Source organism: Amblyomma maculatum, chromosome 11 (genome assembly GCF_055883805.1).
Source record: "Amblyomma maculatum isolate TAMU_Amacu chromosome 11, ASM5588380v1, whole genome shotgun sequence".
Lineage (NCBI taxonomy): Eukaryota > Metazoa > Arthropoda > Arachnida > Ixodida > Ixodidae > Amblyomma > Amblyomma maculatum.
In genome coordinates, this window is record NC_139354.1 from 21500928 (window position 1) to 21555600 (window position 54673).

The window sequence follows — 54673 nt, forward strand, 5'->3', positions numbered from 1 at the left end:
TGGGCCGAGGATTTTCTCCTCTGTGAAATGACGTCTGTCAAGATGGTCCAGAGCCGAACGCAGCGCATATCTTTCGCTTGAAAAAGCAGGGCACTCGCAAAGGAGATGCTGTGTGGTCTCTTCGCAGCCGCATCTTTCACAGTTAGGGCTACCCGCCATTCTCATCACATAAGCGTATTTTTTGTTGAATGCAACACCGAGCCACACACGGCACATCAGTGTTGCTTCGCGCCGCCCTTTTTTAGGGGAAACACGAAGGCGCAGCCCGGGGTCTAGTTCCCTGAGGCGTCGATTGGAAAATTCTCCTTTGTTCCAGGCTGAAAGCGTTAGCTTGTCGACTTCGTTCCTTAGCGACAGACAGAATAATTTTATTTGAACATTACGACAATGAAATTCATGATATGCTAGAGGGCGCTGCCGTAAGCGCTCGAGGTGTGAGGCCATTCGAGGACTATTAAACTTATCTTGCGATGAACACTCGCTACTTCACCCATGCTACAAGTTTTAACGTCTGGACGCTGCAATAGCAAAGCAACGACCTGTCTTGTATATGCTCTAGTAACAGTCGACATCTGCTTTCTGAGGCATGGGAAGAGTAGATAATACACGCATTTCGACTACCGTTCGGTTCATATTTTGCATCCCTATTATGTGCTGCTTGCTAAAATTGCATTTATTAAAGCATCTGTAGCGAATATACAAAATTTATGTATCGGGTATTACGAAATAGAGGTAAATGCCTCGTTACGATGAAAATTCGGTGTTGTCGGCGTTTTGAGCGAGGCATACTATGCATGGTTCTGGCATATGGTAGTTGGTATAAGTGACATGGCTGAACGTTGATTTGTCACTGGGTTATGGGGCGTACGTATCGAGACTACAAAAATCACAAATTCGTGGGCAGCTGTCAACTCGGGTTGCTCATATGAGGTGGGAGGGTGCGATAAGAGCGAATCACCGGAAGCACTCAGCTGCCGAGTAAGGTCCGAGCAAGCTCGTTTATAAGGCTTGGTTGAAGGGAGGGTTCATAACCATGCCGAGTTATCGTTTGCAACTAAAAGCACGTCAATGTTGTAGCACAGGTTCACACGCTAATAAGGATGTGTGAGATATTAGAAGCAAAAAAATTGGCAGTGGCTTAGCTTGGTTAAGCCTGGTAATTGCGAAAGTAATAGCTATTGCTACGCCTAGGTTCAGCTAGTGGTGTAGCTGGTTGTGGTGCTTGTGGTTATGCTTATGGTTATGCAGTGATTCACTCTGGCCACGGCATATGGTGCAACAATTGTTTATTGTGGAGTACTACCTGGTTATTCTATGTATAACTAGTAGCGAGGCAAGGAGTGCCGTGGCTGCAACGATATACTTGGTTGTGGGTGAGGTTAAGGCAGAATGAACAACTGCCGTTCCGGCACCAGCTCCAACGGCATTCTTTACGCCAGCAGAAATGAAAGCATCCCTGGAGACTGCGTTGGTTCCACCTGCCGCTAGGCCACCTCCTATAGTATCGAACGTTGCACCCCCGGCGGTAGCTGTGGTAGGAGCGGGAGTTAGGCCGTGGTTGGTAGCTACCGCCTCGCGAGTTGACGGCGCGAGTTAGGGGCCCTCTTTTTGCGGCAGATGGGATGACATCACTCCGGCTGTAGCGCTCCCTCACGGAGGGAGCGGGAGTTAGGCTGCGGTTGGTAGCTACCGCCTCGCAAGTTGACGGCGCGAGTTGGGGCCCCCGTTTTTGCGGCAGATGGGATGACGTCACTCCGGCTGTAGCGCTCCCTCACGGAGGGAGCGGGAGTTAGGCCGCGTGGCGTTTGGTAGCTACCGCCTCGCAAGTTGACGGCGCGAGTTGGGGCCCCCGTTTTTGCGGCAGATGGGATGACGTCACTCCGGCTGTAGCGCTCCCTCACGGAGGGAGCGGGAGTTAGGCCGCGTTTGGTAGCTACCGCCTCGCGAGTGGACGACGCGAGTTGAGGCCCCTGTTTTTGCGCAGCTGTGCTTGGCGGCGTGCCAAAGGTCACGCTAAAGGTCCATGGCAGCTTCCGCCTGGTTACGCGAAGGGCTGAAAAGTGAAAGTAGTATTGCTTTCGCAATAAAATTCAGGAATCGGGCAGGTGGCGGACCAGGTGGGCCGCATGATTTTTATTGCGAAAGCAATACTACTCTAGGTTTCGAGCCTTCAGCATAGCGCGGCGGTAGCCACGTCTTAACCACGTGACGCTGTGACATCGCACCCCCACGTGACACTAGGGCGAGACCTGAGCTACAACTCAAGCGGTCGGCGTAGCGCGGCGGTAGCCACGTCTTAACCACGTGACGCTGTGACGTCACACCCCAAGTGACACACGGGCTGACAGGTGCTGCCAACTTGGGTCTCTCGATTCACATGGGACGGTTATGTTAGAACCAGCCTGCTAGGACCCTGGCATTCACATTACTCCTACAGGCCACTAAGGCACGTTCATACGGCTTGGTTAAAGCGGGGCTTTATATGTGATCCGCAGCTAATGCTTTGGCTCAATATTTGGTTCAACAGCGTTGAAGCCTTGTAATTTTTATTGTACTTTGCGGTCTTTACAGAGCATGCGTAAATAAAAACCAACATTTCTTTCGCATCGCGAGTCGCATGCTTCCAGCCTTAGTCGCTAGATGGCGCTACAGTGTTTTAATTTAAGATTTCTTTGATAACTCAAGAGGCAGTGCCCTACTTTTTGAAGCTAGATCAGGGTGCCTTAGAACACGCAGCTACAAAAAGAAGTTTAACAATGGAGATGAAGCATGTGCTGTATGTGGAAACTCCAGTGAAACAATTGACCATATTATACTCGAATGCAATGGTATCCATCCGGAAGTTGATGCAGGCGCAATCACTGTTCCTGAAGCTCTGGGGTTTAGAGATAACAGTGGCCGGGTGAATAAACCGGCGGTGGAAACTAGCAAAAAACGGCTGGAAGATTGGTGGCTTAAAAGCAGAGAAGTGACATAATGTTAGTAATGTAGGAGCAAAATTTAATAAATAGAATGATGGTTTAGTTGACAGTTCGAAATCAATAATTAAGATATATGGAGAAAAATGAGCATGATAGCTACTGCTACCAGCCCGTTTCAAAGGGGACGCTCCTATATTCCATCCATCCATCCATTCGAGGATGCGGTGATAGCGTGCACTGAAACTTTCGTCGACAATGCGTGCCCGTAACAGCCTTGAACGTGGAAAATGAAAAGGATGCTACTCTACGCTAAAAATATCTAACTGCTGTCTGGTGAGTGAAATTTATATTTATTATCGGTAGTCTTTTTTGTCGACCACCAACCGCTTCGCGGTCGCTGCTCATGGTTGCCAGCATCGAGCTACATTAAAACGAGCCATGCTCTGATCGAAAAATTCTTGGTAATATTTTTTCAAAATAGCGTTTCTACCAAAACCGAGTCGAAAACTTTAGACAGCAAACTCGCTATTGCGCCGAGAAAAATTCGATGTGAAATTTCAGTGTTCTGTTCGTTTAAAGTAAATACCCGAAGGATATGAAGATTTTTATGGCAGCTTTTCAGCCGCCTTCTTGCGACAGCACCAAAATGAAGGCGATGCTGACTCTAGCATAGAATCGCCATAACGTTGCCGACCACATGCAACCTTTGCTTGCAGGACAGAAGAAAGGAATGAGAGAGTTGCTGACATCAGTAGGAAAGCTACATGTATCTATTTGTACGTCGATTTCCTGCATAATATGGCGTAGGCATATTCGACTAAGTTAATGAGAAGAATAATAGTTGCTGTATTTCGTTTTGTACTTCGCGACCACAAGAGAACAGGGGAAAACGAAATCGACATCGCTTGGACTGGAACGTGCTGTTATACAGCAGCTTCCAGTGGGCATTTCTCCGGGGCGAACATGCCGGTGTCCGTCGGGCAGTCGAATGCCTTGGCAAATCGGTCAGAGTTCCTGGCCACGGCATTGACCAGGGCGGCACCCCCGTTTTCGCCACAATGTCCCAGCGCCCAGAGGACAAAGAAGAGTTGCCCATTAGAGTAGCCGGGGTGCAGTAGCGTACCACTCCCCTCTGTGTCAGCAAGTCGTTTCCTGAAAACGAATATATCAAACGTTATTCTTTTGTACTACTGTAGGAACCCAGGAACTGAAGCAAAAAAACCTAATTGCTAACATGCTACTTCATTTTTGTATCAATGTGCAGTGACTCCGATAATGGCTAATGAAGCAGCCGGTGGGAGAACACAACAAAATATTTCTCGAGGTTGGTTTGAGGCGTGTCACTGCCATTACAGGTCTATTGGCACTGCAATAGGTCTAACCTGTGCCGCAGCCCTTACACAGTACAGATTCATTGCGAAACTACGCAATTTTTTCAAATAGAATCGACAGCGATACATTTCGCGAAAACTGTAGAAACCTCCTTGTGCTTGGTCATTTGTTGGCTAACTGCTCATCACTAGCCAAGCATAAACATGTGGTGAGTTAGTGACACAAAACTGCGTCAGATATGGTTTTCTAATAGATCATGACGTGGTTTCAAAAACTTACTTTGAGGCCAGTAGCAAGCACTGGTAGAAGGTAGAAAAAAATATAAAAAGAAATAATTGGTTGCATACTGCGATAGGATTTTTCATTGTGGCATATCCGGTTATGCTTATTTTGCGGCTGTGTATTCTGAACGTGGAAGCAGGGCAAGAAGTAGCGGAAGTGAATGGCAAGAAGGTCTCTTCTAGTATGCAAATGAATGGAAGAAATCGGCAAACGTGTTGTTGAATACCCGCCGCCTCTTCTAAAAAACTTTGGTAGAACATCAGAATATATCAATGCTCATACCACAGCTAACGTTCTCCGGTTACCTGGATTTTTATGGTATTCACTACACTGGACTGCATTTTTTATACTGAAAGCCTATATGTATTCATAGCATTTTCACGAAGTGCGTTTGTACTTTTCATTTCTCACTGAACAGCGGGCCCCTATGTTTCCTGCAGAAGTGATTCGCTGACCAGCAAGGGTATAGACGAATTCGTGTGCCTTCCTAGCATGTCTAATGCTATGTCCAATGACACTTTAAAGGGGCGAAAACCACAGGATGATCAGTCTGGCTGCCAACCTAGCCACCACCTCTCCCGTGTGACTACTACAAAATGCCTGAGTGAGAGCCAATGTGCAATCACCTTTCCTGCCTAGCGTAAATTGTGCTTTTTTCAAGAAGCACAACTTTTCTTCAAAAGGATTGACATTCACGGCGCTAACTGAGACTTGTCCATCAAAGTTTAAACTGAACTACCCGATCTGCATTTTAACAGAGTATACTGCGGGGATAGTTCATCCGACAGTATTAGTTCAACGAAAAACGTAGCGTTAAGAGAGTGTAGCGTTAGAGCTCTGTCATGTCCTCGTCTCCCTAGTCCTGTATTAATGCTATGTTTTTCGTTGAACTAAAAGGTGATCGATTCCTAGAATTCGCTTGTTCACTGCCACAAAAAAGTATCGCGAGCATGTTACTGAAGGTTTTGAAGGACAGGTCAGAGTGCAGTCCAGCAGCAGACGGCTACAACAATTTTCATGCAGTTAATCCCTTTTTATCTAGGGATGTGCGCGTCTAATGAATTACCGCTTGTTTTATTGATCCATTCTATATCCCTTTAGGATAACGTAAATATTGTTTCGTTCTGTCCAAACGTAAAACCAAAACATGCCGGCTACTTCTACCTCTAGGCGAAGCAAATATCTCTTTTAGCACTCTGTTAAAATGTGGTGGTTGTGGCTACCGCTTAAAGATGGCGCCATTCTACCAGGCATACGTTCCTTTATGACAAGCGATGTACTCCTAATGCTCACTCATTTGGCAAAACTAATGACCCATTAGTAATGCTTGTCCAATTCCGCGGTTGTTTATTTAAGAGAGCACCGGAAGCGTCTTTGGCGAAATGGATGACCTGTTATGAGCACGTGGTATTGGCGAACACCAAGACTAGCGACAGCAATGAAGACTTTATCTAACTTGCCTGCTCTTGATAGCACCATACTCAATTGCTTATCAGTGCACACACTCTTGGAGTTTCTGTGAAGCTTAAGCTCAGGCATTGTGTCCAGTTGCCCTCTTAAACTGCTAAACGATGAGCGGCAGCTTTGTTCTCGTGTCAACCGCAAGATGCCAGAGGCTCACCGGTTAGGCAGCTTTGTGTGGGGCCTCCAAGCAGTGAAGATGGTGCAAGTAGGGTTCTAAAACCGAAATACCAACACCGAAGTTCCGTGGGTGTTTGAACAAACTGAGCCAGGCCGCGCTGGTGGCTCTTACAGCTCAGGCGTTACCCACCAAAACGAGTAGTTAGTTACCTGATGGCAGGAAACTATGCTTGAATTTCTACCACTTGCAGAAGAACCCTGTTACTTCGGCAATGCCAGCGACTAGACAGCGTTGTTCGCTGCCACCCTGATCGGCACCAGTTCATAATCAGGAAAAAAAAAAGCTCGCAGGTAATTAGAAATTTACAGGCACCTCATTTGCTCAGTTTATGTCAGTACTCTTAAATTCGATTGAGAGAGAAGCATTTCAACAGTGCATGATCTGGCCCAAGTGAATGCCGAGTGCGAGGATAGGCACCCGCGCTGCAATCAATGTAACAAAAATGACCACACATTGAACAAGTCACGAGTGATTTAAAGTTGATGACTGTGACACGCGTGTGAGTAACTTCTCAAGACTGGAAAGTTGGAACAGAAGTGGCCGGGTGTAAAAGAGGCCGGCAAGGCTAACAGGTGTGCATGCTGGACGAAAACAATCTCATTAGAGTTCCCGTGTAATTAAGTTCGAAAATTATTAAGGCACGCAGAAACAATTGGCAAGCGCCTTTCAAAGAGCGAAATTGCGTGATGCTGGAAGAGAGGAGTACGTTCTTACGTAATGCGCATGCGTAGAGAGTGGTAATGAGGGACTTCTTCAGAAGATTGAAGCTCGAAAAAATTTCACCAAGGTTGTCGCAAGTCACGGTGGTAGTCTGCGTGTGGAGATTTTCATTGAGCAGCCGCCTATTTCGACTGTAGTGCTCCAACAGCGCAAGATGGGTCATCAAAACACTGCTGATACTGGAACTGGCAACACGCCTAGTTCGGATGGACTTATTGAAAGGAAAAGGCAGAGAGGTTGGCCCGAATAATTCAAATCTGGCCTGCTACTCTGCACTGGGGAAGGGGAAGGAGAGAAGAAAGAAGGTCATGATGGGTGATGATATGTGGGAGAAGGCATATGAAATATATATACAGACACAGCAGCTTGCTTTACAAGCTGCGAATCAGGTCCGCTGGCGCTCAAATAACGGCAAAGAGCACGCACTGCCTGGACGCCCTTCCCCTTGTCCTGCCAAGCGCCCAGCAGCAGTTCCTCCGACAGAGGCATCTTGTCTAAACGCTCCAAAGAAGCAGCTAGCATATTTCCTTTCGTTCGCATACTCTGGGCACACCAATAATACATGGTCCACAGTCTCTGGGATGCCACAAGTTGAACATTCCGGTGAGTCCATCTGTCCAATTAAATGTAAGTACTTGCGCGTGAAAGCCACGTTTAAACGAAGTCTATGTATCAAGCATGCCTGATGACACGGAATATCACGCGGAACATTAAATTTATATGTTCGATCGAGCCTTCTTAGACGGATGTGTCGGGTGTCTGGTTGAGCCCAGTAAGCTGCTGTAGCAATTTTCATACAACTCTTTAGAAGACACGTCGTATCCGCTCTTGAAAAAGGCACAGCTGTTTGGAAGCCATTGATGAGTGCGCTTTTCGCTTCAACATCGGCCTGCTCATTCCCATGGAGGCCGCAGTGGGCAGGGATCCATTGAAACATTATCATGTGGCCTTGCAGCTGGGCAGATGTGATGAGCTCCATAATGTTTAGTGCCAGGGACTGATAGGCAGTGTGGCGTAAGAAGTTTTCCAAAATATGTAATGCAGTCTTCGAGTCCGTGAATATACACCATTTTTGAGGTGGTTCCCCACATATATAGCGAATAGATTCCCGAATGACTACAAGTTCGGCAGCGGTTGATGTAGAGGTATGTCCCAAAAGGAAATGCAGAGTCGTTTCCTGAGCTGGTATGACTACAGCTGCAGCGGATGCCTGTGCTGACACAGATCCATCGGTATATACGTGAATATAATTGCGATATTCTGACCAGATGTGTGCTAGAGTAAGTTGTTTGAGTCCACTAATTGGTACCATTGATTTCTCTAGTATTCCGGGAACACGAAGGTTTATCCATCGTCCATGGTGGCTGGGTGGGACGATATGAAAGGGCATATCCTGTCGGTACTTGCGACTGATGGCAGTGGAGTGCACTTGTTCAGAAACCGCGTAGCGCCCTATGCGGCCGCGCAGGCACCTCCGGCAAAAATGGAAATGGCATACACTTTAGTACGAGACCAGCAATTCGGTAGGTCAAAACCTAAGAAAATCGCTTCTGCTGTTGCTTTTATTTGCTAAGCTATTTCGGCATGTGTCAACCACGTGTCCTCGCGCAGTCCATTCAAACCAGCGGCTCCAGTGCATGATTCTCACCTACGGCCGGACTATAAAGTTCACAGCCAACAGAAAATGTGATGGAGCTTATGACTGCCCAATGACTGACCACGACTTTTTGTAGTACTTTCACACTAAAATTCTTAACGATTAAGCTATACTTGAATAAAGTTTCATTAGTGCAAGGCATCAGCCGCAGCTGCAGTCGCTGCAGCTGCCGCTGCGATCTTGGCTCGCTTCCGCGCTTTGTAGGCTTCTTAGCAAATGGGCTATTCTGGATTGTAATTGTTCGATAGCCTCGACAGCCTGTCTGGCATGGCTTCGGTTTATCTTTGTGGAGAGAGGCTTTCTCTACGCCGCATCGCCTCTTTCTCTTTGTCTTGCAGCCTAGTGGATTCGTCCCACACTGGTTGGGAGACCTCGCCTGCACTCTCCGAGATGGTCTTTGTGTATGGGGTATTCACTTCGGTTGAGTGAAGGAGTGGCACAAGTGAAGCTTCATGAAGAGGACAATGTTGCTTAACCAACGGGAGTAGAACTTGATGAAGACGGCAATGTTCGCTGCATAGTGCGAGAGTATGTTAAAGTTACGCGAGACGTGATAGACTCCGGCGATAGCGTAGTGCTCTCGCACCTGGGATGACGATGAAGGCAACGATGTTCAAGGTCAAAAGTTCACAGGCAGATGACCTTGAGGGTTGGCATGGAAACAGTAGAGCTTACGGTCCTTAAATCTTCGCAGCCTATTCGAACCGGTCGGGTTCGAAACTGTCTACTAGGGTTAAGTAGCCGACCACTGAACCACTGCGCCGGGTAATTTCACCCGTTATAATAAAGCTGAAGTAGGATTAAACCGCCGCCGTTTGATCCGGTAGCTCCCACATGACACCACAAAGTACGTTAGGACCGTGGCCTCCGCAATTAAGCGCGCCGTTCCAGCGGAGCTGACCCCGAATACCACGGTGAAACCTTCACCATTTGGTGCAGAAATTTCCAGGCAGCTCCACATGTGCAGCTGAAACACTGGGAACTTGGCAGCTGAAACTTTGCTCAACCCTGGTTTCACATAGTATTAGAATTCTGGTGGAAATTCTTTGCATTTATTCCTGCCATGCGAGATTGCTGCGATAAGTGAATATAATTCTTCCACAATACTTGTGTTTAGTCACATGGACGTAGGTCGACATGCCCCGATGCTTGCGAGCTGTGATTTCTGTACCTGTTTTAAAACCAAGCTGCTTTATCACTTTGGACAGCCGCGCTTTGAGGGCTCATATTAAAATTCACGAAGATTTCGAAAGTTCTCAGGGACGGATTGGTGGATATTGAAGAAGTCGGAGTATGACAACCATTTTCTTCGTACTAGTGACCTCTGCATATATGCGCCTCAAGTATAACCTCATACTTTGCTGTTCCACAGGTATTTCTTGGGACCAAGATACTTTGTTGGATGAGTTGGTACACATTCATTATTAATTTAAACAGCGCGAAAAAGAAGACAAAGGACAAGATAAAAGAAAGCTAGAGTACAAGCGCTGACTCACAACTATGCCTAAGCCTTTACTCCAAGGCCCAGATAAAAACTAATATGACGAAAATGAATCAATCACGTGAAACGACCCCTGGGTTCAGCTGCTGCACAAAAAGTCGCTTAAAAAAGACATCTCTTTGCTTGGAAGAGCAAGAGAAGTCTTGCTGACACACTTATTGTCCGTTGAAATAAAATATGATTCAACTATCTCTCTCGTCACCTTTGTCAAACAATAAAGGAGACGAAAAAGTGTACTCCTAGGTTTGACCAGGTTAGGATTTTGTATCGCCACAAAGAAAAGATGGCGAGAGAGATAGTTGGATTATATTTTATTTCAACGGACAATGAGTGTGTCAGCAAGACTTCTTTTGCTCTTTCAAGCAAAGAGATGTCTTTTTTTGAGTGAATTTTTGTGCAGTAGGTGAACCCAGGGGTCGTTTCCCGTGATTGATTCGTTTTCGTCGTATTTGTTTTTGTCTGGGCCTTGGAGTAAAGGCTTAAGCATAGTTGTGAGTCAGCGCTTGTACTGTGGCTTCCTTTTATCTTGTCCTTTGTCTTCTTGTTCGCGCTGTTTAAATTATAGTGAGTATTTCTTGAGAATAATGTAAATATTGTTTTGTGCCATCCCAAAAAAATAAATGGAATAAACTAAAACGACGCAGCAACAATGGCTGGTCTTCGACCAGGCGGAGGTATAGACTCCTAAGCACACTTCCTTATACTGCCGTTAAATAGGTTGTTCTCAGGAGTTGCAAATTACTCATATATATATATATATATGTATATATATATATATATATATATATATATATATATATATATATATATATATATATATATATATATATATATATATATATATATATATATATATATATATATATATATATATATATATATATAAGATTACCAGGCAAGTATGAGTATTCGAATGTTTGAACAAAAATGGCGGATAAAATTGTTTTATTGTTGCGGCCTTCTTGTGAGCTGCACAATATTGAACGACCTGTAAGCTGCTGCCCTAAATGTTGACTACTGCTGGCCAGTAAATTTTTAACTTGCTGCCTGCGATGTTCCACTTTTTTCTCTATAATTATTAGCTATTAGCTTAACTTTCTAAGCGTGCCTAATTCGTTGTGTGCAGAGTGCTCCAAATGCATTATGTCAACGAACCATAGCGCAACTAGCTCAGACTCCCATTCTAAGATTCAAATATAGGCTCTCGCAGCCAAACATTGCACACAGATGAAATGTCAAATATTTCAAAGCATTTATCTGGCAGCAAAAATGTACTGCGCTTAGCATTTTAGGATGCAATCAAGGTTTCAGAGATAGAGCAGAGCCATTTAAAAACACGATATGTTAAATAGCATGTCTGGACCTGGACTTCTGACACGTGCTTGTGCGGCAATGAGGAAAATCTCGGCAAAGTCATTTTTGGGACATGCTACAAAGAACCTGCTAATAGGCGCAACGATGAACATCCCCTGGATTACACGGCATAGTATTATGATAAGGCAATTTAAGGTGCAATCATGTGGTCTTGAATCATTGCCAAACACCTCTAAAGTTTCTTGAGATACCTGCACTGCAAGACATAAACGTCTTTATACTATCTGAAAAACATATTACCCAAAACTGTGAAGCTCCAACATCCCTTTCAAAAGTAAATAATTGCGACATTTTACTAAATTGTGACTAAAAGTTCTTTCTGTCGCTTTGAAATTTCACCTATATATTCATATTTTCTGCCGTTCTTAAATAGTGAGAAAATATGTGTCCTGGTTCTAATTGAAACTTGCTACACAAGCCAATGAGTTGCGCTCTTAAACGGATGGCTAAGATGGGTGGAGTATTCTCATTCTTACCTGTAAAGCTTATCGGATTATAAATATTGGGTATCCGCTTATATATGAGTAAGGACAATGCATATCCGACTGTAGTAAGTTACAATTGTTTCGCCATGAACAAAATATACCACAGTTATTTAAACTACAATCCCTTATGCAAAAGTTTACATTATTCCCGTAATCTCTGTTCTTGTTGCGCATGGATTTTCATTTTCAAAGCTACTGACATTCATATCCTCTTATGCATCCCTAAAATATCATATACATCACACAGAAAAACCCCATACCTGTAGAGCTGCAGTAATGGCTCCAGAACAACGGATTCGACAGCCGTTGCTCTGCTCATGGCCTCGCTCATGTTGACACGAGTTGCGAGACATTGCGCCACACTGCTCACGAGTCTATCAGGGGCCATTGACTGCGCCTCCTCGAGCCAACGGTCATCGAGCATAGCTCGTAGAACGGGCGCGGTCGCGGTGGGCACCAGCACTGGTCCGATACTAGACGACACGTTCAACAGCAGCCCAAGGAGGCCTGGTGCCACTAGCAGTCGACGCTGCTGTCCCTTGTATGATATGCGAGCCTGCACGACATTAAGGAGTAAACGTACAATCCAGGATCTTTGGACATGTTGAAATTTGGAACGTATGACAGCTGGTCATGCGTAATGAGTAATGCGGTACAGCTTTAAGTATTAAATGTTTCTTTGACACATTACAGCTGGGAGGCTACAACAACGTCATTAATTGTATTTTGTGGAAAAAGAAAGCAACCATGTTTGCGGTTAAGTATGCAATCATCATGACCACGTTAATCAGTCTGTACACAGCACACTGCAGGACAAAATGCCTATCCCATATTTCTTTGTTGCTCCATCTTGTGTACGCTGTTGGTACCCTATCTCCACGTTTAAACACGAAGCTTAAGTGACCGCATTGCAACGAGAAAACAAACTTTTACTGTGAAAAAGAAACAGCCCTCCGCCCCTTCATTTTGCTGTTACTGCAGTACGCCTAGGCGTTGTACTGACCTGTGAAGAGAAGAGCGTGAAGTTGACAGCTGCAATGTCGTTGGGGTCAAGCAGCGTCGTGATGACGTCGCCATTCTCCCCTGGCAAGACGTCACGAGGAAATGCGAGGTACTCAGAGTCCGCAGCGGCTTGAGCCGTTGTGAAACGAAAAAAATTCCGCACCACCTACAATGAGCATCGAGAAAATGGCGACATGTTATAAAATTCTCAGTTCGAAATTAACAAAGAAACAAGAATTAAGGGGGAGAAGAGAACGTTTACACAGGTCCCCCTTTGGAAAAGAAGAAAACTATCACGCACCCGTCGTGTGTCTTTTCCGAGCTCCGACAGAAAGTTTTCTAAATCGTCGACAGCTCCGGCCAGCACCTGCTTAGTAGCGGCGAGCGTCTCTTCTTCGAAAGCATCCGCCATGATGCTCATGCATGCCTGCAGGCGAGCATCAGGAGAGCTTCGGTAGACAAGTTGGAGAAGTGGCTCCCCCTGCAAGTATGCTCGTATGACTTCTCGTGCCACAGCATAATTACTGAGCAGGTTCTGGAACTCGGGAACAGTCCTGGTCTTTCAAAATCCCTCTTGTCAGAGAATGAAAAGAGAAGTTTAGTAGGAAATGTTATTTTTATTGTTTTTGCATGCGAGAACGACTCGTGAGAGCTCGTTCCCATATGCCGTATTCTGCGGTGTATAAAAACAGGAAGTCGTCTATAATAACATCTCTACCAACCATTTCACCGGAGGGTTTAATTTTCGTTGAGTTACAAAATCACACTCCCATTAGGCTACCAGGTTTTCACAAAGCGACTTGGGGATATTTACGAGCATAGTATCTGCTAAGGCTGGGGGACAACCATAATCCGCCTTTTTCACAAGGCCGATCTGCGCATGCGCGCCTCTCCTCTGGTTGAAAACAAACCACCAGCCCCAGCTGCACATGCGCAGTTCCTGGCCTCGCGATCGGCGCAACCGTAACTGATCTCGGAGGCCATGTGTAGTTAATATTCGTGACAAGTGTATGCGACAGATGGCGGTAGCTGTCCAGAACACACACCGTCATTTCGCTGGCGCCAAGGGTGTTTTCAACCAGTAGCAGACGAATTTTCAACCACTCCCAGAGGGCGCCACATTTTGTAAAAAAGGCGGATTGGAATGCGTTTACAGCGAATATATCATCAAATTATACTACGAACATAAACGCAAGGACGTGAAGGTACACACAACAAGTGAAAATTCGCGATTGTGTGTACCTTCACGTCCTTGTTTATGTGCGCAGTATATTTTCAAGATATGTCTGAAGTTTCTAGCTGTAGCGTGTTGTTGCTGAAAATGGCTTTCGAGAGTTTCGGAACAGTTCTTTGCGTTTAGAGCCGAAGCATTAGGTCAAAGTAGAAAACTTCCAGAAATTTTGCACCTGCGCGTAACTGCCATGAGTGCAGTTGGCTCACTTAGGAGAATAAACAACGAGTGCTCTTTCTTTGCTCTTCAGTCAGGTAATGTTTGTAGCCTAGAGCTACTTGACTAACGCTTCTGGGAAAGGCCAGATGTGCAATTAGCCAGAAGCAAACCAAGACATGAAGGTGCAAAAGGCAGAGAAACATTTTACGAGTGGCGTACGTGTGGGTAACAAGCCAGTAAGTGGACATCTTCGCATTTCCTTTGAAACAGAACAGCATTATTCGAAATATAGCTCGAGCCACAGATACAGTTGAAGTGACTATCTAAAAAGAGGGAAAGACGCACTATCTGCTTAGCGTTAATATTTTAGACACACACGTTGCGCAGAAGGATGCCTTTCGAACCTATTCTTGCGTGGGCACGGTACCCCAATTTTTTTATTATTGCGCAGCCGGCCTGTTGACAGATTAGCGTTAACTTAATCTCGGACAGGTGAAAAACATATATATCCTCCTTTTATCGAGATACCTTTGTCCGATTGACACTGCTAGTAAAGATGAATGAACACTGGCGTATTTAGAATTTGGAAAAGGGCAGAGAAAATTAAAGCCGTAAAATAAATGACCTCATATGCCAACGGAGAACTGAAGTTTCATTCGTTATGCAACCCACTAACTACATAAAATAAGTCTATCACTCTCGTAATTGACGTTGATAGACCTGATGCTCCTGAAAGGGGCATTCTAGAACACACTTGGATTCCAAGAGAGAGGTCTAAGTATATGTAGCCATCAGAAAACTACAATATAAAACTGCAAGAAAAACTCACTAGAATTTGCGTTTCTTAAGTTCGACAAGACCACTCCCATAATACTCAGGACCAGGCAATAGCAATGTGTGTAACTGCATAGAACGCGTTTAAGGCAAGATGGGATCGGCGAATTTTCGCGTTTTATGATATGATATTGAAATCCGAAACTACATACGAGTAAATACTCGCCGTTTTGTAGGCGTGCTTGGTAATTTTCGAATGTGCAAAACAGAAACGAGGTCAGGGAGACAAGAAAAAATATGCCTGTTCATGTCAAGATTGCAAGACAAAAAACGGCAGAGGGACAATAATTAATAAAAAGAAAGTTCGAAGGGTTAGTTGGCAGTATGCTTATACTGCCTAGCTACTCAACAATGAGAGACTTGTAATTGTCTCTTTATGGGTGGAGGGGCTTTGTTCTGTAAGCAATGAGGGGGAGTTGTCGTGGAAGCGCGAAACGTTTAATTACTGAAAAACGAAAAGTTCTACGGGGCAATAACCTCACATAATCTCATCAAATTACATAGACTCTCATACGGTGCATATCAGTATCATAAAATATACTCCATAATTTATGTTAATGTACAAGAAACTATGAGATCTTACGCAATTATATGCGACTTGTATGCGATTTCTTACGTGAATTGAGTGAGACTGTGTGAGAAAATGTGAGGTTATTGCCTCATACAATTTTTTCAGTTGGTGCATTATATAACTAAGTGCGACAATTTCATCACACTAATACTGCCTTCAGATCCAGCTCTGGGAGTCTGGATACTCAGCCTCAGAGCAGTACTGCAGAATGACTGTGGTGGCTCTTACAAGGTAATGTCTGCGTGTTTAGGGATATTTGCTTTAAGGATGAGGGAAGCAAGCAAATTAGAGATCCACTCGGTAAGCCGGAAAGCTCTCAATATTATGCTCAGAACAGAACAGATTAAGATCACATGGAAACGGACAAATGAAAAGAAAGAGGAAAGCAGAGCAGACAAAGCAATAAGTGCTTGAATGAAATAGAAAAACAAAACACATAATCTCTAAACGTATAAATTCCGTAGTAAAACTCATTGCTTAGAATGATACAGTGAAAAGCGAAAAATGGCTTAAATATGAAGTACATGATAATGCATGACCGAAGCACTTGGAGATTATTTGAACATTGCCTGTTTTTCAGTAGGCGAAAGCACCTTGACGAAAATGATAGCAATGATAAGATGCGCCGCTGGTTGGAGCAACTCATTGCATATCATCCCAATCTTATAGGCCTTCATAAATAAACATGAAGATAAACAGATGGCCATTAATAAAGCACTGGGTAATGTCTCACTAAGTTACAGGGAACACCATTTTCACTTCGAATAATTCGAGCTCGGTGGTGAACTAAGATCACGGGAATATATAGCTCTGCCATTGTCGCCGGGTTGCATGCCGCCATGAGATCAAGTGGAATGGCAGGATCCGCCAAGTTGGACTTCTTCTCTTGAGATGGGAGAGTAAGATTGGAATGCAACCAATCGCGATCCTCATATCCTGAATTCGACACGCCCACTTCTTCACCACGCAGGCACGTTCGGCTTGGCTAAAGTGAGGCCTTATATATCTGCTGGGTGGTTTTGCACATAGTGCAGTAGCTTAGGGTTCTATGCAAATGAGTACGTGTCAGGTAACAGAAGAACCCGTAAGGTATCAACGCGAAGACCCACATGAAGAGCTGCAAACCGGTAGCCATCAACGCTATCTTGTTATACAACTAAAGCAGGATAATTTTCACCCTTATATTTCTTTGATTTTACTAAACGGTAACAAATCTCTGTTTTATTCCCTATAACCTTATTCCTTGTTTTTACGCGGAAGTGACTTTACCTGTCGGCCCATGAAGGGCGCAAAGTAGATAGTCTTCCAGAGACGTTGGTACGTTAAGAGTTTTTGCACGTTGCGTTCCGCAGTGCGCGGCAGGTGGCAGCGGGAGGCTAGTGACACCCATTGGCAGGCCCATCGAGCCCATCTTTGAGGAAACGGGGAGGGACTTGAGCCGGAACCTGTATGGGCGGTGTCATCATCCACGCTGTTTTTGCCATTCCTGAGCGTCCATTGGTCGATCTCTCTGCGAAATGAAAGAGAGCCAGGAAGGGCGTAGTTGCAAGGCCCCCTACACTGAAAAATGGCACGGATAAATGTGGCTTCCACTTTGTAGATTAAAACGCAGGGATCTTGAATAACCGAAATGATTATAGTCAGATAGATAGGAATAGACGAGTGCAGTTACGGAACAGCGGGTATTAAATTTTTCTTTGAAAGCCGAAATGCGGCAGATGCCTAGATAAGATAGTCGTTTATTACGGAGGACAGATAAGCTTCCACAACCGAGTAAACGGTAGAAGAGGGTGAGATGCAGTTAAATGTGCAGAGACACTTCAAAGGTGGAACAGACATCCCACTGCAGATGTTAGTAGAAATAAATAGAAGCTTTATTTGCGGTGCAGAGGGCACTACCAGTGAAGGAATAACGGCAATGATAGGAATAAATGGCGCTGGAACGCTAGCGATGATCACAGACAAGCTTAAGTGGTGTTTTACTGCCTACGGCCGGGTAAAGCAGGAGTCGAGACCTTTCTCCTTTCATTCGCTCAATGGTCATCAGGCATGCACGGCGAAGTCTCAATATTTCGATCGTGTGGTATATATTACGGAGTTGAAGGTTTTGTCTTGTCATCGTCAAGTGCGATAAAACCGCAGCCCTTAATCCAGTACACTTTGTAATCTAACATATTTCTGGTTGTTTGAGTTCGAAGTGGCATTTGACTGTATGTGTCTCGTCAGAACTAAAATAACGCTACCATTGAAGGGGGCAGTATGCTTGCGGGTCCTTTTCCTTTCTTGCACTGCTGTCTCTGTTCATGCTTGTCGAGCTGCATAATCGTGCGCAGTATACAATTTCGTTCAGAGAGCATTGACATCTTGTTCACAGAACGTGCTATATCTGGCCCCGATTTTCTTGTTTCAGGAGAATTTAGCAGATTTCCTGACAACTTGCGAACACTGTAAATATATTTCTATAAGGAATGAGTTTCATAGGGGAGGGGGGGGGGGGGGGATTCCAAAACTATTGTGATGCAGCTCCTCGAACGAAATTGAAAACGGTATTTGAAGAGGGCCATTGAGCCAATGACGTTGTAAGTAATCCCACAAGTCCTCCATTAATGCTCGTGCACTTGATAGCCTGTAAAATATTCAAGCTAGACGGTGAAAGAATATTACACATAACATCATGACATTCGGGTGACGCCAAAGGCTGGACAGCCTCCTTGGCAAGGAATTTATTGCTTCCTCGGTAGCTTATACCCGGCTGTTATTTAAACGGTATCACGTTTTCACAATTCCTAGTAGCATATGCACCTGCGAAGTTGGTGGTATATACATCTTCAAAATTTAAGACGATCGAACAAGGTCACGAGTGTTCGTTTTCAAATCAAAACCTAGGAGCCATTCGATTTCAAAAGTTTTTAACACTTAGTACGAAATGTCGTGATGTGTGTTAAATAGACCCAGAGTTACTACATAGACAGAATACGTTTTACCAATTAGGCAAACGGAGCCCATAAACGCAGACTGCTAAGTTCACCATTTTCTTTAGAATCACGATTCTGTCTTTTACGAAAGCATTCAACAAGGGATTGCTCGGTGTATCGATCGCTCTGGGACTCACTCACAAGCTGTCGCATAGTATAGGCTTTCTTTTATTCTGACCTAAACATTAATGCCGAGAGAGGCAACTCGAGGCTAAGAAGAAAAAGCAGACTCTCAGGTATACCTCACTGCTATCGTTTTTGCTTCCGCACATCCAAACACCACCTAAAGACGCACCTCGCGTTCATAATCCTAAGGGACACTCGTGGGAGCTGGGGCATTTGAGGAGCAGTTGTCTCGTACAGTTAAATGTTTTCGTGCCATATTTTCAAGGGTATTAGCGAGCCATAAAATCCTCCAGAAAATTGTTTAAAGTGCGCATTTTAGAAACTTCCGCAAATGCTTGCTTGAGGCGGACACGCTACTATAACGTTGGATTCTAAATATACTTTTCTGCAAGGTCACCATCTAGTACAATTGAAATATATATGCCAGCTATTAAAGGGTGTCGACTGTACATATGAATTGGGAAACTAGCCGATTTCCGCAAACTTTGTTTAAATGCATTCATAAGGGCTCCGATATGAGCCAGTACACCACACGCACACAGAATCGCCACCGCCTAAACCTACGTCAGCAATAAGGGACTTGACTTTATGGTGAGGGCCTTCACAGAAGCCACTGCAGTGTGGTCGAGGATAAACCGGATATCGTCCCTCAGCGCGACAAAAAACCAGCCAACTGCGTAGCACGGTCTATCAGTTCCCCCACAGACGCCATCCTTGTTTATGTCGTTGTTGTCAAGCATAGGCTGCCATATTTCAGTGTTGTGACGTATTTAAAATTAAGCCATTCATGTTGTAAAGTTCTTTCTAATTTTCCGCAGAAGCACCTCGCATTAGAAAATAATTATTTTCGTTGTGTAGTTAAGGCAGTCCATTGGTATGCCAGGCGGCAATAGCACTAGCGTTGCGCTGGAGGTGAAATGCAAGGCTTTTGTGTATTGTGTGATGTCAGTGGAAATGAGAAAGTTTGAAATGGCAGAAATGATCCGGAGCATACCCCTACGATGTTGCTCACATTCGGAGCCTCATGGGAGGTTAATCACTGTAAGCCAAACTAATAATTTTGAGATAGATCTATTCTCGTCATGGTTACAAACCGGAAAGCTTGTTTTGAGTTAATGATCCGCGGCCCTTGAAGGGCAAGAATATGTCAATTGCTAGTTCATCAACTATGTCTTCGGTGATTAAACAGACACTTCCTGTGCCCGGTAAGTAATATAGTAAAAAAACAACAACAGGAAAGTAAAATTATGTCATGAAAGCGCTGTCGTCGGACTATCCGCTTAGTTCTCGATCTTTCACAAATTCGTCAGAAATTCTCAAAAACAAGAATATCGACTACTTAAGCTTGTGAGCGGTGCTATCTTTACATTCCGCATAAGTGAAATAAATCGAATAAGTAGACCAATAGCCATACATCTGTCCCGATACTATGATGCCATCACTCATGGTGCACATAAAGTGAGTGTCACCTCAAATAGCCAGCGACCTAAAGCAAGCAAACGAAAACAACAAGATACGAAATACAGCCCCACATTTCTTTCAGACGTCCGACTAGCCGAAAAAAAATGATAGAATCGTTTTATATTAAATTAGTACTTCCAGCTCATGCATCGGAAGTCCAACCTTTTTATGAACGCCGCGAAGTCGTCCAACGTAGCATTAGGATTAGCTCCAAAGAAGTCGTTTGCTGCCCTCCTAGGCGCCTCAGGCACCTTTGACGGGCAGTCTTGCGGCTGGGGCTTCTCGCAACCGCTGTAGGTGAGAAAAAAAAAAAACCATCCAGACACAAAACATTATTTTAGAGCATCACGCGCTAGGTAAATTTCTCGCATCGTACATACTCCTACTGCGCACTAATCTTATCACCCAGAAATGTGTGGTGGTTGTTTGCTAGTGTGTGACTATGTGGTGGACTTTGTGACTGGATGATGCTTGGATGACGGTTGTGTTACACTGGGACGATTGTGGTATTAGCTGCTGGGCAAAAGAGGTGTGTGGAGATGTACTTGAGTGTAGAATTGGTGACTGTCATGCTTGGACGATGTTTATGTTCTGCGGAAGAAAGTGCTACTATCTCCTTGGCAAATAAGAGGATGATGAGAAGATGTACTTGGTGTAGAAGAGGAGGAGTGGTGAAGAGAAAGTGTGTGTTCAGATCCATATTACAGTTGGTAATGTGCGCCTGTGTTGTGTTTCTTCTATGTGATTGTGTTTGTTGCGCCACATTTCTGGGTACTATGCAGCACCAACTTGCCCTTCAAGCTGTTATTTTAAGAATCCTATCATTCGCCCGACATCTTTTCATTGCTTGCTTTTGAAGCTGCGAAAGAAAACATTTAGCTTTGGGTGCCGTTTCGCTTAACCTTACGTTTTGATGCTGATTCTGATGGTTAACCCATGCATTGCTATGAGTTATTTTGCAAAGGTACTTCGACACCAGCCACATTACTGCGAGGATGACAGAGAGTGAAAAGTCCTAGTGCACCGGCGATTACATTTTTTGGCATTATCAGAGCACATCGAGGCACAATTAACATCGCAGAGCAGCGGCTCAGGCAGACTGAGTCGGGGCTGTGTATCCTTAGAGGTTAGGCTTAGGTATAAGGGCGAGGACCCTTCTAGACAGGTGACCTTGTCGGTAGAGATCCGTGAACGCATTCGGGTCGAACCACTCCCCAAGAACATGCAAACGGATCGCCACGAACGTCGGATAAGGGTCAGGGCGAAGATGTTAGGCAAAAAGTATCAAGGGGATGATAGTGCCGTGTATGTTGATACGGCAAAATACAACATTACAGGAAAGGAGGCTTTCGCTGTGAGTGCGGTGAGCATTTTCCGCAGGGTAGCAGCTACGGTGGTCACGGGCCGAGTAGAAGAGGCAGAAGAGGCCGCAATAACCTTAGGAATTGTCCAAAACGGAACCAGCACCATTCTCAGTGATTCCAAAACGGCTCTTCGCAACTTCGCCAGGGGTCGTATCTCCGCCACTGCATTCAAAATTCTTAGCGCGTTGCCAAAAGATAGGAACGTAGTGGATCTCGTATGGGTCCGGCTCACTCGGGCGTCCCGGGGAACGAGGCCGCTCACCAGTATGCTCGAGGTTTTGTCAGCCGAGCTGGTGAGGGGATCTCGGTCGCGGGTGGCATTGCAGATGGAAGGGACGCATCTCCCCTCGACCAACCAGAACGCAGCAAAAGCGGGACACACTTTGTACACGACAGCATGAGCCATTAAAGGCTTTCACCCTAAAGAAAACTAGTTGGTTAAAGCTTATTTTGATTCTTCTCATACACCAGTCGAGGTGGCCATGTTTGTTGCCACACGACCATACATCTAATATCATCAGGACAAAAATCGGTAATCCTTGGAAAGCGATGCACTTACCTGGCCAGATCCACGGCCCTCAGCATCGAATGTCTGCCATCTAGGCAGCGCTGAAGGACGACCGCATGCTCTGGCCAGAATGGTCGACTGTGTCGTACTCTGTCATCGTCACTTGATGCCTTCAGGAGCAAATCTTTCACGGCGGCCATTAGCTTGGTACGGCCGCCTGCGTAGACCGAGTGAGGATGCCGGGAGCACACATGGAGTAAAAGTCGTCGCAGGGCTCCTTCGTATCAGGAACATCCTCGCCCAGGTAGGCCTCCAGCCAAGTGCAAGCCGGGCTAGAACAGAACCGCCAGGGGCCATTTTGGCGGCCTATCTTCGATCCATTAGGATCTGCGAAGTCCTCCTGAAAAGAGGTGTGCTACAAAGAATTCTTGACTGAAATATTCCTTTTTTATCCACGTGCTAAAAACGGTATTTCAAATCATTATTTTCAAGCTCTAGTTAGGCCAAAGAAAAATGACCGACCTAAAGAGCGATGATTGCATTGTTGATTACTAACCTCTTAGACGCCTTACTAGAGTAAATGAAAGAATATTTTAAGCTTCACTGTTTTTTAAACAATTATGTCTTACTGGGACTTCTAAAAGTAACTTAAAGGTAATCAGTTTGAAAGTCGCATCGTATAAAAAGCATAAACAAAGCGTAGGTTTTAAGCCATTTAATGTCTGCCTTCGGTGAATATCGTAGCTAAAGGAAATTAATGGCAATAATGTATTTAATCGGAGACTTAATGAATTTCTTTTACGCACAGTGCCTTTGTCGATGAGAAGCTGTGGCACTGAGAAAGGCACCAGATTGCTTTAGACCTCAAAGCAGAAAATGAGAAAAAACTTTGTCCTGAAATCCAGCAGTATTGATTTTAAAAGCGTTTTAGAGCCCCCCGTTTCTTGATCGAATCGACTAGTGTATGGTGTGCCCATTATTATCAGTCGTATATTTTCGAGCGTTTGCATTGTGCCTGTCGGGTGCACACTACATTTCTTCATATCAAGGCTCCTCATATCAAGTTTAGAATCTAGCCTTAATAACTGGTGGCTGCATCAATATATTCCATTCATTCATTCATTCATTCATTCATTCATTCATTCATTCATTCATTCATTCATTCATTCATTCATTCGTTCATTCATTCATTCATTCATTCATTCATTCATTCATTCATTCATTCATTCATTCATTCATTCATTCATTAATACTGTCAGCCATCATAAGGGGCTGTAACAGGAGTGGAAAATACAAAACAAAAAAATGAGCAATAATGAACACGATGAAACTCAATAGTCAATCAAAAACCGTCTCTGAATATACACTCAAACAAAACAAAAATGCATCACACAGAAATCAGAACGACAGCCATCTTACACAACAGTAATATGACCTCATCGCCCTGTGCTAGTGCCATAGATTAATTTTTTTTTAAGTGGCGTAGAAATTCACATAATGATGAAGATCGAACAGCAGAATCTGGAAGAAAGTTCCAGTCCTCACAAGTTCGCGGAAAATAACTTAACTTGAAGCAATAATTTTTTTATATCCGGCAATGGGATGACCCTACTATGACAATGCCTTGATGTCTTATTAGTTTTGATCTCAAAGTAATCTGAATTATTAATTTTTAGATAATAATTGATGATGAGGTAAATAGTTTTTAATCTTTCATACCTGGTTCTGCTTTCTAGCATTAGTAGTTGGGCTTGTTGGCAGAGGTCTGTTGAAGAATGGTTACGGTGGTATTTATTATAAACCTTGCAGCGAGTCGCTGAATCCTATCTAGCTTGTGACAATTAGTTGCTGTGTGAGGATCCCATACAACTTTGGCATATTCGACAATTGGTCTGACTAGGGTTTTGTAAGCCAGGCACTTTACCTCCGGTGTAGCACTGTACATAGTGCGTCGCAGGTACCATAGTGTATTAAAAGCTTTGGAAATGACATTTTCAATGTGGGTATTCCATCGTATAGGTCTGATATTGAACCTCTTTATGAGTACAGTTGCTAAGAAAGCGTTAGTAATATGATTGTGGCGCAAAATCTGCAAGAGAAAAGAGTCCACCTGAGTCCATCGGAAATTGGGCTTGCTAGTGTTTCCATTTTTGTTTCACACATGCAAGAAATAAATGTGATCAGATGAAAAGAAGCTCTCATGATGGAAGTCACTATCACCGACCAGGGGCGCGTCTCCTGCGCTGTAGTCGAAGAGTTGGTCCGGATTCTTCTGCTCCTTTTCGCCCTTGCGACCAGTCCTGGTTTGCGGAGCTGCCGATATCCAGAGATAGAGCAGCACACAGTCCACGAGTGCCAGAATAACGATGACTGCAGCGGCTATGTAGATGAGGAGGCTTTTTCCTTCTTTGCTTGATCCCACGGACGAGAGGGCTCCTGCAGTCTGAACAAAGCAGTTGAGGAAAAACTCTGTCAGAAATCATTTATACTTGTTGATTTTTTAGGCACTGTGTTTCGTACAGAATGTAAATTTTATAAAAAAGAAAAATTGGGAAACTCCTCCAGGGTCTCCCAACAGCTAATACCGTAGCCTGGTAATACTTGGTGGGAACTAGTTGGTTCATGCCCACTTCAAGGGATATGTAGCACACTGCCCAGTCTGTATCTGTGTGTTGTTCAATTGGTGCTTCATCCCTTTAAGCAGACGAACATAGGGCTTTCAACTCACACTGAAAGCGATCGTATCATTGGCTGGCTAGAGGATTGGATTCCTTAACACTGTGCCCCCTAAAGCAATGATATTATGTAGTCCAGGTATGGAGTGGCGTCACGTGGAGGTTGGGGATTTATAGCTATTCCAACCACTTTGATACTCATAAACAGGGAGTTACATAGAGAATAACCAGAATTGTGGGTGTCAATTACGACCTAGGAGAAAAAATAAAAATTTCAGCGCGAATCTAGTCGAAAAAGGACAAATGTTTCACTAAATATCGTAGAATGGCATGGTGTATTGCATTGCGAAAAATTTATAAGCTATGTTTGAATGGTACTGAAAACCGTGGAAGTCTAAGAGATGCGGTGAAGATTCACTGTAGAAGCAAGGGACCTAGTAATATCTAGTTTGTAGTAGTCAGCAGGAGTAAAAACAACTGCTAAAGGTGGAGTTCAGTAAATAGAACTGCCGGGTTAAGCGCCTGGAAATCGGCCTTCTAGTTCAACATTCAACCACGCTTACTGGCATTGAGGATATACGTTCCTTTTTTTATTCGCAGCCTTATAATTATTCACAGCCATAGCCAAAGAATCCCCCCCCCCCCCCCCCCCTCCCTTAAGCACTTAAGCAGTATTCTTGTCGTAATACAACGCAAGTAGATGGTCCGTGGTAGCTGCAATAAAACCTATGTTTAGGGCACATACGCTCTCATGTCACCTCGATAACTACGGATTATATTGTTGTAGATCTGTATAGGCTTTAGCACACTGCACTGACTTCTATGGGTCCACTGAGTTACACAATAGGAAGAAGTTAGCAGAGCTTAAACTTTTGGATGGCTTGTGCTAGATATGAGAGTCATGTTGCTGTTCACAAATGCTGTAGAACACTGTGTGCGTTTAAAATAGGAAAGCATTCATCCTTCTGTTCAACCTACTGCAGCCTTCGTAAGTATCAAATGTCGTGAAGGCATGCTTTCTACGAATGGTATAGAACAATTCATTCTTTTACAGCCATATTTGCTCACCGCCCCAAAAAGGTAGCCCTCAACCAAGGTGTGCTGCCGAAGGTCTTACAGTATATTAGAAATAGGTCAAATGTACACACACAAACTATGTATCCAAATATTACATCAGCACAAGGAAGATAAAATAGCCTTCGTAACCACATATCACTCTAAAGTTAGGGCATATAAACTTTGGAAACAACGGATGTAAACGCCTCGTGCCCGGACAAATTATGGACTTCAGGAGGTTAGGATGGCAAATTCCTGAATTAAGTATTCAGTTCCCCGTTATAACAAATGCCAGCCATATCACCATTTCTGTAAACAAATAAAACTAAAGACTGCTAAAATAATGCAAAAAAAAAAGAATTTAATGTTACTCTGATCGCTGTGCGGTATATATTTTCAATTTTTTGTAACGGTTGAACTGTGGTCAATAAATGTGTACTGTTAACGTAAACCCAATGCTTGTAATTCTACCTTTTAAAATTCATATAAAAAGTGAATTTGTGTCATGTCATGTAAAAGAGTTTGCTGTTTTCTTTGTTGCCTGAGGTGCTGCCTGTCATCCAGGTGGCATATGGCCTCGTCAGGCAATGTACGCCTTTTGCCACGTCACCCCAGACAACGTTTTTAGATGCCTGAAACAAACTTGGAATAAAAAAAAAATTAACTCGTATGACTGCGCACGCCTTTTCATGACAGCTGGCGAACCAAAGCATTAACCACTGCGATTATTTTTTACTAGACAATCCAATCAGAAAAATCTCATTAGACACTCTAATCGCCCAGACCATCGCCAACAGTATATTGAACATCGCTTGAAAGAAAATGCTGTGCTGCGGTGCGGAATGTAATATATGACGTAAGAACGAGCAAGTGCTTTTCGTCATAGAGCATCAGATTTGATAGTGTAAAAGAATTTGTACAAAATATAGCACACATTGCAGGAATGACACAACACACATGCACTGTTCTTCAATCGGCGTAGCACCGCATATTGCCATTCACCAAAACCTAGAGCAACGGAAGGCCGGGTGCGTTACTAGAAAATAAAACACAACAAAAGGCAAGTCGATAAATCTATATTTTTTGTTGAGTATAAAATGCAGTACATAGACTAAAACTCGTACGCAATAAAATAGTTTGCTGGATTAATATTGCTTGTAGTAATTCGCTGATCATGCCAGTTGCGTCTGTCGCACCATCTTTAGTACGTTGAATAAGTTGGATGTGAAGTAACGAACAAGAGAGCATTTAAAGTCTGCACTTCCCGTTACTTCTAACCACTAAGTCACCGCGGAGGGGAACAAGGACTAGACGGACCCAATTCCGCAGCATAGAAAGGGTTGCTATTTCACCTTCACGCTGGAAATATTACTGGTCAATAGAAGCTATACTCATGCCTAAATATAGTAGCTTTGAACTCGGGAAATTTTAGGTACTTCTAAACGTCTATGAGACTATATTGAATTGAATTGAATTCAATAGCCCTTAAGTTATCGCAAGCAGAGAAAAACAAGACTAAAATCTATAGAAAGTTCCCTGAATATACTACAAGTAATCAGTAAGACTTGAGGTTATCACTGCGAAACAGCGTAATACTAACTCAGCAATCTGTCCCACAAACAGTAAATTTTTCTTCCTTTCAACAGCGTCCGCACAAGATATGGCAGAACAACTCACAATCTGAAAGTTTCTAACATTTTATAGTTGCTAGTATTCATAAACTCTATCGCAGGTAGGTATCTGTTTCATTGATTTATATGTGATTAACAGTTCACCTTAAGGCAGAAACAGTTGTGGGGCACAGAATGACTACGTAAAATAAACTTTAACACAAAATTTAAGCAAAACAAGAAAAAAAAACCCGAGATGGAAATCATTGGAAATTGAACACGTAATACTAAATATGACCACTCACGAGAGTCTAGATGTCATTGAGAGTGAGCTGATAAACCGTTTTACTCATAGAATCTCTCAAGAAAGAGCACTGAAATGCATTAATCTTATCCAAGTACAGGTAGAAGGTGAAAGGGGGAGGGGGGGGGGGGGGTAGGTAGAGCGGGATTGGTCGGGCTTCAACAACTTTAGGTAGGGTGAAGAATGTTTTCCCAGTTTATATTGAAAATCGATGTAGCAGCCTACGTATCTCACTATGTCCCTTTATCCTGTGCAGCCTTAAGATCACAATATTTACCCGACAACATTCACGTTTTTCTTTACTCTGTACCCGGAGAAATAGGGAGGGATTGTTAACATTAAGAGATTTACGTATTGCAGAAGGGTACATGTTTGAATAAGCATAAAAAAGTAATAGCGACGACCGGATATATAATGACAAAATATCCCAGACTAAGCATCACTCTTCTCAAGTGACTTTACCTTGATCTTTGAGCCTCCTAATATTTTCTTTCCCTCGCGAAAAGTGTATCAAGTGTATCCGGGGCTAAAGCCCGAGAACCTGCAATCTGCATAAAGCCATTGAGTGAAAACAAAAACTATTTATGAAGTCGGCACTTCTTAAGTTACTCTCTCTTCAGATGCAGGTGTCGCTCTAAGCTGCAGATATATTGTGAAGTTTTACACTCTTTCACGCAACACTACAATTCCATTACGCGGACGACATTCCTTTGTAAGTGGATTGACCCGATTTACCTATGGGAAATGACCACATGCTCTATTTTGCAATGATGTAGGCACATTGTAAAAGAAAAGGAGAAAAATAAACCGACCAAAATCAACCACAAAGCATCGGGGCTCATTCTAAGGCTCCTGGCAGTCCTAACAGCACTTTATCGCGCATATGGTATTGGCACTTATTTGTTTAAAAAATAACCTCACCTGTGATGCAGCGTAGGCTTCAATCATGGTTCTGGTGATGTGTCGGAGAAGGTGGAAAGTGTACACTCCTTTTAAGCGGCAATAAACGGTCCAGACGCTTGGCAGCCCCGACACTGATGCCCAATGCCGACGTTCTTCTACTTCCTTCAGCAAGGAAAGGTAACGACAATTCTCCTTCTTCTTCTTCTTCTTCCTTGATATTTGGCACATACCCACGAAGGGGGATTGGCCAGGGTTCAGTGTGGACTGCCAAATATCCTACACAAACTGAATTAATGTAATAAAGTAATTGACAACTAAACAAAAACAAAAGGTTTTAGATCACAAAAGTTATTGAATGAAAAAGTATGATGCAAAAATTTGTAGTTTTGTAAATTTGGAATGCAATTAGCAGGGGAATCTGTCCGTAGCTGTTATGTAGTTATGTGAGTACTTACAAATTTGAGGCAACGCAAATCCTTTCGCACTCGCACCGAAGGAGAGTAGAAGCGGGACCGATAACGTAAATCCCAAGCGTGCAATTGGACTTTCTAAATGCACCCTCCTCTGATGTGAAAACCTTCGGCAAGCGAGAAGGAAGTGATCGATATTTTCAATTTCACCGCAAGCCTCACAAAGGTTTGTGGGGATGATCCCGCATCTACATAAATAAAGATTTAAGCGAGGAATCCTGCATCTCAGAAGAGTCATCGTAACCTCACACTGCCGTGATTTACATGCTCGAACTTTCCATGAGTATATGAGATGCTGGTATTCGGCTGTAGATAGCAAGGAATCATTGCATGTAGCGGCTAGGTATTGATATCGCTGGAAACGGGACATTCCAAAAATGGTGATATTAGGAATGGTACAAGAAACAGATGCATCAAGAGCTGATTTAGCCAGGAAATCTGCCGCTTCGTTCTGGAAAATATCGCTGTGACCGGGGACCCAGATGAAGCGTATTTCACCCACCCCGGTATATAATACTTTAGTGAGCGGCTCAACAGAGCATCCCGTGCTTACTTCAGTGACAACAAAACAGATAGAGAGTCTGATAGAAAAATTATTTTTGATTGACTGCAGGGAACATTTAGAAGTGCTAGCACAATCGCCATAGACTCTGCTAGAAATATCGGTGTGTAATCCGGGACACGCACCGAAAAACTCCAGGAAACAGACTCTGAAAATTTTCAATCGCTGCTTTCTGCGCAGCCACAGACACATCAGTGGCAATTAGAGTAATCAGGGAACTTTTCAAGATGTTCACATAGGAGACTCGATATTAGACTTGAAGGTAAGTGCTTCACATTAGATGGGAATATAGAATCAAAATTTATATCCACAAAGGAAATTGAGCAACCTATAGGACATATAGAACCAAGGTCCACACCAATGTTTTATAAAATGCTCTGCGTGAAAAAAAACCTGGGGCATGCAGACCCTTGGCATCTGGTGAGTGAGAAAGAGGGCGGGGTTTGACATAAAAAATTGGGTATAGCCACACCGGGAGTAACCTCAAATGATCGCAAGAATGATCTAGCACTTAGAAGGCGGAAGAGACTGCGGGAAGAGAATGCGGGCCTTCAAGTACAGAACAGCGGTAGAGACTGACTGTGGAAGCCCTAGGCAGAGGCGCAGCGCCCCTCTTCGCAAAAGCAGCAAAGAATGCAGCTTATATTTTGGACACCCAGAAAAAAGAATGCAGCCAAATTCCAGAATCGGTCTCACATAGGCTTTGCACAGAAGTAGAAGAGTATCTCGACGCATACCAAATTTCCTATTACTTATCCGTACGAGCCTACCAAGGGCACGCTCACCTTTCCGAACATTAGACTTGATGTGAGGCCTCCAATCCATACTAGCATCATACGTAATGCCTAAATACCGCACAGATTCTACTTGAGGTATGACGTCTGAGCGGTAGTTTAATGAAACATATAAGGGGGTTTTGGTTTTAAAAACTAGCACACTACTTTTGCACACATTTAAAACCAATTTAATTTTGTCCAACCAGACCTCAAGTGCATTTAGGTAAGCCTGTAGTGAACGATATAGGTCATGAATATCTTTTGCCGAGGCGAAGAATGCTATGTCATCTGCATATACATATACAGTGACATCAGGATGAACCGGAATATCGCACATTAATATATTAAAAAGGAGTGGGGAGAGCACAGAACCCTGAGGCACCCCTCTTGTCTGTGCATAGGTGTCTGAGGTTAATGTGCCATCAGTGCAAAAAAATTCTCGTCCTTTCAAAAATTCCCTGATCCACGCATAAATGTAGAACTGAGGACGTAATAATGACAACTTGTTTAGTAGAATGGAATGTTCAATGCTGTCATAGGCCTTAGCAATATCGAGCGTCACTAACGCTGATACCTCCTTGTTGTACATTGCAAGGCGAATCCTACTTTCTAAATCTACATGTGCAGACCATATTGAGCATCCATTGCGGAAGCCTATTTGGGAAGAACTCAAAGCATTAACCTCTGAGATATGCTTTGAGAGGCGGCCATGCACAATTCTTTCTATTAATTTTACTAGATTCGAAGTCAAAGCTATCGGCCGAATGTTTTCAACATGAAATCCTTTACCAGGGTCTTTCAAGAGCAATATAATTTTCGCCACTTTCCAGACGTGAGGCAGCCATGCAGATTCTAATGATTCATTAACCAGATCCAGGAGATCCTGAGTGAAATCATTTGCTAAAATTTTGACCATACCTACCGTAACCCCGTCCCAACCTGGAGCCGAGTTTCTCATGGAAGAAATCACAGATAGTAATTCTGACCTATCAACCTCAACATACTCTGAGCAGGAAATGGGAGCGTGCAAGGGAACTCTGCACTGCTCGTGGAAACGTAATGCTAGTCCTTGCGCAATTTGTTCTAACTCATCCTTTGCCTCCTGTGGGGATAACACTACTGAACTTAATGACTGTGAAAGGTGCGAGTTTCTATTTCGTTCCATGAAACGATACAAAGCCTTCCTGTGCTTAGGGTTTGACAAATAAGTATTTAAATTTTCGTTGTACTCGTCCTTTGCCTGCGCTATGGCTCTTTTGAATGACGCCGAACAAAATTTGTAGTTTATCCAGTTTACTGGGCTCTGGTTATAAGAGAGGCTTTTCCATGCTGCTTTTCTACGGCGGAAGGCTTTCTCACACGCGTCATTCCACCATGGGGATGGCGACTTATTGTTTACTGTAGACCGCACAGTGAACTGGGAATCTACAGTAGCATTCGCGATTGAGGAAAATACCTTTTGTGCTTTGTCGGTCCTACATGAACAAAGGTTTGATTTGAGGGAGGAGCGTAGCGAAGCTGCATATTTGGCGTTGTTTACTAGTTTACGGTCCAAAGTTCTATCTCGTGTTGTGCTCATCATGATGGTAAATGTTATTGGAAAGTGGTCGCTAGACGTACCACTATCTACTGTGGACCATCCTCCTATACCTATCCCATCTGCTGCCAGGGATAAATCGACGACAGATTGTGAATTTCCGCGCATGAAGGTTATAGCCCGAGAATTGCAGCAGCGCACAGCATTTGACGACATCCACGTCCATAACAGCTGTCCACATGCGTCGGAGTAGTTATCCCAAAGAGTATGATGCGAGTTAAAATCACCTGCAATAACTACCCTATTAGAATTTGTAAGTAATCTGTCAAAATAGTCTGTGCTACGTACACCTGTGGGGCAGTACAAGTTAGCGACTGTGACAGGGCCACAATGCGGCAATGTGATATCTACAGCCAAAATCTCACACTCAGGATTCATTACTGTTTTGCTTATTTTTGCCCGGTGACATAATTTTGACGATATCAAAGTTAATAAACCACCGCCCCTACCGTTTACACGATCGGCGCGGAAAACATGATATTTCTTTAAGGTAAATGACTTTGCGGGGGAGAGCCAAGTTTCTTGCAAAAGCACTATGTCTGGTTTATGTGTTGAAAGGAGAAGGTATAAATCTGGAAGTGAAGATATAATAGAGCGACAATTCCACTGCAGAACTTGTACACCTGCCATGATTACTTATCTAAAATTGAGGCCGCAATAGCCTCTTTTAACACATCGGTTTGCTGTGAAACTTTGGAAGGTCCTTTTTTAGTTTTGGTCTGAGAAATGGAGGACTTAGAGGGTGAGCTAGAAGCACGGCGCTTTTGAGTAGGGCATGCCATTTCAACATCATTAGAGCAAAAACTTTTGCGAGAAATGCCTACAGGGACACTGTCGATTGTGTGCACTTGAGCCAGCACTAGAGGAGAATCTGCATTTGAACTTTCAGTACAGGTTTGAGATGAAATAGATGCTGGAGTCAGCACAGGTTGAGGTGGGCAAAGTGACTGGCTACCAACAATACTAGACAAAGCTTCAGTAAAGCTGGTAAGCATACGGTCAACCACGACAGAAAGGGCTTTTTCAACCGTTTTCACAATTGCGGTAGACAACGAGGTCACAAAGTCTGGAGTAGAAGGGCGCACACAGTTGGCATAAGTGTGCCTTTTCCGATCAAGAAGGGCATAAGCATCTGCTCGAGAGCAACGATTCTCTTGAATTAATTCTAGTAACGCTTGCTCCTGGGATCGTTTCTCACAACTGGGGTCATCAGCCGAGTGCTCGTTACTGCACAGACAACAGCTAGGTCTTGCAGCGGTACAGCTATTAGAAGAGTGTCCTTCCCCACACACCCTGCATCTTGTCGCAGACTTACACGCTCGTCCACTGTGTCCAAATCGCCAACAGTTGGTACATTGAAGGGGGCGAGGACGTAGCGGGTCAATGCGATAAATAATTGGCCAAATTTTTAACTCAGATGGACACATGAGACCGGCAAAGGTTGTTATAACTGACTCTGTAGCAACACGCACCCCGGCCACTATGCGAGAGCAGCGATACACTGAAAGAGCACCAGTTCCTGCGTCCTGAAATTCCTCCAAAATTTCTTGAGCAGTAGATGCAGGATCCACTCCACGCACAATACCCTTAGTGCAAGCCAGCTGTTCAGGAATAAAAGCTTTTACAGGAATCGATGTAAAAGAACTGCAGTGTAGCAGATCTGACACACAATTAATGTTTGCAGATTTGCAAACTATACCTCTTCTCCCGAAAGGTCGCACCTCAGAGATATCAAGGTAGTGATCCGTCAGAGTTTTGAGTTGCTGCTGAATAGCTTTCGGATTTTTCATTTTCAGCATTCCATCGCCTATCGGTATGAGTGCGACAGGAATCACATCGACGCCATTTTTTGCAAATGATTCCAGAGGCAAGCTTTCATTCGGCAGGCTGGCGAACCAATCTGCCGAGCCCCCTCCCGGGGTGGTGAAAGACATGCCTGTGCGCAAGGTAATGACACCTTTACATTACCAAATCCTATAAAGCTAGCCTGAACCCTGATCAAAACCCCCCTGAACGTGGAAAGGCCTCACCACGAAGAAGCTCAGGCACCGAACACCTTGAGGACTCCCAGGACAGGCAGATCAGAAATCGACGACAGATGACAAAGCCTAGAGTGGAAAATAGACCTTTGTATTTGGCCTTCCTGGACATAAACGGGGCGCCTCTAAGGATAAGACGCGATAGCGTTAATGACTCCTTTCTACGGCTACTGTACTTAAGTACTTAAGTTAAGGTACAAACCTTAACTTTTACGCAGTCCTAAGCTTCAGTGGAGGGTTCCAGTATAATTTCTACACCTTGAAGCTCCGTAGACTTTGTGCCTATCCAATTACGGGATGCCGTACTTGCCGCTAGAGGCTCGCCCGTCCTGATTGCGGAAGGGAAAGGATGCACATAAAATCCTACAGGCCGATTACCATAACAGAAATATTAACATTATAATATTAACAATATCCAACCCCTTGAGACAAGAAGAAAAAATATCCGTCGAGAGTTCCTTTCCCTGCTCATAAATAACAAGTTGGCGCTTGATCCTGCAACCTACGTATCCTTTTTAACTACACGCCCTATACACGTCATCAACATCCCAGTGCACTTACTCCATACTTTGCTCGGACTGACACATTTAAATTTTCCTTTTGCCCACGTACCATAGCAGAGTGGAATCTTCCGGCACAATGATTGACAGCGCATAGTCATGCTGCATGTTTCGTTTCATTTTGTTTATTTTGTTCATTTTACTTCGTTTTTTGTATTTGTAATATCTACTTGTGTATTTGTTCTGCTTGGATCTCTACAATGATCTGCAGTATGAAATAAATAAAAATAAATACAGGCTGGCCATGCAGGTGGTGAAATTAAAGACGCGAGCATGAGTAGAAAGTAGCAAGATACTCGGAGATTTTCAGAACGGCTTTATAAATGGTAGACGCTTAAATGATAGCCTGTTCGTGCTTACCCAATGCACCGAAATATCTAGAGTGGAAAATAGACCTTTGTATTTGGCCTTCCTGGACATAAACGGGGCGTACGACAACGCAAAAAGAGAACTCCCGTAGAACATAATTAACGAAGAAGGTACTGGTTATGAGATAATAGAGTTTATACAGGAAATATACTGAAGTAACAAAGTAGATATTATGTGGGAAATGATAAGAAGTACCGAAGCTCTCAAGGTATGCAAATGATTAAGACAAGGTTGTCCTCTATCACCGATGCTGTTCATGCTTTCTATGATAAATCTGGAACGGAGGATACAAGAAAGTAACTATTAGTGAAAAAACAGCGCAACAACAACGAGACACACGAGAGACAAGCGCTGTCTCTCGTGTGTCTCGTTGTTGTTGCGCTGTTTTTTCACTAAAGGATAACCAACACGCCCAAGCAGCAGTTGTTGCAAGACAGTAACCTAGGTTTTAACCTGTCATATAGATTAGGCGGAAAAGCAGTAGAGCATCGCCTCCCCGGTTTAATGTATGCAGACTAGATTGTGCCGCTAGCAGAGAGTCAAGAAGAATGGCAAAGTCTAGTTAAGTGTGTCGAAGGCTTCAGTTTTAGCGCATTAAGACGGGTCTGATGATTTTCAACGGCTCAACTGATCAGGGTCTTAAAATACAAGGCCATGAAATACCCCAGAGTACAGAATATAAATATATCGGGGTATGGGTAAACGAAGGATTGGCATACATTGGAAAGCATGAGCAATCACTTAAGGCAAAAGGGCGAATAAATGCCGGGATAATGAAGCATATGGCATTGTGGTGCGAACAAAATTTAGCACCCTTAAAGGTGCCTTTGCATTCCACGAGTGCTTTTATAACTTTTCAAGTTTTCTGGCGGGAAGGAATGCATATATCTGTTTCAGCACTTTAAATGCCACGTTTTCGTTCCGCAAATACTTTTATATTATTTGTTTGAGTTGGGGTTTCGGAGAAATGAAGGCGCAGTATCTCACTTCTCAGTAGATACCTACACTTGTCAGAGGCGCATATGTCGTCGGTTCGATCGTTATCACAAATTATCCCCCAATTTGACTTGATGGCCGGGGTTAGGTGGGAAGCGAAGTGGCATGACGGAATCCTGAAGGCTACACAATGCACGGTACCCTCAGAATTTCGATACGAAGCCCCGTGTCATGGTCACCAACAACCTTTTTTTTTATTTCTTGTCATGGCGACGTCTTTTCGACCGAACGGGTTGTACAAGCTTCGTGCAAAAGTAATCACGATTTTGCCCTGAAACATTTTCCACACGAAGCCTAATATAAATAAACAGCAGTGGTATGAGTAGGCTGGTAGCAGTGCGTAGAGCATGCTGTCGTGGTTTGATGATGTTTCTTTGCGTCCGATGGGACAGAGGAGATAACTGCTAGGACAGAATATCATACTCTATTTACGTAATCCTGCACAGCTGTCTTTGAGAAATGACATGTCGTCGTGCATTATCGCGATCTGCTAACCTGCCTTTGCATTGTCAAGATTGTATGAGGCTTCGCAAGCGAAAGCGATGTGTGTGGAAATCGGGAAACATCTGAAAAGGCCAGGCCTTTTTTTTTGTAATAAACTTGAACAAGTGAGCAATATGAAAGATGGTTTTCACATCCGCCGATGTTCTGGAACATCTATGAAGACATCAGGCATCTTGACACAGAGTTGAACTGACATCATCAAAGGCTTACGATTTTCCGCATATCTTGTCTATAGGCTGTCGCCATCTGCCATAATGAGAGCCTTCTACAGTTATTCTAACCTGTTGGTTTTATTCTAAGCGTGGCATTTAGGCATATATACACTGCTGTATTGATAAATGAGCGTTTAGTTAAATGGAAGCGCTTTTTGTGCGCCTTCTTCTACTGAGTAATCGTTTTGCGCTCGTAACAGTGAGTCCAGGTCAATCTGTTCGTGTTTTTAAATGGCCGTTGTGGTGAATAAGTATTTACACTGTGGTACGTTAGTAGCGAAGACTTGGTCCAACGCGAAGGTGCTGCACGTGCAAACGAAAACTGCACTTAAAAGGATGTCGATTTTATTTCTCAATTGATCATTGGGTTCTAGAATCACGTTCTTGATTCTATTCGAAGATTGGCTCTAAAAATAATGACAAAAGATTCTGGGGGCCCTTAAGTTTGCAGACGTGGTGTGATACGAAAGCATGAGGCAGATTAGGAACTAGATTAGGAGTGGATGATGACATTTCAGAGGTGAAATTAATTCGATTGAGAGGTGTAGTAAGGTGGATTGGTAGTATTCGCACATCAACTCTTCATCTAACGGGTCATTGCGACCATGTGACTAACCCAATATGCCGGACCAGATTTAAGAGTTTTAAGAGACCACTTTTTCTGAACACGTCTGCCATTGAATTCCTCTGCGAATGACCCTTATAGACCACTAAGGCACTTTCATATGGCTTCGTTAAAGGGGGGCTTTATATGTGGGCTGATGAAGAAAAAAACAAGAAGAGAAGAACGCTCGGTCACCCGCAGCTAATGCTTTCGCTAAATATTTGGTTCAACAGCGTTGAACCCTTGAAAGTTTTTTTAACTATACGACAAATCACGCTGAGTATCTTGCCCCACTCCCTACGAATCAATCCACTCACGATCAAGATACTTGTTTCGCCTTTTTCGGGCTGAAATCAGCTTCATGCTGTAAGACAGAGGAGATATAGTGGACGCCATGCTTGTAATGAATGGACCATCTGTACCGTCTCCGACTGTCCACCAGAGCATACGCAGAGAACTTCAATACCAGTGTTAAGCTTCGAAACTGAGATATATATTACATAATTTATTAACTTCATTACTATTACGTAGGCTGGAATCCTAATGCACTTATACATGCATGTGTGCAGTAATTCCAAAGCTTGATGATGATGATTATGATGAGTTCTATCGCGCCACCTGATGGACTGTTCCGACACTACGCTAGCGAACCTCGGCCACACACGGTGTTTGACGAGTTCACCTAGGTTAAATGAAGGAGTGGTACAAATGGAAATTCATGAAGGCGACGACGTTGCTGGATAGTGCAACGGTGTGTTGCAGTAGGAACTTCATGAAAACGACGACGTTTACTGCACAACTCGAGGCCGTGTTGCATTTTATATTAGGGGTGATCGATTGCGGTGATGCTATAGTGCTCTCGAGCCTGATCTTTTAGTTTTGACGCAGGTTCAAAACCAAGTGGTGGCGTTCTTGTTCCTTTATTGAGAGTTTGCGAGGACACACTCTGTCCACAAATCCTGTGCACGCCACATATGAGCTAAGAAATGCCTTCGCACTAAAGTGTACAAAAATAAGAGAAGTTACACAACGTTTACTTCTATTATTCATTACAAAAGCCTACAAATACCACCATTCAGCTCATGTGTACATATCGCAGTTCTACAATCAAATAGAACGCTTTCTGCAATCGAATGGAATTACAATATGTAGCACAAGAACGCAGTGTCCGCATTAGAAGTGCTGGAAGGAAAGACCGGTTCGAAGCGATTGCTTTCGGTAAAATAAACATAGTTTAATAAGAATTAATGGAGAATATACCCGCTTTTCATTGAATGCTTAAAATATATACAATGCGTTATAATTGCCATAAAGCTATATACTAACCTATCTCTATATTTTGTGTCGCTGGAACAAAGCTTCGAGGAGTGTGTTATATGCAGATTGTTCTGGTAGTGCTGCTAATAATGCCACCACCTCAGCCATTTCAGCCATAACTTCTTGGCTAAGCGACGACAATAATAACTGATATTTTGTGGCATTGTCGGAGATTCCTAGCATTAATAATTGTTCTTCGAAAGCATAGAGCCAGGTTTTCATTTCTTCTCGCGACAGGTGAAGGGTAGGCAGCTCTGGTGGGAAGTTTGCTTCCTGGAACCAGCGACGAAACAAAGTTGCGTCCGCTCCTGCTGGTTCGACCCTGTCGGTGCTATCAGAGGACTTGGAGGACGTGGCTTCAGCGTTGCCCGTCGATTTGACTGCCTGCGTAAAAGGATTTTTTCGGGTTACGGGAGGTGTCCCAAGGAAAAACCTCTGAATGAAGCCTGTTGAAAATATTGTTATCGATGAAATACTTTAAATAAATGTTTATTATATCCATAGGAATATGCGGAACAAAATCTCGTACACAACTGCAGGGCTACTGCATGTTCAACAAGAAAAGAAACACCATTTCGAGAAAAGCTGTAAGGGTCACGTTTACAGCGAAATGGAAATGCTATAGGGCTCACACATTATGCCGTCTTTCTGTTTATGACTAAATCGCTAATGTGAGCTCTATAGGTTCCTGAAGCACTTAGGGAAGTTGATGGTCCCCCAGTGGAATGTTGCTATTGGCACAATTGTGCTCTGTCTGCACAACCTGACCTATGAACTGTAATGTAAGACGTAAGGGAGGCATTCTAGTCTGAACTCAAACTCCTTAGAATGTATCTCAGCTTTCTTTGCATGCGTCGGAGGGTAAAAGCAATGCATCTTGCACAATGAAGCAAGGGTATGAACATTTCTTGTCTTCCACGGATTGGGTTTCGTAATTTTCGCAAAGAAACATGATATATAGGAGGGTCACTATCTGTACGAAAGGTTACAATTACACTCACGCTCTTCGAAATCTGGTAATGGCGGAACGTTTTTGATATGATAATACGATGGTGAGAAGGGTGGCTTCCAGAGAAAATCACCAGTCGGCTTTATCAGAGGAAATTCTCTGATTGGTCAAGAGCTTTGTGATGATACAACTGTAAAATTCTGGATGGGTAGCCCAACATCCCACAAAAATACACATTAATATTTTGGTGAAGTCACTGCTAGATTTCTCACTGTCTATAAGGTCCTGACCTCACAGGAATTTAAAGTTTGCAGAACTGAATCACAAAGCACAAAGAAGCTAGAATTGCAACATGTGGAGTAAATATTTTCTCCGAAAAGATATTCGGTGTAAATTATACGGGGAAAGTTTAGAACTCAATCCGAGACCATTGAGTAGTAAGTAGGACATGCTATCCCAAAGCCATGCCAGCAAATAATAAATATTTGATAATACAAACAGAGATCACAAAGAAATCATTAGTGTTGAAAGGCCTCTGAAATACTACTTGGATAAAATTTTATTGCAAACAATTTATAGAGGTGGTCTGGTTAAAAGAAACATGATTACAAGAGACACTCGGTTATAAGAGGCACTTGAAAATGCTTTGGTTGGTTTTCCTATCTTTGCCATTTTAACAACATTGCTTACAAGAGACATGGTTACAAGAGACACACTTTTTGAGTATTCGAGTCATATTTCAAATCTACGTGGAGTCAATGATTTGCAAATAATCTTTTTTTAAACGTGGTCCTAGTGACTGCTCGCAGCTGATTTGGGTGACAGGTCGCCGCGCTGAAGCATCCCCACTGACTTCAATGGGACTGCTGAATGCGTCCGCTTTTGGCCGCTCCCATGTTAGGCTAGCGGGACGGGGCGTGGTGGGGAGCCGGCGTGACTTATTTGCTTCTTTTTTCTTTCGCGCTGATGTGGTTTGAGTTCTGAAGGAGCGGAGGAGCATCATTTTTTACCTCCAATATGTTAGGGGCTAATGAAGCTAGCCTATAAGTCGCGTTGCAGAGAAGATTGATGTTATGCCTATTGCTAGTGCGCGTTTTATAATTCTAGTAAGTAGCCTTTCATGGACCCTTTAAGACTACTTGTTAAGAAGAAGAAGAGGTTTAACCTGAGTAAATTTACAAAACTACAAATTTTTGCATCATATTTTTTCATTCAATAACTTTTGTGATCTAAAACCTTTTGTTTTTGTTTAGTTGTCAATTACTTTATTACACTAATTCAGTTTGTGTAGGACATTTGGCAGTCCACACTGAACCCTGGCCAATCCCCCTTCGTGGGTATGTGCCAAATATCAAGGAAGAAGAAGAAGAAGAAGTGCAGTGTAACGTGTCAAATTACTTGTTTCGTGTAGTTTTCCTTAGTAAACAGTCGATGTGACTGACGCCTCTGTCTGCTAGAATTAGAAGTAGGCTCCTGTGAAGGTCGGTGATGTATGTTGTCCAAGCTACGAGGAGAGACCTAGGTATAAAGCACACTCAAAGCGGGCCAAACGAACATGCATGTGCTGGCCTATAGCGGCAGTGTGTCCGAACCCGGATCCAGATGTCCTCCAAGGCCAGATTCTAATCCCATAAGCCATCGTAATAGCGAAGCCCGTGTTAGCAGAGCCTGCCAGTTTGTCGAGGCAGAGAAAATGGCGAGCCAGTTAGAAACCGTGAAGTAATGCTTTTGCACTAGACGATGTGTGCTTGCCTTCACTTCAGGCTCTGAAATGTCGTCTTCGGAGGGCAGGGCACGAACGGGAACTCTTGCACACACCACCTTATGGCGCTCCATATTCACGTTTTTCACGTTTCTGCCACATTGAGGACACGTTCCTACTACCTCCATAACTGGTGTTTCGAAACAGCTTGCTGGAAAAGAGATAAGATAAAAAACTGCAGCCATCAAATCTGATCAAGAAAATAAAACGGTCAATGTTAAATATAGCAGGCTAAATAATAAATAACCATTCGGTTTGCACAATAAATTTAACGCATCTGAAAGGTTAATAGCGATATACTCATCACTGGGATAAAAGTGAGCCTCAAGATGCATTGCCAGCAATTTTCCTTCCACACAGCCAACCGTAAAAAAATTGTTACTAGCCTTACATTTCATCACTGTCACTTTGATTGCCAGTATAACACGTAAGGCAACTCAGGTTGTAAAATAACCATGATCCGCAATGAAGAGCTTTGCAACATTCGACATAGCATTCAGGCTCTCTATAACCACACAAACATTACATTGAACCAGTGATGTTTGGAAGATGCAAACAAGCAGTTTCTGTTACTGAACAAAACAGCAAGTAACTGCGTCCCGCCCCTGGGATCCTGAATGAACCGGTGGAGCAGCAGGGTGACAAAAAACACACGCAAAAGACAGCACACGTCAAAAGAGCGTGCAAAAAACAAAACAACAACAGCAAAGTGACAAAACAGCGCAACGCTGTGCGCAGCAGCGCTGCGCAAGCTGTGAATAATCCTAGTCATATCCGCGAAAGGCAAAGTAAGTTAGAGATAGCGGTTTGCATTCATTACAAAGAAACAAGGTTATAATTTACTGCCCCGAAAAAATGGACGAATGCACGAGTTCTAAGCCGTGCAGCAAACTTTCCTCTTTTCGCTGCCTAAAATGAACAGCAGGGTAGAACTTTAATGATTCATTGCACTACAAGCAGAGCAATCGAAGGGCGTTCGTAATGGTGCAGTTAGGTTAGGCTAGGTCGCCTTCTTTGCTATATATATAAACGATTTGGTTTTACAATTTTTTTCTGGCATGCAAATTTGCGTGGATGAGTGCATTATCCACAGTCACATTGCTCCTAAAAGCCCCTGTATATATAAACATGTCTTCAGCTTATCGATTTGTGCAACATAATGTTCAATGCCTGTTTAAATAACGAAGTGTAAGTTACCTCGTTAAGCTTCAATAATAATAATAATTTGAACTTGATATATCGCAATAAGTATGTACTACGTTGTTATGTATCGCACAAGTAACATATAGCCTTGCCCGGTTCATAATAATGAATGCAAATAAAACTGCGCCATAAAAGCTCTGCCTGCATCACCCTGCCATGGTGGTGCAGGGGTTATGGCACCGGACTATTATACCGAAAGATGCGGGTTCGAATCCCGCCTGCGGCAGAGAGCGAGAGAGAACTTCTTTGAATTTCTGTCTACAGAGGAGAACCGCATGTGAAAGGTACACAATTTCCACGAGAACATGAATTCTTTGTTACGAATACCTAAATGATATGCACACCAAACACGTTGCGCTAAACGTAGGCAACAAAAAGTGAGTGTGCGCTGTACTTTATTATCAGCACCCTATTTCACGTAAGAGTACTGTCTGCCGAAATGTGAACATGGAGACAGAATCGCGGGCCCAGAAGCAAAACAAAAGCTGTTGCAAAGCACATAAAGGTGGCTTCTGTTGACACTTGCAGAGAACGTTCCTAACATAGTGGCAAGTTATTTTGCTATAGACAGTACACATGAAAAAGAAACCAATTTATCAAGCGGTCAGCGCATTTATAGACACTATATAGAAGGCGGTGGCAACAGGGACGTGACGTATGTTAATTAGTCCACTGAAAGGCTTCACTCTTTAGCCCCTTTCCATACAGGTACACAGCTTGCATGCTGTCGGCTGCTGTTTGCAGGGCTAGCAATAACGCTGTCCCACTTCGACGATAACAACGCTTTTGGCGGCCTTGACCACATTACAACTTTCGGGCACTCATCAAAATGGTGAAAGGCACCGCTGCCACTCCGATTGGGAGAGCTAGGTAACTGCAGAATTTTTAGCTGAAAGTATAGAGGCTGTCCCAACAGTTTCATCACGTCATTTCTCTCCCTACCTCGCTGACACGCAAGCAGCACTACTAGAATGCCAGGATGAGCCAGCTGTTCTAAGACAGCAATGAGAACCACCAGCCGTTTGCATGCTGCCTTCTTTATTGCCCTCCTCACCTTTAGTCAAACAAGGTAGCAATAAGCGCAGTCTGTACCTTAAAAAACCACTTGAGAGTACTTCAAGGGGCCTTTGGGCCTTGTCTATAAACTCCCCATTGGTGGTGCGATTTCTTTCATTGAACTGTCCGTAATGCAGCGCCAAATTACACAAGCTGCCAGAATATCATCTTGCGGTTCCTACACAGCTGGTCTTTATTTGCACTAATGGGTGCATGCTACACAAATGTCTGTTTACGGGTTCTAGTGGCGGTATCATGAACCATTATTTGTGTATGCCAGGGCTAGCTGCCATTTCTTCTACTTCCTGAATTCCACGCAGCATTCCGAGGAAAAAAAAGCCAGCTGGCAACAATAAACTAAGAAATTGATTTATTGTACCAAAGCCTTTAATGTGGAAGCATAACCATAGTGACCATATTTACATTTAATATTCTTTGCGCTATCCAGACATACCTAAAGTGCACGCATTCGACGTGAAGCGGCTAGCGTATCTCCTGAACGCACGTCCAGCGCCAATGTTTTTTCCTTATATCTGTACATTGAAAGTAAGCCACAATACAATATTAAAGGCGTCCACTTAGTCTTTGCTACTGAGGCGCAGCTAGACATTTGGCCATAATGAAGCACTGCACATCCTAATGAGCCAAGCAGAATGCATGCAGATTAAAAGGGTTCCCCATAAGCTCTCTCAATTGCAAGAAACGTTGGTGCGTAGCATGACAACACAGTTTTTTAATTATGCTTGGCTGTTTCAACCGCTGCGCGGTATCGGTAACCATAAAATTTTCAAGATATTGGGTTATTGTTTATTCTTTAGAGATCTAGTGTCGTAATTGAAAGCTTGCAGATTGCTTTTCGTATTAATATGTAGCCGTATAGACGTAAAATGCGGACTGCACAAAAGCAGTCGTTAAACGAAGATATAAAAAAAACAAAACTTCGCTTAGGCATTATAAATCGAAGGAGGCTAATACTGCACAGAAAGAAATCCGACGCACACACGAAGTATATGCGGAGAAGACGTCAACAAAAAGCGACGAAAATCAGTTGCGAATGAATGAAAAATGGCGTCCTGCCGAAAGCGAAAGCGAAAAGTAAAAAAAAAAACGACGTCTGGGTAAACTGCTGCAGCGGCGAAGACCAGCCATGAAGCGTGAATATCACATTAAGCACGCTGGCGTTGCAAAGCTCGGAAAATTTTCACACTCAAAACACACACCTACAAACGCTAAGTATTAACAAACGTGGTTCAGGTTTTGCGGGAAAGGTAGCTTTGTGCTACGATTGCCGCGTACTCGATCCACCCACCTTTCGTACTGAGCTCGAACAATTCTCGGGCTGCGGAACGCCTTTCGTGGCTGTGGTCTCGTCCGATGCCCAGATGTTTACGCCACTGCAATCACTATTCTGCAAGGAGCAGCGTTGGCGACGTATTCCGCGACCAGCAGCAGCAACGTGTACGAATGACGAAGAGGAAATCGACAACCGCTTCCCGCTTCCAGTGGCACACTAGATTGCAGCCGTAGAAACATGCGAGTTGATAAGCACGCCCTTCTGCCCGCGGTCTCGTGACAGTGGTAGGGATAAGGAAATCTTCGCGTCTGCAGCAATGTAGCCCGTTTATTAAAACTACAGTCGTTGCGTCGACTTCCCTGCTAGCCAAAATATGAAGCAGTAGCTTGATTTCTTTGCCAAGAAAAACATGCATTTTCTTATCGCGTACAGTACTTAAGAAACTATCTTTTCTGTCTGTCAAGTACGCCTATTCCTTCAGAATACCTTCAGGTTTTCAAAAGATAAATTAATTAGCTGTCAAAAGTGCGTAAGCCCAACTTCACAGTTTGATATCGTCTATTGTCTTGAGTGTTGCCGTCAGTGAGTAAGCATTATACTTTTATACGATTCTAGGTGTTCGACATAATTTAAAGAGTAATCGCGTTGCCATTCAATGGATTTAAGGTCATCCCAAATCTTTCATCGCGTTTCGTGCGTCCTACACATGCACAACCGCTTCGGAGACAGGAGACCACTCTACGTCCGGCACTTTCTAAGAAAGAGACCTGAGCATCGGTGCGGCAGTGAACCTCCCACCAGTCAGTACCTGGCCATGTCACCTGTCGTTACCACATGGCAGAGGCATGCACAGTTTTTTCAGGCTTCGAGGTTTCAAGCGGCCAACGCTGACGCTACTGGAAGTTTACACGAAGTAAGAAAATTTTACCTTTTTCTCATGCGGCAATTCCAACCGCATCACCGGTTATCTGCTCAGTGAAGGGAGCACAGCCACTCTGTGAGCGAGGGATGGTGCCAGTAGAGAAGCTGGAGCCTTCGTCGACAAATTCCCCGGTCAACTTATGGTGACTGACTTTAGACTCAATTAATTTTAAGGCAAAAGCATTACTTGGCCATGTTTACCGAAACATGTCCTCAAAACGTGAAAGAAAATGTGGAAGCAAAACATGTAATCAAATTACGGAAGAAAAATGCAACGTAGGACATGGCTTCACATGAAAATGAGATTGGTAGCCATGAATGTGTCATCATCATCATCATCCTGACTATACCCACTGCAGGGCGAAGGCCTCTCCCATGTTTCTCCAATTAACCCGGTTCTGTGCTAGCTGCATCCACTTGACCCCTGCGAACTTCTTTACCTCCTTAATGAATGTGTATGCGATGATAAGTGGTATATGAATGTCATGTCAAGCCTGGTCATCTCATGTGAGACATTATAGCTTTGTCATGAGTCATACTTCCTTGTCATGAATCAGTAAGATCTGAGAACCAATGTGCATGATTATAGAGGTTATGACTTGTGTAAGTCTGAATCATGGCCATGACCAATGTCTAGTCAAAAACTGTCAAAAAGTTCTGAGTCTTGACACGCTAGGAGCTACTAAAAAGCCGCCAACGCCGAAGCTCCTATGCAGATCTCGGCGGTGCTCTCAAAGTTTTTTTCTTCCGTATTACCTCAAATGCGAGCGCATTTAGAATAAATAGTCGGCACAAGGGGTCTTTTATGAACCATTTATTAAGGGCAAAGTGATGACTTTCACTTTGCAGAAAAGGCTTTATGATGACAAAGTTGCTGGAAACGTTGCTTCGTAGACACAAAGTGCGCATCTGCTGCGCTAAAGCCCGATCCATGCACAACTCCAATGATTAAACTTCATGGATTCATTTAATCAAGATAGGTGTCTTGGCGCACACACTCTCACCCTCCTTGCCAATGATCTTCAGCACGACATGGCTTTCCATCTGCAAAGAGTGAGATAAATGCTTTCAGTAAGATTATTTCATCTCAACTCTAGCCGACGTAGCCTGCTTTGTTGCAGGCATGGTAATTGGCACTCTAAGCTACCTATATTAGGTGCGTATACAGACATATGTTATGATTGCGCTCTAGATATAAGCCCAGAATGCACGTGTTTTTTTCTTATTAGTAATTATTATTAGTAGCTATTAGTTATTAGTAGTTATTAGTAATCTCTTGGTCCCGTGACGCCAGTATGACCCGATGCATGGAGACGAAACAAAATGTATTATCAGGCGAATAGTACATATGCATATACAGAAACATATGCCGGCACCAGCATGAGACAGAAGCAGCACGGCGACTGTCATGTTCATGAAGCGAACCTGCACCTGTGACATTATCAAGAGTCGTCGTTTGAAGGTCCGTGATGTGGTTTGTCCGTCAAGTATCTCCCTAGTCTTTATGACGCGAATATAATGCGCCAAGGATGCGCTTCCTGCTTTGGGTTGGTCATGGTAGCAAGTAAAAATGCTCGCCCTAACATGTGCTCGTTCACGTTTAAATGTTCCGCAGAGGACATGCTAAAGAACTGTTGCACCCCCCCCCCCCCCCCCCTTAAGATTACTGCGTCTTGCAAGCGCAGCTCCGGACTAAGTCAAGCCTAAATACAGACAATACAGCACGAATTAACGAGGAAATCTCGTTCTGTGGAGATCGTCTGTGTCGTTTTGTTGCACTTGATCAAATTCAGCTTTGTAGTACACCACTGTTACATTTTATGTAAGTGTGAAATGTTTTTCGACATCGTTATACACATGTTGATGAGAATAATCAGGCTTCCGATGCGTGCCAAAAATATGCATCTAAATTTCTTCCTGGGCTCGCACTGAATAGCGACTGCCATAGAAAACAAGTGGGCTGCGTTTTTAAACTTAATTGTGAGGAAAGTTTAAAATATTGTAAGATGTAGTACTTTTATAAGCATACTGATACAAATATTACAAAGTGCCAGTGCGCAGCAAACTTTTGCTTCGGCGGGTTCTTGCTGTCATAAGTTATTGAGGCTGCCATAATAAAGGAAAAAAGCGCGTTTCGAAATAACACCTAGAAGTTAATGTCCATCGAGGGAGGATCAGAGGAAATATTAATTATTGTAATGCTGGTTTGCGATATTCATTTTCATTTCATTTCATTTATTCATACTGTCAGCCCTGGGCGGGCTATTACAGGAGTGGATATCAAACTTGAAATAGAACAAGAACACATCAAACAAACACTGAGATCAACACTAAATTTCATACATAATTGTGTTTGCCACTTGAACAGAACAAAAACATTGTCATAGAAATCAAGCAGTACATAAAACATTATGCAGTTTATCTAAAAATTCGCTAAGTGATTGTGACGTGACAACGGAGTTTGGTAACATATTCCATTCCTTAATGGCTCTCTTAATGGATATATGAAATATTACGTTCAAAACTCCCATAGTTTGTCCGAAATTTCTGGGCAGGTATCCTGCATGCTCTTCGCGCTTTTCTTTTTCATCGTACAACTCAGCTCGAGACCCAGATTTATATGTAGCCCCATTTCTCCGAAAAGAGAAATCCTCACTAAATGACTCACACTTGGTGCGAATGAGGGCACAGACACTACCAAGGTGCCCGTGTACGTCTCGCCTTTCTTCACGGGGCACTGCACCACTCCCTTGCACATGTCCTTCTCCAGGCCCATGATGGGGATTAAAACTCCCCACATATCGATCTTCCCTTCCAACAGCACAGTATCGCTGTCTTGGTCTGAAATGACAGTACCACAGGGAAAGTTAAAGCTTGCAACGACAAATCTTCCGGCCCAGGGCTTTTCAACCAATGTATAAGGAGGTCGGGGTTCAAGATGTGCCTGATGCAAATGATTGGTTGCGTGATAAGTTGGACTTAAAATGCCCCTGAAACGGTAGTTGTGTCAGCATTGTAATCCAAGAAATCCGCATTAACGGTCTTTGCGAGCATCTGAGTCAAACTTAAGTGTTTAGCATGGAGCCTATAATTTCAAATAATTTAAAAATGTTTTCTAGGTGACCGCTCACTAGCGCTTAGGGCGTGACTTCCCGCGCACTCCCTTCCCGATGACATCATCGGGGCCTGTTAGATGAGCGGACTCGTTGGACGATCCCAAGTGACCCAGGCGAGACGGGGTGCGTGCGAGGGGGGGGGAGGGGGAGTCCTGTCACGACTTGTTTTCTTGATGTTTTTTGAGCATCGACGTGGCTAGGTTGAGGCGAGAAAGAACAACCATTTTCAATAGCGGATATATTCGTCGCTAATGAAGCTAGCTTACAATGTTTTATGTTGCGGAAAGGACTGATAGAATACGTGTTCCCCTGCGCCAGTATCTGTAGCTTTATCGAATAGCTTTTCACGAGCATTTCAAGTTTGCAGAATTCTTCACTGGACTATCATTGCTCGTATTTCAAACTGCAGACCATGCCGACTCGCCCTACAGAATAAACGAAAGCGCGGTGTTTCCGCGTCTATAGCTCACACCCTCCCGAAACGGCGCATTGAGGTACTAATTGCACCCTCTTGAAGGTTGCAGTAAGAAGCAGTCCACCCATTATAACGTGACTCAGTACCTACCTCAATGAATTAATTTCGCAGCTGTCTGGGGAGTATTAAAAAGAAAATTCATCTTAGATGGTGCGATTTTTTACCGTGGACAGCTATGTACTAGCGCTACTGATTAGCTTGGTTGGCACAGCGACCACTCCGGGTTGGCGGGGGTACTGGTTTCAACTCTTAGAGAAGGATGAATTTTTTTCGAGTGTGGAAATGTACAGGTTTTTTACAGTCTTAAGGCTGTATTTTGCAAACGCTATTGAGAAGTTAATCTCTCAAGTGCGTCAGACATGCCTCCTCATAGGGATTGGAAGATTTGCTATAATCCTTCCACCTGACCTATACTATCCCTGAAGATGAACTGCTTCATTTTTATTGAGCAAGAATATTCTAAAGGAGAGGGTGCCATCAAGAGCAGGCGGTCGGCTGCTTTTCTCTTCATGTAGGAGGAGAAGGTGACCTCAGTCTGTAACAAAATTAAGTGCGCACTGGAAAAGCAGAATCTATTATAGGAAGAATAATTGAGCTGTATTCAGTACTGATTCGTTGCCAGATGTTGTTTTTAATTTGCCCTCTTGTGCTGGCCCTTGTTTTTGTTTTTTTTTAGACGGAACTATCTATTTTTGCTTTCAGTCATGACTTCAGAGGGGGCAGAGGAGCCAGAAATGAAGAATAAGAAATAACTAGCAGAGGAGTCACCAAAATGCTATCCCAGGTTAGCATTTTAAAGGGAGATGTTGGTTCCAAGCATTCTGCAGTCATTCCCCGTTGCTTAAACATAATACTGCTGCATGTTGGGGTGTTTAGATGTGACTTATGAAAATTAACTCAGAATATATTTTATCATTCAAACATCTATGGCGTGTCAAGAAGAACCGTTTCGAGTTGCACGCTTTTGGATAGTTCACAGAATTATGAGAGTCGATACACTCTTGTAAGGCGGTCTTGAGCCTTTGTATTTGCTCTTGGTATTTGAAAAATCACGTTTCGTGCGCCCGTAACACATATATGCGGAGTTGCTTTCATGCAGCTGCACAAACAACCACGATATAAGTGACCCTTCTCGAAAATGTGCTTTTAAAAACATCCTGCCGTACCTATACAACAATGTACAGTACGGTGCACTGATAAAGGGAACATGAGGCCGCGTTGCTGCCACGCTTTAAAGAGCACTCCCGAGAGAGTCAGCGACAAACGATCGCTCAAAGTGTATGCGCAGTAAGCACAGCCGACTGTACATTCCGGGTATGCACTTGGTGTAGTTCATTCTTGCCAGTGGTCGGCGGCAGCGCTTTTCAAAGTGTTTAGGCCACGCGATCTTACGTTCCCTTTAACAGTGGACGGTACTGTACAAAGTCGTATTTATTATAGTTGTGCCTACCTCTTTATGAAGTACATTTACTTTTATAACTAGTTATTTCATTATTAATTACCTCTAATTGTACTATTAGCTTCTAGTCAATATTATCATATCCTTTTAGGAACCAGAGTGTCGAAAAAAAAGCTGCATTAGAGATTGCTTAAGTTGAAAAGCTCATACGATATTTATTCCACAGAGAAATACGCCATGTGTTAGGCGTTCTTTGTGGGAGAGAGCAAAGCATGCCGCCGAAAAAGAATACTTACCGGCAACAAGTGTGAAGTGAATGTTGACGTTCGAACCACGCTTGAAGACGCAAGGGTCAGAGTCACACGGTTCAATTTCTGCCGATACGATTTCGGCTTTGCTACCTGTAATTCAAGTGTTGGAACTGTTTTTAAGGTTTTTCTCTCGAATAAAGGTCACTGCAATGAGAAACACAAATAAAAGCCTTACGCACTCCACTAGGGCCCTACTCAGTGTATTTCTCTCCGCTGAGCCAGCCTTAAACATGCATATTTCGTAAATAGTTGCCCTCCTGCAAGCATATTTCGTAAACGTTTTCCGAATCATGAAGTTAATTCGCAAAGAAAAAAGGAGAAAATCTCTTTATGCCCCGGAACTGTGGAGATCAATTAACAACTTTGGCGAAGCAGTTGGTTTTGGTTAACGATAAAAGGGAACAGCCCAGTTCCGCTTACCACATCTCCAGACCAACTATAGGAGCGAAACATTTCAGCTATTGGTTGAACACCTTGAACAAGCATTACAAATACACAATAATTAAACGCAATGGTACACAGGACCTACACTTGCTGTCTCCTATAACACAAACCGTTAAAAATAGTTTTTTAAACTTGCATAGGGCCATGAAGTACTACCGGTGAAAGCATATTCTTGCCTGAAAAAAGTATAGTGGAGTTTCAGCCCTCTTTTTCGCACAAGATCTTTTTCTTTCACGAATTTCAAGTAGTTTTCGAAATTCTACAGATACCTCAATTTCTGATGGAAGAAGATGGCGATTGCTCATTCATGGAAAGCCATGAAATATGCCTGTCGGTACGTGAGATAAATATGCAAAAAAGTTTGGCTCCTAACTTTTTACAAAATTAAAGCATGCAACGAGCAACAATAAACATAAAAGGAGCGCACCACGCAACAGTGCAAGTTCTGTTTGTTGTGAAAACAAAACGTTCTATTTTTTACTTTGGAGTAGTACCAAACGCAATTAGTAAGGAAGAAAACAAAGCAGATGTTAAGGGGTACGTGGTCTGACCATGCTCGCCCATCCAAACGACGATTTTTTGCTATTTTTAATTTGTGAGTTAAAATTATTGTAGTCCACGTTTTGGCCTTGTCGATGGCCTTTATATGCAACATTTTTTGACGTCCGTATGAAGCTATTCTCTTGCTTGATGGCGGCCTATTTCTTTACACAGTAATGCGTTATTGTTAGCATTTACTACACATTAACCAAGGAAATTCTTTGGTGTGAATCTCTGCACCCAGTACATAACTCCAGTTACTTTTATACAGTTCCTATTAAGCGACTGGCCATTGCTTGTGTACTTGAATCAGACTCGAGAAGTTCTGTATTGCCTCACAAGCATGTTTAGTAAAGCTTTTGTTCGAACTATTTTCTATAAAAGGGTTGGTCACTGTTTGGACTAGCAAAGAGGTATAAAGTCCTCAAACAAGTATTAATCATTCACTGTGAGCAAATCTGACAAAGCCGTACAAAACAATGCGAGAGCCCTAAGCTCCTATCCGAAAAAAAACAAATATTTGAGAAAATTAGTATGCTGAACCGTGCAAACCGAATATTTCATGAAATCGTTCACAATAGAACAGAATGCGAATTTGCTAAAGCTTTTATTCACCCTAAAACCCGAAGACCACTACTATCGGTCGCTTCGTTTGTACTTCAAATAGAACATTTTTAAGCAACATTGTCTTTGGCGACTAGATTCAAAGCCATTATAAGTCCTTGATTCAAGCTGGAATATCAAGGACGACTATCAGATTCTGCCGTGCAACATATCATGCCTCAAATTGTGAATGAATACATGTACAGGGAGATTCACATTAATTATCAGTCAGACTATGTACATTGTAAGGCGAAGGCATCCCCCATATTTCCCACAATAACCCGGTCTTGTGCTATCTGCACCCGCTTGACTACTGCGAAGCTCTTATTGAACCTCATACGCCCACCTAACTTTCTGCTGCCCCTTGCTACGCTTTCGTTCGTTTGGAATCCTATTTGTTACCTATAGCGACTATCGGGTATCTTCTACTCGCACTTGCCCTGCCCATGCCTAATTCTTTTTTATTTTCCCTAGAATTTTCCCTAGAACTCGAGTTATTTCTCTGAGCCATTTTGCACGCTTCCTAACTCTTAACGTTACACCCACCATTGTCCGTTCCATAGCTCTCTGTGTTGTCCTCAACCTAAGTAGAGCCCTTTTCGTTAGCCTCCACGTTTCAGCCCCATAGGTGAGTACAGGAAAGGTGCCACTGTTATATTTTCTCTTCAGCGATAACGGTAAGGTGCTAGTTATAATATGCGAGTACTTGGCATATGCCCACCATCCTAACCTTATTCTGCTAGATATTTTTCTTTCATTGTCCGGATCTGGGGTTAATCTACCTGTCCTAAGTAGACATTTCGCCTACCACTTAGGCCGCAGCAATCAGATGCACTTTTTGTTCAAGTAAAACCAAAGCACATCAAATCTTATAACTATAGCTTCTCACGATGTAACCAATATCCCTTTGAGCGGGAAAAAAGACTCGGATACAGCAACCAAATGGCAGCGGCTTACCGCAGTCTTCGTACGTGAATTCCCTGCGCTGGCCAAAGGCCAAGCCGAATAGGAGAATGGTGGCAAGAAAGCGAATCATACTGGTTGGACTACGGGGCTTCGAACTCTTCAGCCGGGTAAGTGTGGAGTACGTGTAACGTTGCAGTTCCAACAGCACACACATGCAAAACTAAGTAGGCACTGAATGATCCATGCATTAAATAGCGTAGCAAAGGAATGCAGCTGCAAAAGCTCGCAGGTCCGTATCTGCGGTAGCTAAAAGATGTATCGACGCACATCATACGACTTATCACTTCGATGACGCACGGTGACCGAGAAACACCGCTGAAGCAAGCGCCATTTGCTGTTACTCGCACGGTATTGTTACGGGAGCAGTAGTCAAGGGCGCCAGAGACAAAGGAAGAAGGAACCAAATCGGGTATCTTATCAGTCGCGTGTTCATGGACGATGCTCTCGAGACTGTAATGCACCATGTTCGTGCAGGTATGAACTATAATGGTGTTTCTCCCTTGAAAAAAGTAATCCTGCTTGTTTTATTCTTCGGGTGTGCGAATGTTAGAAAAACGTGTATCTTTGAGATGTGTTTTTTACTTTAGCATGCAGCGAATACACATTCGTAGTATCCACTTTAAAGACTCAATACGACAACACCACTCACGTGTTTTATCAGAATGGCAGTATGGAATTCTGATTGTGTCTGCGTGGTACCTTCAGCCTTTCGATTTAACATCACTTCTTTGCATGAACCATTGGGCGGTAGCTTAACCAGGCTAATAATTTTTGCTTCTTTATAAGTCAGTCCTACAGGAGTAGATGTTTTAGAGTATGCCATAAAATATAAAAAAAAATACTTTTCTTCTTTTATTATTAAACGAGAACGGTTGAAGAAACTCTATAAGACGTGTAGGTTGCTTTTTACTCTTGAGGGGGCAAGCACAAATTTT

The 54673-nt window shown here is 43.4% G+C and overlaps 2 protein-coding genes and 1 long non-coding RNA gene across 3 annotated transcripts; all 3 read right to left on the reverse strand.

Moving 5' to 3' along the window:
• Positions 1-3770: 3770 nt before the first annotated feature.
• LOC146173070 (uncharacterized) lies at positions 3771-13383 on the reverse strand. Its single transcript, XM_084585113.1, has 4 exons — positions 13218-13383; positions 12918-13082; positions 12175-12470; positions 3771-4073 (listed from the first exon to the last, which is right to left on the reverse strand). Exons 1-4 carry the CDS (start codon positions 13335-13337, stop codon positions 3845-3847), a joined length of 810 nt encoding a protein of 269 aa, XP_084441239.1. The 5' UTR covers positions 13338-13383; the 3' UTR covers positions 3771-3844.
• A 23726-nt stretch (positions 13384-37109) lies between these two features.
• Positions 37110-45302, reverse strand: LOC146173071 (uncharacterized). Its single transcript, XR_014702361.1, has 3 exons — positions 44979-45302; positions 41401-41561; positions 37110-39083 (listed from the first exon to the last, which is right to left on the reverse strand). It is a non-coding gene; the product is annotated as an uncharacterized LOC146173071 (long non-coding RNA).
• A 1381-nt stretch (positions 45303-46683) lies between these two features.
• On the reverse strand, positions 46684-53954 carry LOC146173072 (mite group 2 allergen-like Ixo r 2). Its single transcript, XM_084584202.1, has 4 exons — positions 53730-53954; positions 51171-51275; positions 48553-48725; positions 46684-46928 (listed from the first exon to the last, which is right to left on the reverse strand). The coding sequence occupies exons 1-4, from the start codon at positions 53890-53892 to the stop codon at positions 46848-46850; spliced, it is 522 nt and encodes a 173-aa protein (XP_084440328.1). The 5' UTR covers positions 53893-53954; the 3' UTR covers positions 46684-46847.
• Between the last annotated feature and the right edge of the window lie 719 nt (positions 53955-54673).

What these genes read in the sequence shown, in the direction of transcription:
- LOC146173070 (XM_084585113.1), bottom strand. Translation starts at nt 13,337, where the DNA reads ATGAGCATCATGGCGGATGCTTTCGAAGAAGAGACGCTCGCCGCTACT. An exon ending in TCACGCTCTTCTCTTCACAG is followed by an intron (nt 12,471 to 12,917) that starts GTCAGTACAACG and finishes AATGTCGTGCAG; the next exon opens with GCTCGCATATCATACAAGGG. An exon ending in CCATTACTGCAGCTCTACAG is followed by an intron (nt 4,074 to 12,174) that starts GTATGGGGTTTT and finishes ATTCGTTTTCAG; the next exon opens with GAAACGACTTGCTGACACAG.
- LOC146173072 (XM_084584202.1), bottom strand. Translation starts at nt 53,892, where the DNA reads ATGTGTGTGCTGTTGGAACTGCAACGTTACACGTACTCCACACTTACC. An exon ending in ATTCACGTACGAAGACTGCG is followed by an intron (nt 51,276 to 53,729) that starts GTAAGCCGCTGC and finishes CTTGAATTACAG; the next exon opens with GTAGCAAAGCCGAAATCGTA. An exon ending in TGCCCTCATTCGCACCAAGT is followed by an intron (nt 46,929 to 48,552) that starts GTGAGTCATTTA and finishes CACTCTTTGCAG; the next exon opens with ATGGAAAGCCATGTCGTGCT.